At 46.9% G+C, this 71,921-nt stretch overlaps 1 protein-coding gene across 1 annotated transcript; it reads right to left on the minus strand.

Annotated features, from left to right (window-relative positions):
- Positions 1 to 16,216: 16,216 nt before the first annotated feature.
- On the minus strand, positions 16,217 to 17,771 carry LBX1 (ladybird homeobox 1). Its single transcript, XM_073354983.1, has 2 exons — positions 17,447 to 17,771; positions 16,217 to 16,704 (listed from the first exon to the last, which is right to left on the minus strand). The coding sequence occupies exons 1-2, from the start codon at positions 17,769 to 17,771 to the stop codon at positions 16,217 to 16,219; spliced, it is 813 nt and encodes a 270-aa protein (XP_073211084.1).
- Between the last annotated feature and the right edge of the window lie 54,150 nt (positions 17,772 to 71,921).

The raw sequence follows: 71,921 nt of genomic DNA on the forward strand, positions 1-71,921 counted from the left end.
AACCCTCCTTCCCCCCCGCCCCGGACCCCCCAGACTCTGTAATCATTGCTTTAAAAACGCCGTCACACGTCTCGGGAAGGATGGGAGGGCGACGCTTGGAAAAGGCGGAGATCAAAAGCATCTGTCCGATCTGTCATATGTACATCATCTCACGGACTGAGATCTGCCATGTCGAGAAATCTCTGCACATGTCCATTATCTGTACCTGTAGCCGAGGGAGAGAGAGCTCCGTGGCGATATCTAGCTGTCTCCAATCCACACAGAAATCTCTATATAAGACAGAGCGGTACCTCTCTATAACCTAGATACACATAACCTACAGCGAATACCGAGAGCGAGCTCTACCTAGTTCTGTAGGCCGCCAAATCTAGCCACCCATCCCTTATATAAAGTGTCATATTTATATTCTATGTGTATACCTCTGAGATACAACATAAATATGATAAATGTAGGTGTACATATTAGAGATAAATGGCTAGATTTCTCTGCTTAGCTACCTAGACCTCTCTCTGTATTATATAGAGGTTAGAGAGAGATCTATAGTAAATACAGGTATATATCTGTGAGATTGATCTAATACAGAGAGATCTATATCGCTATATAACATGAAAGAGAGAATCTATGTAGATAAATCCAGCCACCTATCTCTAATATAAACCGAAATGTATCCTAGCTCTGTCAATCTGACAAGTATATACCTGTATTTAATATACAGAGATCTCTATCTCCATATTAGAGAGAGGGAGCGTTCTAGCTAGGTAGCAAAATCTAACCATCTGTCTCTAATGTATACGGAGATCTAGCTGCTACGAATACAGAGATCGTTATCTATCATTTTATCTATCTGTGCCCTTGTTATCTGTTCTTATATCCAGACAAACCACATGGCTAGATATATACTTCAGGGTCTTTTATCCACCAGGCAATTAAATCGTTTTAGTCTTTTCAGTTCTCGTTTAGCTTTTGCAGGACACCTGTCTGATGTTTTTATTATTTTTATTTCTTTACTGTCAAAAAGCCTTCCTGGTGACATCTTCCCCCCCATCCCGCTCGACCCCAAAGTCAGAGTCTTCTGCCTCCTGCGGAAAGAATGGGAGAGAGTTGGGAACGAAGGTAAGAAGCCGCTTGCCAGAGGGGATCGATATCCTGTGAAAAGTAATTATTGAGGCATAAATTTATCATAAGGGTGATCACCAGTAAAATATCTCTTGGCGACATTTTAATTTAAAATCAAACTGGAAAAGCTAAAAGAGAAAATTCCTTAACAAGCAGAAAAATAACGGCAGCCCCGGAACACTTCATTATATGTTCCGGGAGAGCTCCATCATATTCTCTGAGAATGGCTAAGCTTTGCTCTTCTGGTAGACCCTATGCCTCTGATTTATGGAAATGACTTGCAAATCCATAAATGTAGTTTGCAGTGACAGCCTTGCATATCACTAGTAGTTCCTTTAAAGCATGCAACGAAAAATGATTCATATCTGGCTGGAGCTGGACTCTGTCTTTTCCAAGGGTGGAGTCTTGTGTGTCTGTTTTGCAAGGGTTTCCATGTTGAACTCAGTGATGTATTGGGCGTGCTCCCTGTATCTATGATCCATCTACCACTAACAGAATCACATGGACACCCAGCTCTGGATCTGTCAATGTACAGACTGTACTCCAGAACTTCCCGCTTGGTCAGGGCTGAAGATAATCATTTCAGGGGTTCTGGGTTGGAATCTGCAGCATCAGAGATGTTTTGAAATTGTCCTTTCGGGTGCAGCGTTTCCTCTTGAATGTGCATCCGACTTCTGAAAGAGTGTGTGACGCAGGTAAGAGCGCCAATGACGATAGCAAGAAGAGGATAGAAAGTGAATTGCTACTTATACGTCTCGTGGTTAATTTCGCCTTGCTTTCAGCCCCGAGTCCTCGAATCTTCAAAAAACTTCCTCGTTTCGAATCGCTTGGTGATTTGGGGTGAGAATCTGATTTATCGTTTTGTACACACACATCCACCTGCCTTCAGACTGAATGTAAATGGAACCACACCTGCTCCATATGTCTGAAGAGTTCCTAATTCCTGACCCAGTAGAGAGTCAAGACAGCCAAAGGGCAAGACAGTCTTGAGTCTAAAGTGAATTACAAGAATCAGGAGACGTGGCTTTTACTTCTGTCTGCCACAGAATTGTCTGACCTTGGAGATGACCTTGCTTGTGCCTCGGTTTCCCCATCTATAAGATGGGGGGAATACTGCCTTAAACTCACAGGGGTGTCCGGAGACTTGCATGAATGATGTCCCCAAATGCAAAGTATCATTAGGAGCCCACAAGCACGGTATTGTAACCTTGCAGTTGGCGACTCTTCCTACTGGGCGTCAGTATCTTTCCTGGATTAAAGAAACGCGGTTTCCAAATAATGATGATAATCAGAACGAAGATGCTCCTCGCACATTCTGGGTTTCCTTCCCCCTCCCCCTCCCGCAAACGGGAAACTATCTAATGCTCAGTTCTCTCTTCAACGTCTCTTCGCATCAGCCTTCGTTCGTCCAGCAGTCCCCAGGCACCGGCGGGCGGGCTGGTTTAGTGATGCATGACCAGATCTCCTGTCCAGGGGAAACAGAAGACCCTTGGTAAAAACAGTGACGCTGCTTCATATGTAATTAGGCTTCAAGTTGGCGGCTACTTCCTTTAACTCACAATTGGGGCGGCGGGGGGGAGGAGGAATCTAAGCCCTGGCAGGGGAAGAAATCAAATATAGCGACTGGCCTTGACAGGTGACGTTGATAGGCCCCGGCCCCATGCCAGGCTCTCTTCCATGTGTCCATTCCAGTACGCCCCCAAAAGATCCCCCTACGACAGCCTCCTTGCTCGTGCCTTTGGCAGTTTTCACGATGCAAGAACCAGCGCCCCATTTGCAGCCGGCAAGGTAGCATATTTCCATGCGATCATCCAATTTCCCTGCCTGGGTATTTAGTGCAACTCTTTAACAACAGCCACATAATTAGAATTTGGATTTCCATTAATTTTCCTTGAGCCTGCAACCATTTTAAGATCACACTGGTAATTAACGTGATACATCACTAATTTCACCAAGCACAATCTAACTGGGAGATCACCGCGTGTCTAGCAGGATTTGGAGAAGCCTGGGGATGGCGAGGGAAGGGGTGTGCGCGTGTGGGGGGAGGGGTATCCTCCCGTCCCCCCCCCCCCAGTTCATTTGGGATTGCGCAAGGTGTCCTTACTTCTACCTTTAGCACTTGTTTGTTTGTTCGTTGCACTGTCTGCAGTCCGCCTTCCTGACATCACAGGCGCTGGCAAAGGAAAATAACCTTTCTTTCCCAGTAAATTTAACAATTAAAAATATTTATCGATAGTAGATTTACGTTGTTGTGTCTCCAGTCTTGGGGCATATCGGTAGACTATTAAGACTAATTAGCATCCTTTCTGCATGCAGATTTACTCCGCTGATTGCCGTATAACTCATCCCTAAAAGCCCCACGTTCGCACAGCATAGTGAAGGCATGGCCCCTTCGCCTCCTGCAAACCGCTCACGGGAGCCAGGCCTTGTGCTAAGGAAACTTTAAAGATGTGGAGCAATAACAGTTTGAGTTAGAAGCTTGCAACGCACTAAAAAGGAAATATTACCCTGGGAGCTTCCCCTGGCAATGGCTGGCTGGTGGGAAACAAGGAGGCTAAACGTATAGAACAACCCAGCAGAGACAGGCTGTATTTTCTGCTCCCTAAACCGAGGGCTGTTCCTTTCAGAAATATATTTGGAAATAAACCAAGGGCCCTGTGTGTTCCGGAAGCTAAGCCGCACCAAGGGGGAAAGGCAGAGGAAGAGGGAGAGAGACAGAAAAGAAAGTTTAGCTCCTTTTAAAAAATGCATCAAGGAGAACAAAGATGCGTTCCAGAAAGTTTGCAAGACGCAGTTACAAAATGACACCAGCTGCTTAGGGTTTTTAGACTGGTTTCAATCGCCTGGAAGCTCATGGATCGCCCTTCCCAAAACTCTTAATGGGGGGGGGGGGCGCTATGAATATCCTGGTTGCCCTACTTTGCATTTAAAATATTTAAGCCACTGCAGAAGGCTCTGAGAGGCTTTTTGCAGGTAGAGGGGAAGCATTAGCTAGCATGGTCTTTTAAAGCACACACTGCTGGTTTATTATTAACACACTGGGAAGTACATAAGCCCCACAACTTTATTCTCTTTAATGAGCCTGGAAGAGCACGTTGGCCCTGAAGGGTTTTGTTCATTAAAGATGTAAGCTGTAGGAATATTGTCTCATTAATTATCTGGTTTTAATTACACTGTTACCCTTTGAATCCAGATATCTGAAAAAAAGTTTCTACAGTTAGACTCTCACGCCCTTCAGGAAAAGCATTTCGTGGGTGTGTTTTTCAAAAGCCAGGGCCGGCTTCCACAATGGCATAGCCAGAAACACAAGGCAGATGGGAAGGGATGGATGGGTGCGCAGAGCAGATAAAAGGACAGACAGCTTCGCTAGACAGACGTGGAGAAGGAGAGCTGGATTCGAAATAACTTTGGATGTATATTTTTTCTAACCATCAGGTAGTTGAAAGGAAAATATTTTGCTTCTCAGTTTCTGCGGCGCCGCCGCTTTTAGCCTATTCCCAGGTAAGGAGCGGGGCTGGGAAGAGCAGGTCCACTCCAGACTGCGGCATTGCAATCACTTGGGGAAGCGAGGTCGGGGCTGGCACCCTTGCAAGAGAAAACCCGGAGACCACTCCCCAGCTCCTTAGCCCGTTCTCGGCTCCTTGCAAACCGGATCCTCTCCGGTTAATGTCAGGTTACTGCGAATTTGCTCGCCCGCTGGGAACGCCAAGTGTGTCGACCTCTCTCCCTCGCAGCTGCAAAGAAACAGATTCCTTTAGAGACACACGAGGCACCGGACTCCCCGGCGGGAGCGGGCAAAAGGGAGCGGCTATCCCCAAAAGCCCCCCGGTAACACGCAGGGGCGGGCACACCCTAGGCGTTGCTACAATTCCAACCACCCAGGCCGTTTGTCATTAATTACCCAGCGCTAAATTGTGCTGTTTCCCCTTTAAATCCCAGGCATTTTGACAGGCCACATTAAAGTGAAGCCAGCGCAGGCTGAGAACATCATAAAAACCGGACAGGCAATTTCTGTTTTCACCAAATAGCCAGGGTAACGCGTTCTGCATCTTTGATTTTAATGCACTAAACTGGCAGCTAAGCACTAAGGGGGCAAAGGGGGTGGGTGGTGGAGAGTCAGCATGGGGGGGGGTGGAAACAAAAAACCCTGGACTCGGAAGCAGAGCTTAGCTTTATATTTATCTCTCTGTGCAAGCCCTGCCCCACATCAGCCCCCCTCCCCCACATCAGCCCCCCTCCCTTGCTAAAACCCATTGCACCAACTGAATTATCAACTAGAATTTGATTAATATGCAAATCTGAGGCAAACAGCTCCATATAATTCTTTCAGTGGAGAGTAATTAATCAACAGTTAAAGCAAATTAATACATATATCAATTTTGTCAGGAACATGCTTAGTTCAATAGCCCGTAAAATTGAAGTTTGAAGTATTAAGGGGCTCTACAGAAACGTTATGACTAAAACTTTCAAATTGATCCTATTTAGTAATCAATCAGCCTCTCCCCTCGGGTTAATCTGTCTAATTTTTCATCTCAAATCATACACTTTAGTGACATGCCATCTAGCAAACAGTCGATAAAAAGTTAACAAAAATGATAACGACTCCAGCACACAGTGAATTGTGTGTGTGTGTCTGTGTGATACAATCCAGCATCTTGAAGCTCAGATCGTTTCCAATATGATCCAGAGAAACTGCTCTCCAACAAACCTCGTTTGGCAAAGCATCTAATTAAATATGCAATTATTTTTTTCTGCCTCTTTCTAATTCCTTCCCCTCCCAAAGTGGGTCTGATTTAACACTGACCAAGCTCACAAGTGCCTTGCCTGTGTATTCATCTCTTAGTCTTAAAGTAGCATTTCCAAGTATGTCCCATGGTTGGGGTGAAAGTGACCAGGTTATCGGATCTATTACCTCTTCATCTAGATCCTTAATACGAGGTATAGATCTCTCTCTCTCTCTCTCTCGCCTATATATAACCGTGTTCTTGTAATATCTATCCACAGATAGATCTTTATATCTTTATCATTATGTACACATGCGCACTATCCATCTGATCTATATCTTCAGATACATACACATCCTAGATCTATCGATCGATAGCAAAGTTATATATATAGAGGGTTTAGCTGTATCCTCGTGATTCCAGCTGAGATCTCCTTTAGACCCTTTCCAGACGTCAACCTCCCCACCTTTCTTTCATCTGTGCTCACAGCCCGACTGGAATCGATTGGCTGATTACTAGGTATTGATAGAAAGGGAAGGTGGGTAGTACATTATGTTGACGTTCTGGCTTCACCTTGAGCAACCAGTGAAATGAGGGATGAGAGTCTATAGTGCTGAGATTAATAGGGAGCCCAGGACTCCCCCCGCCCCAAATCCCGTTTACTTTGTGCCTGGGGACAGGAGACACATCTGGGCTGGATCCAGCAATGGAAGAAACCTTTCCACTCGCTCCCCATGGGTCTAGAAAAGCTGATCTTACCACAAGTGTTAATTTTTTAATACTTAACTCTCGAGCCCAGCCCTCTCATTTTGCCTGCTCTTGACACCGTCCTATGAAATATACATAGCAAACTATTCTTTATTACAACACGCAGCTGGGGGACGATAGAGCCCAAGGTTGAAGGGGAGATCTACATGCTAGCGAAGAGCTGGGCATTATTAGTGTCACTAATGCAAATCATAAAGACAAGAAACAACAGATGGACTCCGTAGTTCTCAGCGCATTCAGACACGAGGTCTGGGATATGGGGGAATCTGGGGGGGGGGGGAGTCCAGGGAATGCTTGAGGTGACCCTCACTCTTCTAAAGGTTTAGACCAGTTAGGAAAAATTCCCATTGATTTCAGTGGGACAATGAGAAAAGTCCCTTATGTCTCGCCAAGCAAATCTATAGAGTATAGACACGGAGTGCAGACAGATCAGTTGACTACCTCTTATCAACTCACTCCTTGTGGGATATATTAGGGACAACTCCCAGAGAACTCTGGCAGGTGTCAGAGGGCTTTTGTGTGTGGATGGGAGTGGGATGGGGTGGGCTTAGGTCAGAGCAAGGGTTTACTATATAGTGTAGACATACCCTGGGAGTCTTTTTCTATTGACTTCAGGCCCTGAGGGAAGCCAGGCTGGTGAACTAAGTCTTAGTAAATTCACGGATGGTTCCCAAAACCTGCACATTGCTGGGGTGTGTGTGTGGAAGTCGTGGGACCCTTTTCCATGTTCGAATCTCTTTTCATCTCAGTCATTGACTTATGGGTGGAGGGGGGGAGCGGTGAGGGAGAGAGAGTCGGGGAGGTTTGGACATGAAAAAAGAAAACCAGCTGATTCTCCTTGCTATCGCTGGGAGAATAAATACAAGATCTCACAGATGAGAGGCAAGAATTCACTACCCTGTGCCATGGACATCCATGAGGACTTTTGCTGTGGCCTTGGATGGGAGCAGGGTCCCATTCTGCTGTCTGGGTTATAATCAGGCGGTGAAAACAAAGCAAAACGATCCCTTTTAGGAATCCCCTCCCCTGACCACACCTGCTTAGGGTGGGTGGGTTTATGGGACAGGCAATCGCCTGAGCATGGGGAGTTCTAGGTTCGATTCCTGGTTTTGCTACCGGCCCCGGAGGGACCTCGGGCGTGTATCTCTCTGCCTTAGTTCCCGCTGTGTAAAGAGAAGATTATAACCCTTCCTCACTCTGTCTGGTCTCTTCAGGCTGTAAACTCTTCAGGGCAGGGGAGATGAATGTATAATGCCAATGGTACCTGTCACACACAACAAAAATAGAGGGCCGGATCCTGAGTCCTTGCTAAGAGAGGGGCGGCAGTTTAAGAGCTGGCTTTGTCCAGCTACCAAAATATCCAGGCGTTGTACTGAGATGGGTTACTGAGGATACGGAAGATGGCTTGTGTCTCTCAGGATCCTTTGAAACATAGTCCCCCGTCACCCATAATCTTCTGCACTGCGGGATTCCAGCCCCCAAACCTTAGAGACTCCAGCTTCAGCCAGTTTGCTTTGACTTAATTGTGTGGGTCGCTTTCTTGCAGGTATGTTGTAGGGCTGGGATTTAAACCTAGCAGGTACAGAACTCTCTCTACATCGCCCCTCACGGGGGTCTTATTACCCTGGATTCGACCGCATTTTTACTGGGAGGCCAACAGGGCTGGTCTGTTTCCACGGGTTCGCCTCCGCTTTCCCGCTGTTGAGAAGGAAATGCCCTTTCTTGTGGGGGCGGGTGATTTGTATCCGCGTGTGTCATTATGACCAGTCCTTTCCGGGGGATTCCACCTAAGAAAAGAATGGCGTGACCTCAACAAGAGGGGAGACGGGTTGTGAGTCTGGAACTGACCACCAGTGTGGTTCCTCCATTCGCCTTTGGACGAGGTTCCCTCGCCGTGTGCAGAAGCCCCACCCTTAAACCATGAATGGAGTCCGGTGGGGGAGGGGGGAGAAGAGGACAAACTATGCAAATTTGCATTCGAAGCAATAAAGGAACGCACGTGCAGCTATCTAGACGTTTCTGGCTTTCCTGAAAGGGGCGGTGGGAGCCCGGAGGGAATCTCTGTGTTTTTAACGTTTCAGGGGGGTGAGCCTGCAAGCCAACGCGAGGGACAGTCACGAACGCAACCCCACTGAGAACACAGACACCGGGAATGTTAAAACCACATGGTTCAGGTTTGATTTCCTCCGAATGATATTGCCCTGGTCCATTCTCTCCCCCCACCCACCCCCAGTTTACATCCCATGGAGATCACCTTGCTGGAAAGTGCTTTCTGCACCTTATCAGACGCCTGCTGCTGGAGACGCCGATTCTCTTTGAATTTTGCGCATAACCCGATTCTAACCCAGTCCCCCTGCATCCCAGTGCTCGTATTTCCTTTCTACAATAAGCTGTGTTCCCTCTCCCGGCCCCACATACGCACCCCCTTCCAATTTCTCCTTTGCCGCCACACGCACCCTGCGGAGATATTTTGCGCCGCGAGGTTTCTCGACCACCACAAACTGCGGGGCTGACTGCGCGCCGCGCAGCGTCTCAACAGCTGCGCAAAGACCAAAATAAAATAAGATACAATAAAAAATAAAGACTAGATGGGGCCTCAGGGCCAGGGGAAGTCAATGGAAGATGGATCCGTGCCCTTGCGCGTTGATGGACTCCACGTGGATTGGCCGTGGTGCCCCAAAGGGAGAGTCCAGGGCGCTGTTCCGTGCGGAGCCGGTTGTGAGGGGTGACGGTCGATTTCCACGTGGTGGAATCTGTGCCATGGTCTTTCAACACATTCTGGAGGGAGATGGCAGTCATCGGCTGAGCCCACACGGGATGCTCTTGGTTTCTTGCCAAGGGTTTGAGATGTATTGATAAAGATCACACACTTCTTCAGCCCCCGCTCCCCCCATAGAGGGGAGAGAGAATCCCCCCTCCGTTCCGCGTGGTCTGACGACCTCGCCTTTGCGCAGCGTGGACGGAGGCGGATCATGCTGGGAGCCAACACCCAGTTTAGCTGGGACACACCAGAGCCACACATTTCCGGGGAATCTGTGGAGTAGATGGTAGGAACCGATCTGGAAGCAGCCTGGCAGCAAACAGATCAACAGATCTGTGAATTGTGGCCTTTTGAGTATATGTCTCTAAAGCTCGGGTAGATTAACACACACACACACACACACGAGTCCCCGGAGTTGGCATACCTACATATCCACAGCCCCAGGAACAATCAAAAGCCCACATGCTAGAGCCTAGATTGAAATGGTGACTGTAGAATCTCCTTCCTTAGAGGTTTTTAAGGTCAGGCTTGACAAAGCCCTGGCTGGGATGATTTAACTGGGAATTGGTCCTGCTTCGAGCAGGGGGTTGGACTAGATGACCTTCTGGGGTCCCTTCCAACCCTGATATTCTATGATTCTATGATTCTATGACTGTCATGTACGCAGGGCAAAATGCAGGCAGGAGCGTAGCTGACACGCCCAGTTCCACTTTCCCCTGCCCAGCACACGTGTCACCTCCGGCCTGTGTAAATAAAGAGCCGGGGTAGTTGAAATGCAGATGGAACAAAACATCATTTACCTGCCCCGTGAATTTCAGTGGGTCCAAATTTGCTCTCTTTACAGGACGCACACCCGCACACCATGCCCAAGTCACAAGCAACCCCCTCTATCAAAGAATGGAGAAGGAAGGGATTAAGGAACCCTCCGGGTAATCCGATTCCCCTTCAGTCTACTCTTGTTCTTGCTTCACAAATAGCAACAGCAAGCATGCAAAATATTTAAATATAAAAAATGATACGTTTGATGTGTTTAAACAGATGTAAAAGGTTATTCCGTGGAACCTGGGCATCTGTTTACACACATCAGCCGTTAGAGAGGGGGTCAGAGGGTCGGGATTATGTAACTATCAAAGGGAAGTGGCGAATTAGTGTGTGTGTGTGTGTGTCTCTGTGTGTGTGTTTCCTTTTGTGGTCCTGCGTGTGTAGGTGCGATGGTGTAGAAGTGCAATGATATATGAAGATGTGGGGTGGGCCTACAGCGGGTGTATAGTGGAGAGTGTGTTGCATATGTGTGAAGTGTGTGCCTGACTGCTGGTGTGTAGGGACCGTGGCTAACGAGGATGTGTCTGTGTGTGGGTGTGTGTGTGTGTGGTGGGGGGTGTCTGTGTTTTGCAGGAAGAGGGGTGTGTACGTGCTGGCTTTTGCTGCCAGTGCGCGCACTGGTGTGCGGGCAGTTCTTTGCGCGGCTACGTTGTGTGTGAACGGGAGTGTAGGCGTGTTGTGCGTGAGAGGGAGGCTCTGGAGGGCACGGCGTTGTGTACGCCGAGCAGTGGAGGCAGGGGTGCAGAGGTGTGTGTATGTATTTGCGCTTCTGGCTCTGTGGTTGTGGGCGCACCGGTATTTGAGGATGCCCTGGGGGGGGGTGTGTGTTGAAGACTACACCAAGTGTAATCAGGGGAGTGCAGGGAAAGCTGCGGCTCCTACCCCAACCCCAGAATCAAAAAGAAAAAGCCTTCCCTTTCAGCAGGGACTCATGCATCAAACTTCAATTTTCCGGACGATTGAATTAGTGATTTTTTTTCTCCTGAACTAAAATACACTTAAGTCTTTGGGATTAATTACCACGTTCTGGTCCCTCAGACTGCAGTATTAGTTATCGCAGCCACGTTTGACATCAACCCTGACACCTCATAAAATAAGGAACTGAATTTCACTGACTCAACCTGCTTTAGCCCTATTGGATAATTCAGAAGGGGGCTTTATTCTTCGTCTGGGAGCCCTTTGTTCAGTGAACAAGATCGAATATGGATCTCCAGCCCAACCTGGTGCAAACCCAGCCGCCAGCAGCCCCAGCCCCCAACAGGACAATCTCAGGTTTGGGGCTAAGAGGCGAGGCGGGGGGAGTTAAACAGCCCTGCAGAATGTCAGCCCCGGCTGTTAAAAATATGGATTCCAAGGGGGAAATCATTTAAAAAATACATCTGACCTCCAGGTACAGGGCTGGGGGTGGGGCCCGCTCGAGAGAGATCGGCGGGGATTTAGGGGCAGGGGCGGAGGGCTGGACGGAGAGCCAGGAAGATGGGGTGTCCTTTTGTTTTCACATTTGGAGACGTGGACTCCCGAGGCCCCCGCTCGCCCCAGAGCCGTCACCCCAGGAGAAGCCGGCGCCTCTAAAGCCGAAGAGTAATCACACTTTGCGCGCACCTGCTCCTGGCAAGCCCACAGCACCTATTCCGATGGCTAAACACCGGGTCCCAACACGGACCCGCAACCTAATCTAGCAGATCCTACAAGCACAAACCGACACACACCGCCAAGGCGCGCTGGCTGAGCGCACCCCCCGCCCGCCGCCGCGCATCGGAGGTCGGGATGTACAGGAGGCTGGTCATCAATAATCCTAACAATTAAAAATCATAACCAGGGACACTCCGCAAACCGCCAAACACTTGCGCGCAGCGCTGCCGAGGTCCGATGCAAAGAGAAGGGGGGTAAAGCTTGTTAAACACCGAGGTCCCCCCGCCCCCCAGGCTAGGAATGCCACACACTCCTCGATTCCTTTTACTTCGTCCTGTTCATATCTAAAAGTGACCCACCCCTAAGAGAAAAAAAAAAGCAAAACAAAAACACTTTTGCAAATGCCAGTTATTATTTTTTTTCTCCTTGAAAGAAAGAAAAACCGGGGCTCTGAGTTTTATGGCTCAACCCCTGGATAAATTATGACAGTTTTGTATCTCCCTGGCCTCTACCCCCTCCCCAGCCCCAAAACCAAAGATTTCGCTTTTGTTTGCCCGGCTCAAGTGTGCAAGGGAGCAAGAGGAAGCTGCAGCGAAGGGTTTGCAAACATTCCTCCGTCGTCAGCCGCGTAAGTTTCCCCATTAGCAGCCAGGCTAGTAAACCCCGGGCTGGCCCCGGCAAACTTCCCTGAACGGAAAAAGCGGAGCGCTGGAGATGTGAAAGAAATCGAGATTATGATTTATTTTGAAGGGACATAAGAGTCACCCGCTTTGTGCTCAGCGGGGAGCCTGATCTCGTCTGAAGTTTTGGGCCTTGAATTCCTTGAGGTCGTCCCCCACCCCCCACGCACACCGCTCCCGGTCTGGCCCCCTAAAATCTACCTCATCGGCTTTGCACATTAAGGCAGCTCTCTGTACAAAATGCCATTTGCTTCCGGAAACCAGAGGCACGTGAAGAACGAATTTGTCCCTTTGGACTTTGGCGGGTTTCTTTTGGGGGGCCGAGGGGGGGGCAGCTCAGCCCGTTGACAGATCAGTCCAAACTAAAAACCTGAAATCATTTCATCGCCCGCCTAGCGGGGCCGCGGGGCAGGCTCCCATCCCACCTCCTCTCTGAAAAAGAAATCGGGCTCGAACCTAGAAGCGTCTAAAAACCGAGGGAGAGGAAAATCCGTTTCTAGAAGGCGGCATACCAGCCAATGTAGGGAAGTGACCATTGAAAAAAACAGGAGTGAAAAGTGCGGGTTACCATCCGAGTCTCTTTGTTTAATCTTCTTTTGTTTCTAAGCTTGCAAAGGGAGTAAATAAAACACCCCCTGCGCTGGGGCGGCGAGCCAGCCGAATTACCACGCTGCAAATTTTAGGAAGCAGGGTATTATTTTTTACTCATCTGCTTTAGCCACGTGTGGTAAACTTCTCTGGGCTCATCGCGGCCCTTTCTCCAGCGAGCTCTTGTGTTTGCCCGCTGAAGTCAATAGATCAGAAATCCAAATTAACTCCAGGCCCTAGCCTTCCCCCCACCTCCAATCCCCCCCTCCCCGTTTTATTTTATATCTTGGGTATATTGTCGTGCTTGCAGCCTCATTAAATCCATTCCAAGACAAAAGAATAAAAGCATAAGGGGCGGGGGGGGGAGGGGGAGGGAGAGTGGAAAAAAAAAAGAGAGAACAGATAAAGAAAACAAATAAAGCCCTTTAACTAGATATCTACATAAATGTCACAGTTTCTCAGCATTTACGATTTGCCTGCTTAGCATAAAAACACTTAAGAACAAGATTGAAGGCTTTGTGAGATATCTGGACAGAAGTCAAACATATCACTTGCAAAAAAAAAAAAATTGGGGGGGTGGAAGGGGGGGCGAGAGACAAGTGCTCTCCGAAATAATACTAAAGAAAGTGGATTTCATTGTAATTCATAGACTCGTTCCAAACGCCAAGAGAGAAAGGGGGAAAGAATAGAAGCCACATGGAAGGGCGCAGATGCCCCGATGAAGGGGGAACAGCTCTGCTCCCATTATTGTGGGAGGGAGGGTTAACCTAATCCATCAAATTGTCTGGAAATTGTGAAGAAAATTCAAAACCCATATGGTCTCCAAGCTTTCGGGTCCTTTCTGCGGCGGAGGGGCATGCTTGTTTCAGCATTGCGAGCCGCGGGAGGCTGTACACGCGCCATTGTCACTTGTCAGTTCAGAGAAGAGGGCTCATTTGTCCCCAGTTTTCATGCTTTACGCTAAAAATTACAACCCCATCCATTTTCAAAGAGGAGAAAGATTTATTTCGCCTCGGAGAAACTGGCCCAAGCCCCCGCCCCCTGCCCGCAAACCCATCCGGTCTGATTTGGAGCCTTGTCCTTTCGGACTCTGCCACTATCTACCAGATTTGTCTTTCTCACATAAATTTTGTAAAGAATAGGCAAACGCACATTGCCGGGGTGAAAAGGCAGGACACGCTAATGGGTGAACAAATTTAGCAGGATTTTTTTTGTAGGTGAAAAAATTAAAAAGGGAACTTGTTAATTAAAAATCATCCATCATCATCTTTTTGGGGGGCCGTGGGGGAAGCAGGGGTGCTACCTGAAAACGTTAATATATTTGCAAGGCTGCAGGGGGAAGAGAAAAAATATCAGCCACCATGGTGTTTGTCCATGTTACGATCTTTAGTGGAAACAGGAGATTTCTGTCATTTTCGCTTTGTATTTTTCAGTTGGATATTTCCTCTGTAATTTAGAGCTAGAAAACTCGTTGTAGATCTCAAAAATTCTACACGTGTGTATCATTATATATATATATATATATATATACACACACACAGAGAGAGAGAGAGAGAGAGAGACTTATTACTTGAATACTGAAATTCAATACTGTAGAATATACATTCTATATACACTATCCAGATCTTTCATATATCACTGTGTATAGATATACGCAGACCCTTTGTTTTAATTTCTTTCCATGGGTTTTCTCTTGAGAAAGAAAATCGCAACTCCTAGATGATTCATCAGTTGATGTCTCTCTACCGTACCTTGTCTTACATTAAAAAACCAAGCACATTCCTTAGTTTTTGTTCGTCCACCCCAAAATAGACACAGCTACTGTAGCGGAAACGATTTTAAATGGAAATATGAATTGAAGGGTAGAGAGGGGATGTGGCAATTCCTTTGTGGAGCCGTATTTTGTAATCTCAGGCGAATAAAAGATATTAGAAGCATATTTAGTTCACAAAGAATAACGTTAAAAGTCTATTAAAATGGTAAAGATTTTATTGTATCGGAAAAAGAGCGATCTGTACAATTCTAAGAGACAGGAAATAAAGCGACATTGTCCCTGTTGTAACTTAAATAGCAGGCCTTTGAAAATTTTTACAATTCAAACAAAACCATTTTGAAATCTGTCCTTTTTTTTTTTTTTTAAATGTATAGCGTCCTCTTTAAATGTCTTGATCTTGGGATTTGTCCTCTTTCTTTTTGTAGCATGCAAAAATTCTAAAAAGAGTAAAAAATAATTCTAGGATTTTCTTTTTGTAACCACCTTCATATAAAAATACGAAAGGTAGCTTTTTAATAAAAGCACAACAATAGCAGAAAATGGTAAAAATAGCTTTTCCTTGGTAAAATGAGGCAGAAATTGCATTGGATACAAATATCTATGCTCTGAGGGCGCGGTGGGGAGGGGGTGGCAAATATTTTAAACTGACAGTATTACCCATCCCCTCGTTCCCAAGATTTTAAAAGAATGTTTTTTTGTAAAAAAGAAAAAAATTATTTCGTGCACATCTGAAACATGCAAGGAAAGGAAAAAATGGCTAATTTTAGCCTAACTTAAATCTCCTATAAACTGGTTCATTTTTGGGAAGTCGTTTAAAATAACTGCCTAACAAAACATCTGTTTGAAGTGGTGTATATCTTGCAAGGTTATGCTTTCCTTTACAAACGAAACCAATTGATACAGGGTTTTTTTAAATCATACCCTCGAAAAAAGAAAGAAAATCCAATATATATGTTTAAATATTTATACAGAAGCCATCCATAATTGCACCATTCCAAAGATGAAAACTACCTGATGTGACAGGCATGGGATATTGACTCTATTTTAAATTATTATTTTTTCCTATTGCTTATTGCTTTTATTGAAAAGAAACTGCCTTATTTCGTTGCAAACAACGCTGAGTGTCTGTCACCAGAGTTCATAGTTCGAGAATACTGTTGGGCAGGCTTTGCTCACAGTTTCACAGGTCCACCCCTTGAGTGTGGGGTTGTGTGGCTGTCAATGTCTGGGTTTGTTTTTGTTTTGGAGGAGAAGAAGAAGAAGAAGAAAAGAGAGAAAACAGGTGTGAGTGTGAGTGTGAGTGTGAGTGTGTGGGAAATATACCCACCACCACCATCACCACCACCACAATTCAGTCATCAACGTCAATTTCCACATCATCTTCATCCTCTGAGCACTCCTTACTGCTGTTGGGTTGGTCTGTGAGAGGGGATTCAGGAGACAGCTGAAGGTGGCTGGCGGTCTCCAGTCCATGTTTGGTTAGAGTTGGAGAAAGGGAACGCGATTTTCCCCTCCCTTCCGAATTCTGCTCCAGCTCTGAAATGCTAACAATATCCACCTGGGCGTTGGGCCCCAGTTTCTTGGCAGATTCCACATCTGCTTTCATCTCCTCCAGGTCTCTTTTGAGTTTGGCTCTGCGGTTCTGAAACCAGGTGATCACCTGGGCGTTGGTCAGCCCCAGCTGCTGGGCGATTTGGTCTCGGTCGGCTGGGGAGAGGTATTTCTGATACAAAAACCTCTTTTCCAGTTCGTAGATCTGGTGGTTTGTAAAGGCGGTTCTAGACTTCCTCCTTTTCTTGGGAGTTTGTCTCTGGCCAAAAATAGTCATCCCATCCCTTCCTGCAAATAGTTAGAATATTTTTCTGTTCAGTCACACACAGAGAACCCCCTGCCCTCTCCTTCCAATAAGTTGGAAGCGGACAATAATAAATAAATCACCGAATGGAAGCAGCGTTAAGCAACTCAAAGGTGAATCCAAACCCAATTAAAGTGTGTGTGTGTGTGGAGGGGGTATTTTGGGATGCAACGGACAAGTCCTTTGGATTTTCACCTCTGACCACCTCTCCTTAGGTGTGTTGGGAACGTATCCCAAACTCCGAGCTCTGTGAGTCCTAATTCAACGCAGCAGAGCCAACAATTCCCCCCCTCAAATAAAAGAGAAGGAATTAGGCCCAATTTCCCCCTGTCCCCCCATCTGTAACAACAATAAATCGTGGATAATTTGTGGGGAGAAGAAAATAAAACAAAGGACTAACAACTGATTTGTGTTGCCCGGATTTTCACTGGAAGGCAACTTTAGAGCCATTTCTGGAAGGAGACGGTGGGGGAGGGAGGGAAACACTCTATACAGAAATGAAATCAAAAGGTGAGGTCTTAAGGGCCAGCCAGCTGGTTTCGCCTGCGATCTTCCGCAAATCCCTCTCGTTCCCTGCTAAGCAGAGAACCTCTAGGTTGGTCTCCATCTCAGGCAGGTGAAGTTCTCCACTGATGCTCTCCACAAACGCAACCACACCGAGAAAGGAAGGGGGTGGGGGGCGGGAGTGTGTTAAAAAACAACCACAACAGCAACCACGGATCTTACCTTCAGCTGCCTGCAGGACGCTGACTTCCAGCCCTTTGAAGGTTTTGCTGGCCAGTTCCTCCAGGGCACAGAGCGGGGAGGTTTGGGAGAGGAGCGCCCGGCTGGAGAGAGGCAGGCCGGCTGGCGGGTGCTTGTCGGCGCTGGAGAGGAGATGGGCTGTCCCGCAGATCGTGTAACTTCGCCTGACGGCCGGCTTGTTCAGAATGTCCTCTATGCTGAAGGGGGTCAGAGGCTTGTTGGAATTGGCAGGAGGGGGCAGCTGATCCAGGGGGCTCCTTCTTCTCTCCTCCACCGAGGAAGCCTTGGCTTCTTCTTTGGAAGTCATGCTTGACTTGGGCTGGAAATTGTTTCTCGCTCTCTCGCCCCCCCACCCCACCCGCCCCTTGCCTTTTGTTTTGGGGTCTGGTGCGGAGCCGCGGCAGCGATCTGTATTTGCACCCGCCAGCGAAGGAAACAAAAATCACAAGGCGAGCGGCGGCGGCAGAAGTGGAAGGGAAAGTGGGGGGGGGTGGGGGGGGGAGGCAAGAAAGTTCAAACCACCACCGCGGACTCCAGCGGCGGAGAAACAGGTCTTCTTCCCGGAGCAGCCTCAGCCTGCAAGGTGAGGAGGAGAGACTGGGAAGGGATCCCTGCAGTCCTGACACGGAGAGAGGGGACACTGCTGCACTCCTGTCCCAGATTTCCTCTTCCTGGCTGCTATTTTAAGATACACCCCAAATCGCTCCACTTTCCCTTCCCTCCCCCCCAAGCAAAGAGACTTTGGAGAGGGGGGAGAGCAAACGGCCCCTAAGCCGGGGACGAGGGGGAGAGAGACGAAGCGAGCCGGGGTAATTGACTATTGCTAACAAGTTATTGTTGATTGGGAGGTAATCAATTATCTGCAGTGACACTTTTCGCCCGCTCCCTCTTGCTCGCTCGCTCGCGCGCGCTCTCTCTCTGTCCAATGCAGGCTTTTGCAAGTTGGGAGCCCCATTAATTAGGAGGCGGTTTGGAGGTGGAGCCCAGTTGAATTATAATGCTGAATGCACTTGTCATAGTCTGGCCCCACGATTTGTTTGGACATATATATATTTTTAAATTACATTACACCCAGGCTTTATTGCATCAGGATAATACAGTATGGTGAAAAAATAATCCCCCCCTAAACCCCAAACTCACCAGTATCCCCCACCCTCACCCCAGAGTCCTTCGCTTCTCTTTTTTCTTTACTTTTGATGATTATTAGTTTTAAAAACAAACCCAGATCCATGTTGTTTGTAATCAGGGAAAGAAGGGAAGATCCTGTTGCCAGGTAAGGTAGCAAATTCATCTAAAAACCTTTCTGCGTATTTTTTGTTCCATATTTCATAAACCATGTTGTGTGTGCAATTCGTTGAAACATCCCTGCATTTACTTATTCATGCTGCAGAGACGGGGAAGAAGCCTTGTGCTTGGCTGCTGCTTTTATACAAGCGTGTGGAGTTGGGGTGGGGGCCGTATGTAAAGAAAACCTGAGCTCTGGTTTGAAATATTGACTGGGTTTTTTTACGTATTTGTGTGTGTGTGTGTATTTTGTCCCTCCTAATAGCAATATGGCGAACTCCGTCTCTCGCTAGTAGTTTATAATGTAGAAAATAATATTCCGGAGGTTCCTATCCCGGCGGCTCACCTCCCATATTTTTGTGGCTTAATTGGGTCAGTTTTCTTCTCGGATTCTCGAAGTGACTGCCCGACGGGGTGCTGGTTCCCTGCTGTTGTGGAGAAGCTTGAGGAGTATATATCATTCCTTGTAATACCTAGAGGACAGGGGAGCTCGAGAGAGGGGGGGAATGCACAGCTCCCCCTTAGCGCTGGCTAAATCCTTTTCTGCTATAATTCAAGAGCAAAGGGCCACCAAACAGCGTCAGGGACATATTTCATCTCCCTTAAAAACTCCAGATGCTCCTGACACTGTGGTTCTCCCCCCCCCCCCCCCGCCTTCGCCTTCGCCTTCTTCTTCTTCTTTACTCAAAAGCCTAACTGAATTATTGTTGTTTCTTCGTGCTGGGTCCCAAGACCAGGGCGTGTGCACATATTTATGTATATTTGTCTCTTCTTAAGGGCTCCCTGAGTGAAGGGGACTAGTTAGTTGCCAAAAAGGTCAGCAGGAAGCCAACCGGATATGGTAGGTTTCAATCTGTTTTTTTCCCTGGGTTATAAATCAGTGGAGGAAGAGAAATCACTTTTGATTGCCTAGGTTATTATTATTATTATTTTATTATTATTAATTTGCGCGATAAAGCAAATCAACACGTTACAGATGCCGTTACTATTTTTATTATTGATAATAATGAATAATTCATTTTTCTTTCTGCACAAGACCAAATCAACCTCCCTGTAACGTAGAAATGCCACCAAACCCCCCCACACATTCAGCCTTTTAAATTTGAAAACAAAGAATCGATCTGACTGAACACAGTTTAGGAAGAGGAAAGTGGGAGGAGGTGTTGGTGAATTTTAATCAAACCTTTTCAAGGCCCTTTGTTTGTAAACACAGGAGCAGCGGTCCTGTAGAAGCAGGAGCGTTTCCCAGTATAGTTAGTTAATTGGTACAGAAGAGGGGTTTCTTTTGCAGGATTAATCCATTATATTTACCAGCAATTTGCTATTTGATTTTGCATCGTCCGCCTGGAATTTTTGATATATTTGGATGCTGTGTCAGCCATTCTCACAAGTGATTTTTTTTGTTGACATTTGATTTTTCGAGCTGAAGTCCGAAGACACCAGCTAGAGGGAATATATCATCCCCATGGCTAATGCCCCCTTAACAAAAATTATGATCTGTCCCTAAAACTTCATGTCCCTGAAGCTAAAATTCAATACATCTCAGCAATGCCCCCCCCCCCATATAAACACCCTGTAATTTATGCTGCTTTTCTGAAAGCGGAGTTTGATCCTAGTAGCAAATATTGATCGGCTCCTATAAGACCTGTTCTGGTCCCAAGAAAAGCCAGGGAAGTGGAATCGGCTTGAGGCACTGGTTTGTTTGCCTGTTTACCCCCCACCTCCCCACTCCTCCACCTCTGCTCCGGAGACGTGAGTCGCCTCTGGTGTAACTCCCCTGAAAGCGACGGTCCTGCAGCCACAGGATCCTGCCCTGTGGCTTGTTCTCTTCACCTTGACGCACGCGCCAAACAAACACAAAAGAGGCAAATGGCTTCTCTTCTTAAAGCGCCCCTCTCCCCGTCTTTTATTGCTCTCTTGGAGTCTCTTTATGTGGTGACCTATTTTTAAAGGCCTATATTGGGTTATTCATCATATCAAACACTGCGAGGCGATCGGGGTGGGGGGGGGATTACATTGATTCTAAATCTCTGGGCTTCTTTGCCTTGCTGGGAGGTTGAGTTGCTTCGCTTCACTTCGTGATTTCAACAGATTTGAACCAATTAGCGACTTTACTCCTCTCCTTCCCTGTGCATTATTTTCCAAAGTGGCATTTTATGGCGAGATCCGACTTTATAGAGAACTCAGCTGGGGGGTGCCAGAGGTATAATTACAGAAAAGAGACGAGGACAGAACTTTAAATGTTGCTAAGCCAGATTCCTGAAACTCTTTGTTTTTCACTGGATCCCTGAACCACTTTCGGTTGTGCCTTCTCTCTCTCACAGACGTTTGTACACAGGAAATCATCCTTCAAATAAACTTAAAGAGCGAGGGGGTCATCATATGGGACATTCATGCCCGTTTTCACATTTCCCCCCCTTTCTCTCATGTGCACATAGAAACAAACCCCCCTAGATATATTTTTACGTCATAGGACATTTTTTTAAAGAAAGCTAAAATATTGGGTGGTCCCCATATCCCCTTTATATCAAGCCCTGAGAATAACAACAACAATAATTATTAATGACTGACTGACCGAATCCTCTGAAATCTCTCGGGTCCTTGGTATTTACCTGGCTTGTCTCTGAGACAACCCCAACGACAGGTTTGAAACCCCTTGGCCTCGCCTCTGAGGCTTAAATCTATCTGCGCGCCGCGTGGATTAAGCTCTCGGGCTGCCTAGGCAGGGTTCAGGAGTGAAAACCTCGCCCTGATCTCGCTCATGACCCCGGGCTGGCTAGACAAAGGCTGGGTGGCCGGGGCCGAGCGATTGGCTTTTGGAGGCGGCGATCTTTGGAGCTGCTCCCAGGGTGGCTCTTTCCCTGGTCTTGTGACTGGCTAGTCCAGCCCGGTGACAAGGGTGCTGAAGTTCAGCGTGATCCGGCTTCCCCATAGGCAGCCTGGCTTGGCTCCAGCTGGCTAATACCCCACTGCACGCGCAGGTGTGCGCACGGGGGGGGGTGTGTTTGTGTTTGTGTGTGTGGGGGGGGGGGGGGACAGCGTGGGGCGCTGGGGTGCGCGCGTGCAGCCTGGCACACTACAGGTCCTGGCGCTGCCTGACTCAGAAACCCCAACCTCGGGTTTTCTCCAGTGGGCTTTTCCTCGGGTACAGATGCCAGGATCCGAGCCAGGGGCCTTTTACTTCTTCTGTGGTTACCTTCCTCTCCACAGAGTTCACCTTACAAAAAAAAAATCCCTTTGCAACCCCCCCCCCATAAATAACCCCCAGATCCCTCCTCTTAGATCTGCAAAGAAAACAAGCAAGGACCCTTCCTCTTTTTAGTTCCCTGCTTACAGATTATTTCTTCCCTACCCCCTGGCCCGGGAGCCCGACTTTCCTGGCCCTGTCTCATGACACCAGGCGCCTACCCAGGACTTGGAGGGCTTAATCTTGCTCCCAGTGAAGCCAGGGTTAAAACGATCGTTCCCTGCGATGGAGCAGGATGTGGGCCTAATTCCGTGGATCTCCTGGCGGGTTTAAGAACAAGGCACGTTACTGGGGCTGATAAAATGTGTTACCCTGGGAAGAAGTTTGAAAACAAAAAGTATGGTAAAGCCAAGGGATTGGGAAACCGAGAGGCTTTCAGTGAGCGAATGATCCTAGTATACGTAGACTTTGCGTCTCTACAGTGCCTTTTCCTCTGAAGATCTCATGAAGATCTTATGAAGGCACATAAAGAATATTTAGCCACAATTTTATAAAAGAATTAAGGACACAGAGTTGTCTAGCCAAGGTCATCCAGCGGTAGAGCCCGGAACAGAACTCAGGTCTCCTAAGCGATCCAGGAAAAGGTGGCAAAGTTTGCAGATGATAGGAGACTACTACAGATAGTTAAGTCCCAGGCAGACTGCGAAGAGCTACAAAGGGATCTCACAAACCTGGGTGACTGGGCCACAAAATGGCAGATGAAATTCAATGTTGATAAGTGCAAAGTAATGCACATTGGAAAACATCATCCCGACTGTACATATACAATGATGGGGTCTAAATTAGTTGTTACCACTCAGGCAAGAGGTCTGGGAGTTCTCTGAAAACATCCACTCAATGGGCAGCAGCAGTCAAACAAGCAAAGGGAATGCTGGGAACCATTAGGAAAAGGATAGCTCGTAAGAGAGAAAATAGCATAATGCCACACTGTAAATCCATGGGACGCCCACACCACGAATTCTGAGTGCAGATCTGGTCACCCCATCTCAGAACATATATATTGGAATAGGAAAAGGTACAGAGAAGAGCAACAAAAATGATTAGGGGGATGGAACTGTTTTTGCATGAGAAGAGATTAATAAGACTGTGACTTTTCAGCTTGGAAAGAGAGGACTGAGGGGGGATATGATAGAGGTCTGTAAAATCATGACGGGTGTGGAGAAAGTGTCTAGGGAAGTGTTATTTTCTCCTCATAACACAAGACCTAGGGGATCACCCAATGACATTAATAGGCAGAAGGTTTAAAAGAAACAAACAGAAATCCTTCACACAAGGCACGGTCAACCTGTGGAACTCCTTGCCGGGGGATGTTGTGAAGGCCAAAAGTATAAATGGTTTCAAAAAAGAATTAGATACATTCATGCAGGCTAGGTCCATCAAGGCTATTAGCCAAGGTGGCTAAGCTTCTGACTGCAGATGCTGGGACTGGACTACAGGGGATGGATCACTTGATTATTGCCCTGTTCTTTTCATTCTCCCTGAAGCATCTGGCATCGACAGGATACTGAGCAAGACGGACCATTGGTCTGACCCAGTGTAGCCATTCGTATGTCTCTTATGTTATGTAACTTCTACCCCAGGGGTCAATCTAATTGGACCACAGCTGGCTTTGGAGGCCTTCAAGTAGGTAACTTTGAAATAGCAATATTGCCGTCTGAAGCAACCTGCGGAAAAGAAAATAACAGGTCCCCTCCCCTGTTTTCCCCTGCCTGCCCCTCAGACTAGTGATTTCACAGCTCGTGACAAGGCAGAGGCAGATGCCGGGTGCGATTTCATAGGTATGTTGGGAAGTCAGAAACTCTTTTCCCTCACTGGGGACAAAGAAATCAAGCCAGCAATGGAGAAGTAGTAATAAGAATAATTCATAATTTAGAAGGCGCACCATTTCAGACTGAGTCCTCTTTCCCCTTCTCCTTGCAACTGGTTAGACCCGGAAGAATATTCAACAAACATTTGTTCCCTGTGGGTTTACCTCCTCCCAGCTAACTTGTGATGCAATAGGAAAAAAAACAACTCGTCCTGTAATGTTAAACCCCCCCTTCCTGACGGGTCGTGGTGAGTTTGCTCATTTCAAGATGGGGAAGAGTTAAAAAAAACAAACCCCTGTGAGGGATTGGTGGTGGGAGCAGTGGGATTTTGACCCAGCCCTTGCCTTACGTTTGTAGCAGGAAGGAGCGGTGTTGGCGTCCCCTTTGATTGGAACAGCAGAGTCTGGTGGACTATTTCCCAGCGCGCAGGCAGTACCGAGGAGACAGGGTCACAGCCTCCCGGCGGAAGCCTTTCGCCGGTGTTAGAAAGAAAGGTGTCCAAAGGGGTTGGCTATGCGAGTATTAATTTCCGGCAGCCTCCAGGCTGCCGGATCTAAGCAGTCCCAAGGACAAGGGGCAGACGTGGGGCTGCTTCTCTCCAGTAGAGAGATTGAGGGACATGGTTTTTTTGTGTTGCTTTTTGCGATTTTGTGTGTGTGTTGCTTCCTCCCCCCCCCCCCAAATAATAGGGGCAGGCGATATTAAATTCTGCTTCCAAAGGGCTAATGAAATAGTCATCAGGTCTTTTCTTTTTATAGAGCGGGGGTAGATATTTGTATTTTTCTGCCACTCATCCTGCAGCTGCCTGGAAGAATACACGTGGCTCTATTTTTGAAGGGGTACAAGACTTTATTTTGACCTCCCCCCCTTTAGATCCATTACCAATTCATTTGGGGGTTCACAAAAGGCAGCTACTTCTGATATCCCCAGTAGATGTCAGAGGCATTTCAGATAGTTCTGCTGTGTTTGAGGATTAATCAAGAGACATTTAGTCTTGGCTGACCTCTGCTAACTTTAGTCCAGCCAAATGCCACCTGTCATAAGAATATAATTAAAGTATAAGGCGTAAATCATTCAAGTGTTGATCACCAAAATGACTGAGTACAAATGACACCTTCTTTCTCAGCATAGCTGATCCCTGCCTGTCTTCCAGTTATGTCTGCCTAGTTTAGTGACCCAAATATGTTTTGACTCCTGTGAGTACCAGAGCCAAAACACGCTCTGCCCTCAGGCTGTATCATCAAGACAACCAGCAGCTCCAAGTTCTGATGGCAAAATCTCTGACCCTCGAGGGGGTAAGAAAAGACCCCGGCTGGATTTTCAGGTCCCAGGAGTTTGCAGCTCCAGCGGTTACAAACATCAGAGTTTGACTGGCAAATGTGACATGGAAGCCATCGGGGGAGACCGATATGGAAGTCTAAGGTCATTTTACAGTCACTTGTTCTCAAACCCTCATTATGAATGTAACCAGACCCAGCCACGTGGGCACCTCTGTTCACCCTCACTCTAAATGCTCACTAGTTCTGTTAGCTCCCTTCAAAACCTGGACACACGCTGACCTGTCCCTTTTGTCGGACAAGGAGGTTTCGGGCAGCTGCATAGAGGAGGGGAGTTGCAAATGCAAACGCCCCGAAGAAGTGACACATTCAAAGCTCTTCTCTGCTACTGTTACACTGTTAGAGGTTCTCTCTTCTTGATTTCCATGTTAACAGACCCTTCCCTCCACTGCGTCCAGATTCTTGGGGAAATCGGAGCGGGGACTAGCTTGGGACATAAAATAAAATAATGCAAAATTATCCAAAGTTGGGTTTAGATCTTTGAGATGAAATATACAAATGTAGCCCTCTACAATCGGGAAAGACACAGAGGCGGAGCGTGGAGGGGCATGTAGGGGAAACATAGATAATTGCAAAACCAAAAAACCTGAAAATAATCTGAACGTTTTAAAACAGCGCCAATCGGGGGACTAAAAGAAATAAGGAAAGGAGGTCTCAGAATGGGGGAAATGAAACAGAAATACATGGATTTCTGTTTAAAAGATTCATTGGAATAACAAGTGCACGTTTTTGTTTTGGGTGGGTGGGTGGGTGTACAAGTCCCCTGTGCAAAACGTGTATTAAAAGCCCTTGAGTTACTGTTTAAGTTACAGAGAGGCAAGGTGGGGGAGGTAATCGCCTTTATTGGATCAACTTCTGTTGGGGGGACAGAGAGAGACAAGCTTCCCCGTTTACACAGAACTCTTCTTCAGGTCTGATGCTGAAGGTACGAACACACATATATTACTGATATGCTTTAAAGGGTCAATAACTCTCTCGATTCCTCGTCCAGTGCGCACAGAAGTGAATGGGGCAGCTGGTTGAAATGTGGTTTCTAAGAAGTTCTCTCTGTAAAAGTTTGTAAAAGCTCCGGATAGGAGAAAAAAATCCTAAAGGTCAGAGAAATACCCACCCACATACACACAGAAAATCAACACGGGGGGCAGGAAAAATCGTATTTAGAAGAAGAGGGTTTTTTAATAATAATAATAATAATAATAATAATTAATAAAAGCTGCATCTGTTTTTAAGAAAGTTTTCACAATTCAGATTTCCCTCTTGTTATGTTTGACTTTTCGTTTGAAAATAACCTGCTTTTAGAACCTAAAGATATTTGCTTTTCAAACTGTGTGAATAATGACACCAGACCTCGCAACCACTCGAAGCCCTTAAACCCCCCGTCCCCCAGAAATACAAGGTTATACCTGTATGTTTTCAAGTGAGGAAGGTGTCGCAAAACCCTTGCTTCTTTCTTAAAGTTGTTGGCCCTGTTTATTGTTTTACTAAACAAAGTAAAATTCACATAATATCCATCTGCCGTACTTTGTACAAGAAATGTGATACCGATCTGTTAAAGAAACCAAAATATATGGTGTCCATTATCCAATTTGATTTCTTCCTGTTAAGCCAACCAAAGTACATGCTGCCCATTATCTAGTCATCACTAAATTATTAGAACTCGGAATACTAATGAAAGTAGCAGTTGCTGGGTTAAACGAAATCAGTTTATTGTCCAGAGAAAGGTATTTTCAAGGCTCAAAGGTACCACGACAAGGAGTCTGAATTATAATTTTGCTCAACGCCCCGGTTCGGTCAAAGACCATATTTTCAAAGAAGTATTTTCAAACCCGAATTAACTTCTTATTGTGCCTTTTATTTAAAACTCCCGGAGCCGTCCCATTTTGGAGAGAAGCCTTTGCCACAGCTACTGTGCAGAAGAGCATTTTAAATAGAAAAATAGAACATGGCAGCAACATGATAGGGGCCTTTAGCAAATGTAGAAGGAGTCCAGCCCCTCCAGTGCAGTTTCCCGACCCCTGCTGGGGTGAGATCTGCTGCCCAAGCCCCCTCCTTAGTTGTACATTGCGACCAGGCCCGCGCAGATCAGGAGGAAAGAGCAAGCGCAGAGAGCGGGGCGGAGGGATACGATAGCGGGAGGATTATTTCCAACAAAGAAATAGAAGAGGGCTGGGGGCACCGGTCCCTCGAAGCTGTGGGCGTGTGGGCCCGGGCACACAGATCCGAAACCCCCGCCCGCACAAACATTTGCACAGAAGCAGGACACTTTGCACAGAAGAAATGTTTTGCCCACAGGGCCTGTCAAAAATTTGCGCAGAAGAAATGTTTTGTCAAAAATGAGAGGGAACGTTGGGGGGTGGTGGGGGGGAAGAATCCAAAACTTATTTGCAGGCATATTTTCAAAGGCACAGCCTGATGTTCATTGGTCACATCTCTGCGATGATTTCCCTTATTTTCAGGTATTTTGAAACGAATTTTGATTCGATAATCGTTATGTGTTGGGCGGGGGGGCTGTGTCGCTAAGTGTTTATAAAGTGATCTGGACAAAGCAACAAGACATCAAAGGACAGGGATTTAAATGCCAACTTTCCAGTCTTTCCTTCTTCTTTTTTGAAGATTCGGCATAAATATTTTTAATTTGAAAGCAACTCCTAGGATTCACGCAGAGAAATGTAAGAGATACACATACCTCCCGCCCCAGGTAGCTAACTGAATTGGAAATGGGGATTTCTAAAGGAAATGTTTAGCCTCCATATAAAATCGCTTGCACTGGGTTTACTTATTTTGCAGTTAACTCTGGATCTAAATTCCACTACAAATAGATATCTGTCCCAAACAACCCGGGGGCAAATATTGCTGGAAAGTGTCCAGGCCAAATTCTGTGTCTCCTTCTCCCCTCTGTCAAGAAAGCTAGTTTTCTTTGTCAATAAAGTAATATATAACCCTACTTTTCCCAAGGTTTCCTGGAAAACGGAATTAGCCTGGAATGTTTTCTTGCTTTTGCCATGAATACTGCAAAGCTTGGGATATTTAAGCCTCGAGCTGTTTGCATTTCCCCTCTGAATCTCATGCAAGTTTTCACGTCAGTTTCTTTGGCTATGTATGGTGTCAGAGTAGCAGCCGTGTTGGTCTGTATCCACAAAAAGAACAGGAGGACTTGTGACACCTTAGAGACTAACCAATTTCTTTGAGCATGTAGATATTTAACAAGCGACAAGTAATTGTTGTTTTGTGTGACCCCAGCTTTGTGTGACCCTATATGTTCCCTGTAGCTTTCTTTCTTTCTTTCTTTCTTTCTTTCTTTCTTTCTTTCTTTCTTTCTTTCTTTCTTTCTTTCTTTCTTTCTTTCTTTCTTTCTTTCTTTCTTTCTTTCTTTCTTTCTTTCTTTCTTTCTTTCTTCTGCTTCCTGTAGTCCTGAGAAGCTGCATTTCCCCTGCAGATTATTCCCCACACCGCCCTGTAAGTAAAGACAAAACTCTGGCGTTAACACACTTGCACCCAGGACAAGTTCAGATCACGTGCAGGAAATATTTCTTTTAACATGCGTGCGAACGGCAAAGGGCCCAATCGAAGCGGGTCCATTTTATTATCCGATTTTTTACAATAGAGAGGCAGAATTAAAATGAAAATTGGGAGGGCGGTGTCTGATCTTTTACTGTCTGCCTTAACGAACTTGGACGATGATTGTTCCCCGGTGCTAAAACCAGAGTCGCCAGTGGTTTAAAACGACTCTCGGGCTGGGAAGTTTACTGGGATTCAGTTAATGGGAGAGGTTTCACCGTGAATGGGGGAAAACTCTCCCTCCCCCCAGTTCCAATTTCGGGTCCACAACTCAGTCCCCTTCCGCTCCTCCCCCTGATTTCCCCTGAAATCACCAGAGCAGCGGCGTCCAGTGTAGTCTACCCTTGTGCTGATTCTACGTATCAAACAGGCGCGTAATATCCCTGGAGAGAGGGGTCTGTGCCCCGGCCCCCACCAGGCTGTAGGAGACAGAGCCCACCAAGGGCCACCCGGACAAGTTATATGGATAAGAGCGTGGGTCCAGGAGGATTTAATGAGGTGGCTTCTGCTGGCCACCCAGGGGCTTGGGGCAGCTGTGGATGGGATAGCCACAAAGTTCATTCATCTCCTTGCACCTTGGCAGCGCCAAGGGGTAGAAATATCCAGGTTCTTCATGAATTAAACACCATCAAGCAGCAGAAGGATCACGCCCACTGCAGCCCCAGGGTGCCTGTGATGATGTTTTACGGCCCTCAGCACCATACGTTCAGGTCACCTTTTCTGTACTCATTCTAAAGTCCTCAACCCTCCCAGCCTGGCAGAGGGCAGCTAACCAACCTCCCACCTCCCACTGGTTTGATTTCCTTGGCTCCTGGCCCACTAGTTACTTCACCAGGTCTTCCAATAGTTTCTGTCACCAAATCCATCGGTAACTAAAACACCAACCACGCGTCTCTCTAGCCCCCTCAATCAACTGACTCATCTGCAGACTTCTAGGAAGAGCTGGAGTCTGGCTGAGGCGAAAGAGCAGCATAAACTGAACGTGGATTAAAAACGAGCCCAGTTTAGGACATAGAGACAGTCACATCGCTGCCAAATTACCTGGACTTAGAAACAGTCTGGCAGTTCAGCACGTGGTTTCTTGGAACGCCATCCCCTGGTTTCTACAGGAAGGGCTCTTTGGGGCAGAATAGGCTTGTTACTGTTGCATGGACAGGGTAAAACCCGTCTGTTTGGTGCATATGTTTTAAAAAAAATTGACAGCTGTCCAATTCCGTGAAGATATGTTGCAGGTATTTCTGGTCTGTCATCTGCATGGCAGTCCCTAGGTCTCTGTGGTGCCCTGAGGTCTTCCCTGCTACCAGGCCTACGGTGCAGTCTGTGGCCAGCCTCTTTAGAGTCACCAAAATAGTTGCAAAGTCATCTTGGTTTTTCTCTCCTGTTTCTTAAAGACACGGAGGGAAAAGTTCAGATGCTCCTGTTAGGCGCGGATTTAGGTCTCCCTGACGGCGGGGTGAACCCTCCCTGATGGCTTGAACCCTTCTCTGCTGCTCAGGAACAGCCAGCCTGCCACGCCTCACAGGTTTGTGCTTTCTGCACAAATGTCCCGTTCATACTTCGCACCAAACCAGTTTTAGCCGGTGCCTTGTTCATGAAAAGCCCCCCTAACCATAGTCACTGCTCAGGTCCGGTGACTGATCACCTGCGGCCCTATGCTGTTATTTCCAGTCCCTGACTGGGAGCAGACAGGAAGGACTCTCTGCTGGGGAGCCATCCACAGGCTTTGGCTCAGGTGGGGGTGAATCTGTTACTGTGGAGTGGAGTGGCGGCTCCACCCTGATTCGGCCTAATGGTGCCAATGCTAAAAAGGGCGTTTGAAAGCTGAGGGCCCCGGGGTTCACACCTCTCTGCTTCCTCACCGCCTTCAGAGCCGGGGGGATGTGTGTCTACAGAGCCTGGCTTTGACACCTTGCCGCTGCGGCCATCTCACTGCTACACCAGAGAAAGTCTGGCAAATAATACCTCGCTCGTCGGACTCGTCCACAAATAAGGATCAGGGGAACTGGGGCAGAGAGGGGCTGAAAGTGATTTGCAAGAATATTTGCAAAGACTTGTGTTTGTTGTGTTCCCCAGGCGTGTAGCCCCGTGAAGTCAAACAGGGAGGTTGTATTAAAGGGAGACTGGTAACTTTTTCAGTCATGTTATGGGGACAACAACGAACCTGAAGAATCAAAGGGGTTAGTTGTTTGTTTGTTTGTTTATTTGTTTTAAAATCTGCTTTAAACATTGTTCGTTGGCCTTTAAAACAATTCGAACCTTTTTTTAAAAAAAGCCCATTGCTAGTTTGACTGATCTCCAGGGCCGTCAAAGCGCACAGATTTGGATTAGTTAGTTTGTTGGTTATTACAGCGCGGCCAGGATCTGAAAATACAACGCAGAGCCCCAGACTTGGATTTTAACTGGCTCCTCTTATCCTTCAAGGGTTTGGGTAACTGAAAGACTTCAGAAGCCAGTTTTCCCAGCAGACCGGCCGCTTTCGCCTCCGAGAGAGAGACACGCACGCATTTCTTAGTCGGTTTTAATGTCCTTTCCAAGTTGGATAACTTTCTTGATCTCCTCAGATTAGAAGCTGCGTGTTGACTCGCATCCAATACTTTTAATAACAAGCGCCCGCCACCCAGCCAGCAAAGAGAGCCGGGGTGCGGGGACGCGGCTTAGGGACTGATGGATCGGTTGCAGACTTTCTCCTCTCTGCGAGGTTTTAACTCAAGTCCCAGTCCGCAGATTAAAGCTAGCCGCTCCCTTCCTCCAATAGAAAAATGATGCAAAGGTAAATTTCCTCTGAAATTTACTAACTACTTGAATGAAATTTACAAGCAGACCGAACGAAGCAAGTCTAAGGAGGGGGCCTGCACTGGATGGAGAGGTGTGGGGATAGGTCTAGTCCATCTCTATAACTTTACGCATTCTATAAAATACTTTCTCTTGGCGTCGACTCAGGAAGTTTATTTCGCGGATGCAGTGGGCGGGGGGGGGGGGGGACGGAGGGACAGCATCTTGAGTTATTACAAATAGATTCAAATGCAAAACGACTGTCCCATTCCCGAGATCTTTAATATCTGCTTCCTTTGCAACTCTCAGCGCACACGTTAATAATTGATCCAGAATGCCAAATGCAACTAACCTTTCCCGAAGAAATTAAGGAGTTTCGAGTATGAAATGCTCATTTTTGGGGAGCAAAAGGATGTGTCTGAAATCAATTGAAACTTAATAAACGTAGTGGGGAGAAAATCACAGAAATAACCCAGTCAACCCTTCTTATAATGAAAACCTGGCGTTAATAATTCAGGAACACAAAATAAACAGTCATTGGATTATACCGCAATATCAGAATTGATGCATTTCAGAGAGAATCTGGACAGACAATTTAATAATATTTCCCCCCCTTCCAATAAATTACAGCAGCAAAAGTTCCCCCTTAAAGTAGTTATTTGTATTTCTTCTTTTAAGGTGTTTTTCTTTCAAATTATTATTATTATTTTTGCAGTTCTAACAACTCCAGCGATAAAATTAATTAAAAAGTAATATTTTTTCTCAATAAAAGTAAAGCCAGCAGAGCGGAAATAGAATTAACTGTCAACATTTGTCCTGAATTTAATAACAACTTGGGGTTTTTCAAAGCAGGAGAACACGGGAAAGGGGTCGTTGTACGCGGTTTATTTTGGCTTTTTCTCGTATGTTCCTTCCCTGGTTTATTGCTCCTGTTTCCTTAGCCGTCCTCTCTTCCCCCCATTTATTTTTTCTAGCAGTATAACACGATCAGTGGCCACCAGGTATTACACATCTTTTAACAGGACAGTAACTTGAAAACCCACCAATCCCACAAATCAAACGCCAACGGATTCAGTTCCTTCTTAGCAGCTACACACTGGGGTAGAGTTTTCTTTCCAAAAGCCAGACGAAGAAGGAGCTCAGCGCTGCTTCCTCGCCCAGACTCTGACTCTCTTGCATGTTTTTTCCCCTAAACATACGTAATTCTTTTCACCTTTTGGTTATGCTGGAAAAAGTCCTCGTTACGTAAACTCGAACCTGACCTGCTTTTATTTTTGCTTTCAGAGAATCCACACCCTCACGCCAAACTGATCGCAGAGAAACAGTCGCTTTCTATCTCTCTGTGTTGAGATTTTTTCCCCACATTGGTCAAACATAAATGGCCGTGCAATGACCTGAGACGTTTCTCAACGTACTGATTTTGAATGGCGACAGGTCTGGTGTGAATTTACAATGAATTGCACCAATTTTTCTCAGCGGCCAACTCCCCCCCCCTTTGTTTAGCAGCAGTTACTCCATCTTTGCTGAGAGCAGGACCCTCTACAAGAACAAGATGGGGTGGTTTTGATTTTTTCACAATGTCCCGCGTATGTGCGCGTATCCAGAGCGAGCGCAAGAGCGGTATTGAAGGGGTCCTCAGACGTCTCCTGTATGAGCCAAGGGAGCTGTGGTCGTTTACATAACTGAGGATCTGGCCCATGGCTGCTAAAACAAACTAGACAGCATGAGCATTAAGCACACCACGTTTTAAGGCTTTAAGATGCAGCGATCTGTTGATTTTTGTCTGCACAGATCTTGCAACGCAGAAACAGAAAAAGTACTTGCTGGCAATAGGTAAATTAATAAAACTTTGGTGCATTTTCCCTTCAAGGAAACGAGCACTTTTTAGGTGAATAAATAGGTTTCTGAAATTAATTTGCTCTTAGTGTTGGAGATTCTAAAAGACAGAGAATCCTCTTAATAAATAACACGAACATCTAATCAAATAAATATACATAAAATGAGGAAACCATTTCCCCTTGCTTTCACTTTCCTCCTGCTGATAATATCGGGGGGGGGGGGTAATGTGTCACTTTTGGGACGCGGGAAAAACACAGAGAGGCTTTCAGGCGTACATACCTTAACGAGGAACCCTACAAATGCAATTTAGGAGTTTATGACTGGAACCATCCCTCCCGTTCTTTAACCTGGAGGAAGCAACCACCGTCAGACTGGGTTTTATATCTGAGTGGGATAAAGGCGCAGGCTGAATGAACAGAGAGATTTGGTCCAGACCAAGTTTCCCATATTTCTTTATGGCGAAATTCTCTCCCTTTCCCCTCGTTAATAAATGTGCTGCCTAAAAGAAAAACCCAGCTGTTCCTAATCGCTCTTGGCAACAGCAGCCCACAGTGCTGTTTACTTTAGGCACCGATAAGATTGACCTGGATTTGGAGTCAAGAAGGGCAGCCAGTCCAAGAACGCATGGAAATGGCTCTGCCCAGGCAGCTGGAGACTCCCTGACATCTGAAAGGTCCAGAAGTTGGGGCTCTGGGTATGGGACCCTGGAGAATAGTTATGGGGTCGCTGTAGGGTCGCCATCTCTCTGAAGCTTCCTCAATCTCCCCTTTCCCCCTACTTATGTTCTTTAATAAGGAACAAAACGATCAGGACTTTGAGAAACCCCGGGGAGAAATCACTGGCAAAACTCCCACTGGTCTCTTTGGGACTCCAAGATAATCCAATCCTGTTTTTTTATAGATTCTAAAGATAGAAGGGACTTTGATCGTCTTCTAGTTGGACCTCCTGCCATACAAAGGGCCAGAGAACTTCACCCAATCGTTCCTACATCCTGCCCAAGAGCTTTGGGCCCAGCCAGAGAATATCTTTAAGAAAGAGACATTCAATTGTGATGTAAAGCAGCAGCTCTCAACCTTTCCAGACATCTGTCCCCCTTTCAGGAGTCTGGTTTGTCTTGCGTACCCCCAAGTTTCACCTCACTTAAAAATTGCTAGCTTACAAAATCAGACGTAGAAATCGAAAAGTGTCCCAGCACATGATTACTGGAAAATGGCTCACTTTCTCATTTTGACCATATAATTATAAAACAAATCAGTTGGAATGTAAATATTGTACTTACATTTCAGTGTCTAGTATATAGCGCAGTATAAGCAAGTCATTGTCTGGATGAAATTTTAGTTTATTTATTGTATTTAGTATATTTATGTAGTCTGCTGTAATACTAGGCAAATATCTAGATAAGTTGATGGAAGCCCTCTGCATATCCCAGGGGTACACATACTCCTGGTTCAGAACCCCTGTTGTAAAGGATTCAAGTGATAGGGAAGTTGTTCTGATAGTTAATTGTTCTCAGGGCTTGTCTACAGTGGCTGGTGTAGTGATTCAGTGAAGACACATACCAACAGGAGGGGCTCTCCCATCAGTGTAGGTAATCCACTTCCCCGAGATGCAGTAGCTGGTCCACATAAGAATTCTCCCATTGGCCACCCGCTGTCTACCCTGGAGGGAAGGTGGGTTTAACTGCATCTCTCAGCAGTGTGGATTTTGCACCCCTGAGTGACATAGTTATATGCTGATCTACTTTGCTAGTATAGACCAGGCCTCACTCCATGTTATGCCTTTGTCTTTTAGATTGAAAGGTGTTATGCTACCAGAAATCTCCTTCCCAGGTAGGTACTTATAGAGAGTGGTGATGTCACCTCTTAACTTTCTTTTGGATAAACTAAGGGCTTGTCCACACTTAAAACATGGCTGCAGCATCAGTGTAGACACTACCTATGCCGATGGGAGGAGTTCTCCCATCTGCGTAGGTAATCCACCTCCCTGGGAGACAGTAGTTAGGTTTCAGAGTAACAGCTGTGTTAGTCTGTATTCGCAAAAAGAAAAGGAGGACTTGTGGCACCTTAGAGACTAACCAATTTATTTGAGCATAAGCTTTCGTGAGCTACAGCTCACTTCATCGGATGCATACTGTGGAAAGTACAGGAGATCTTTTTATACACACAAACCATGAAAAAATGGGTGTTTACCACTACAAAAGGTTTTCTCTCCCCCCACCCCACTCTCCTGCTGGTAATAGCTTATCTAAAGTGATCATTCTCCTTACAATGTGTATGATAATCAAGTTGGGCCATTTCCAGCACAAATCCAGGGTTTAACAAGAACGTCGGGGGGGGGGGAGGGGTAGGAAAAAACAAGGGGAAATAGGTTACCTTGCATAATGACTTAGGCACTCCCAGTCTCTATTCAAGCCTAAGTTAATTGTATCCAATTTGCAAATGAATTCCAATTCAACAGTCTCTCGCTGGAGTCTGGATTTTTTGTAATGTAACATCGCAACTTTCATGTCTGTAATCGCGTGACCAGAGAGATTGAAGTGTTCTCTGACTGGTTTATGAATGTTATAATTCTTGACATCTGATTTGTGTCCATTTATTCTTTTACGTAGAGACTGTCCAGTTTGGCCAATGTACATGGCAGAGGGGCATTGCTGGCACATGATGGCATATATCACATTGGTGGATGTGCAGGTGAACGAGCCTCTGATAGTGTGGCTGATGTTATTAGGCCCTGTGATGGTGTCCCCTGAATAGATATGTGGGCACACTTGGCAACGGGCTTTGTTGCAAGGATAGGTTCCTGGGTTAGTGGTTCTGTTGTGTGGTATGTGGTTGCTGGTGAGTGTTTGCTTCAGGTTGGAGGGCTGTCTGTAGGCAAGGACTGGCCTGTCTCCCAAGATTTGTGAGAGTGTTGGGTCATCCTTCAGGATAGGTTGTAGATCCTTAATAATGCATTGGAGAGGTTTTAGTTGGGGGCTGAAGGTGACGGCTAGTGGTGTTCTGTTATTTTCTTTGTTAGGCCTGTCCTGTAGTAGGTGACTTCTGGGAACTCTTCTGGCTCTATCAATCTGTTTCTTCACTTCCGCAGGTGGGTATTGTAGTTGTAAGAATGCTTGATAGAGATCTTGTAGGTGTTTGTCTCTGTCTGAGGGGTTGGAGCAAATGCGATTGTATCGCAGAGCTTGGCTGTAGACGATGGATCGTGTGGTGTGGTCAGGGTGAAAGCTGGAGGCATGTAGGTAGGGATAGCGGTCAGTAGGTTTCCGGTATAGGGTGGTGTTTATGTGACCATCGCTTATTAGCACCGTAGTGTCCAGAAAGTGGATCTCTTGTGTGGACTAGTCCAGACTGAGGTTGATGGTGGGATGGAAATTGTTGAAATCATGGTGGAATTCCTCAAGGGCTTCTTTTCCATGGGTCCAGATGATGAAGATGTCATCAATATAGTGCAAGTAGAGTAGGGGTGTTAGGGGACGAGAGCTGAGGCAGTGTTGTTCTAAGTCAGCCATAAAAATGTTGGCATACTGTGGGGCCATGCGGGTATCCATAGCAGTGCCGCTGATCTGAAGGTATACATTGTCCCCAAATGTAAAATAGTTATGAGTGAAGACAGAGTCACAAAGTTCAGCCACCAGGTTAGCTGTGACATTATCGGGGATAGTGTTCTTGACGGCTTGTAGTCCATCTTTGTGTGGAATGTTGGTGTAGAGGGCTTCTACATCCATAGTGGCCAGGATGGTGTTTTCAGGAAGATCACCGATGGATTGTAGTTTCCTCAGGAAGTCAGTGGTGTCTCGAAGATAGTTGGGAGTGCTGGTAGCGTAGGACCTGAGAAGGGAGTCTACATAGCCAGACAATCCTGCTGTCAGGGTGCCAATGCCTGAGATGATGGGGCGCCCAGGATTTCCAGGTTTATGGATCTTGGGTAGTAGATAGAATATCCCAGGTCGGGGTTCCAGGGGTGTGTCTGTGCAGATTTGTTCTTGTGCTTTTTCAGGGAGTTTCTTGAGCAAATGCTGTAGTTTCTTTTGGTAACTCTCAGTGGGATCATAGGGTAATGGCTTGTAGAAAGTGGTGTTGGAGAGCTGCCGAGCAGCCTCTTGTTCATATTCCGACCTATTCATGATAACAACAGCACCTCCTTTGTCAGCCTTTTTGATTATGATGTCAGAGTTGTTTCTGAGGCTGTGAATGGCATTGTGTTCTGCATGGCTGAGGTTATGGGGCAAGTGATGCTGCTTTTCCACAATTTCAGCCCATGCACGTCGGCAGAAGCACTCTATGTAGAAGTCCAGTCTGCTGTCTCGACCTTCAGGAGGAGTCCACCTAGAATCCTTCTTCTGTAGTGTTGGTGGGGAGGTCTCTGTGGATTAGTATGTTGTTCAGAGGTGTGTTGGGTTGATGCAAGAGTTCTTCTGTCTACCTAGCGTGTCTACACCAGGGGCTAGGTTGGCTTAACTACATCACTCAGGCTTGTGGATTTTTCACACCCCTCAGGGATGTCACTGGGTCCACCTAACTTTTTAGTGTAGACCAGGCCTAAATCACTTGAGCTTCAAGGTGGGTGAGGTCATTTCTTTTACTGGACCAACTTCTGTGTGAAAAAACACACCCCTGAGTGACCTACGTTACACTGACCGAAAAGGTGGTGTGGACAGCACTATGTCTGCAGGAGCGCTTCTCCCACCAACATAGCTGCTGCTGCTCCTTGGGGGTGGCTGTATTACATCAACAGGAGAGCTCTCTCCTGTCGGCATAGAGCGGCTTCACGAGCGCTCTTCAGGAGTGCAGCTGCGTCGCTGTAAGCTTGCTGGTGTAGATGTGGCCTTACGCAAAGCTCTTCTTCATGTCTGGGAGAGGTATTCAGCATCACAGCTAAATACAAGGTGGAACAGATTGTTTGGCATAGGTAGTTATCATATAGTGTAAGTGACGTTCAAGGTGAAGTGGCTAGTTACCACCTCTTCCATCGCAGGACAAAAAAGGGACTGAGTTTCATTCATCTATCCCTGTAAAGCAGTGTTGCTATTCTGAACCCTTTCCAATTTGTCAATATCCTTTTCGAAGTGTAGATACCAGAACCGGACACAGTGTCCCAGTAATGGTCTCACTAATGACATATATGCTAGTAATATCATCTTCCTACTCCTACTCGATATTCCCATTTATATATCCAAGGATCATGTTAGCCCTGTTGGCCATAGCATCACACTGGGAGCTCATATTCAGTTAGTTATTCACAATGACTGCATGTCCTTTTCTGAGTGACTGATTTCCAAAATACAGCCCCCCATTCTACAAGTATGACCTTGGTCCTAGATGCATGACCTTGCATTTGGTTGTCTTCAAAGGCAGACTGATTGTTTGTATCAATTATTCAGGTAATTCAGATCACTCAGTAGAGCCAACCTGTCCTTTTCATTATTTACCACTTCACCAATGTTTGTGTCATCTACAAACTTTACCAGCAATGATTTCATATTTTCTTGCTGATCATTTGATTAAAATATTGAATAGTGTTGGGCCAGGGACAGATTCTTGTGGGACGCCACTGAAAAAGTCTCCATTTGATGATGATCTCACAATAATTACTACACTGTGAGCTATATCAGTTAACCAGTTTTTAATCCATTTCATATGTTTATATTGATTTCATTTTAAATGGAAATGTTGTACAGTACTAAGTCAAATGTATTATTTTACATTTGTCCAAGTTATTTTTATCAACCAAACTTGTAATGTCATCAAAAATTAGATCAAATGTCTTTGACAAAGACCTATTTTCCATAAAATATTCTTAATTCGCATTAATCATGATACTATCCTTTACTGATTGCATCCAGTATCAATAGTTTCTATGATTTTACCTAGGATCTATGTCAGAATAACTGCTCTGTGGTTACCTGGATCATCCTGTTTACCTTTTTAAAATATTGGCACAGTGCTAGGTGTTCTCCAGTCCTCTTATCTTCCTCAAGATTTATTAAAAATCAACATCAGTGGTTCAGAGACTTCCTTGGCCAATTCTTTTAAAACTCTTATGTGCAAGTTATCCAGACCCACAGATGTAAAAATATTTAACTTTAGTAGTTGCTGTTTAACATCCTCCCTAGTTACTGTTGGAATACCAAGCATTTCATTACCACTATAGAGGTATGAGTATCATCCAACTTCTTTCCACATACAGAACAGCAATGTTTATTGAACTCTTCTGCTTTTTCTGCAACGTTGATAAATTTAGCATATTGAAATCCATCTAGGAATGGATGAATACCTATTCCATTGCCAGGACTTGTGGTTGTTATTGTTATTCCAGCTATATTAAACAAATTCCTTCTGATTGACCTTAATCCTACGGGCATCGATTTTTCCTTGATTCCCTTAGCTTCCCTTCTCAATTGTCTGCATTTTCAAATTTCTAATTTATAGTGATTGCTAACAGATTTTTATATATCTATATCTCTCTCTATATATTAAGGCTGTCAAGTGATTAAAAAAATTAATCACGTGATTAATCACGCTGTTAAACAATAATAGAATACCATTTATTTTAAATATTTTTGTATGTCTACTACATTTTAAAATCTATTAATTTCAATTACAACACAGAATACAAAGTGTACAGTGCTCACTTTATATTTATTTTTGATTACAAATATTTGCACTGTAAAAAACCAAAACATTTTATTTTTCAATTTACCTCATACAAGTACTGTAGTGCAATCTCTTTATCATGAAAGTTGAACTTACAAATGTAGAATTATGTACAAAAAAACCCACATTCCAAAATAAAACAATGTAAAACTTTAGAGCCTGCAAGTCCACTCAGTCCTACTTCTTGGTCAGCCAGTCACTCAGACAAACAAGGATGGTTACAATTTGCAGGAGATAATGCTGCCTGATTCTTGTTTACAATGTCACCTGCAAGTGAGAACAGGCATTCACCTGACACTGTTGTAGCCAGTGTGGCAAGATATTTACATGCCAGATGCACTAAAGATTCATCTGTCCCTTCATGCTTCAACCACCATTCCAGAGGACATGGCCCATGGTGATGATGGGTTCCACTTGATAACGATCCAAAGCAGTGTGGACAGACACATGTTCATTTTCAGCATCTGAGTCAGATGCCACCAGCAGAAGGTTCATTTTCTTTTTTGGTGGTTCGGGTTCTGTAGTTTCTACATCAGAATGTTGCTCTTTTAAGACTTCTGAAAGCATGCTCCGCACCTCGTCCCTCTCAGATTTTGGAAGGCACTTCAGATTCTTAAACCTTGGGTCGAGTGCTGTAGCTATTTTTAGAAATCTCACATTGGTACCTTCTTTGCGTTTTGTCAGATCTGCTGTGAAAGTGTTCTTAAAATGAACATGTGTTGGGTCATCATCCGAGACGGCTATGAACATGAAATATACGGCAGAATGCGGGTAAAACAGAACAGGGGACATACAATGCTCCCCCAAAGGGTACAGTCACAAATTTAATTGACACATTATTTTTTTTAACAAGCATCATCCGCATGGAAGCATGTCCTCTGGAATGGTGGCCAAAGCATGGAAGGGGCATATGAATGTTTCGCATATCTGGCACATAAATACTTTGCAACACTGTCTACAAAAGTGCCATGAGAACACTTGTTCTCACTTTCAGGTGACACTGTAAATAAGAAACAGGTAGTAGTATCTCCCATCAGTGTAAACAAACTTGTTTGTCTTAGTGATTGGCAGAATAAGAAGTAGGACTGAGTGGATTTGTAGGCTCTAAAGTTTTACATTGTTTTGTTTTTGAGTGCAGTTATGTTAAAAAAAATCTGCATTTGTAAATTACGCTTTTATGATAAAGAGACTGCAAGTACTTGTATGAGGTGAATTGAAAAATACAGTTTCTTTTGTTTATCATTTTTACAGGGCAAATATTTGTAATAAAAATAATAATATAAAGTGAGCACTGTACACTTTGTATTCTGTGTTGTAATTGAAATCAATGTTGAAAATGTAGAAAAACACCCAAAATATTTAATAAATTCAGTTGGTATTCTATTGTTATAAATGCTATTAATCTCGATTAATTTTTTTGAGTTAATCGCCTGAGTTAACTGAGATTAATTGACAGAAAGAAAGAGATTTTGCACCTTTCTCATAAACATCTATGCTGGCCACTGTTGGAGACAAGATACTGTTATCTATCTCAATATCCCATCCCCTTTTTGAAATTTTTAGCTTTCACTTCCTGTCTTAACCAGGGTATTTTTTCAATCAAATAATCCATCTTTCACGATTGTGGAACTTTGGGGTCTTGGGAGGGAGCATCTAGTAAAATATACACAAAGCAACTTCCTAATTATTGTTCACCTTTTCCTGTTCAAATTTTTCCTCTCAATCTAATTTGCATGACCTAGTTTTCACCTTTGGGAAATTGGCTCTTTACAATGCCAAGAATAAAAAATATATGTATGTATATGTATAGATGTTGGCCATAAATGTAATTGGTTCATTTCCAACTAGGAAACTGCTAATTATTAGTTCAGTGATGAATTTATCATTAACTGTCAGTAAGAGTTTAATGTATGAGTTGAGTGCAAAACTTTTTGTATTGGCAAGTTCTCATCTGTAATTTATAGAAAGTCCAAGGGTGTTTTCATAGATTCAAAGGCCAGAAGGGACCATTTTGATCATCTAGTTTGACCTCCTGTATCGCACGGGCTCTAGAACTTCCCCCAAAATAATTCCTATAGCAGAGCTTTTAGAAAAATAGCCAACCTGGCTAAATGTAAACACACACATCTAGGAACAAAGAATGCAGGCCACACTTACATGAGGGGGCCTCCATCGTGGGAAGCAGCAGCCCTGAAAAAGTTTTGGGGGTTGTGGTGGATAATCAGCTGAACATGAGCTCCCAGTAGCAGCAAAACTGTAGGCTGGAATCTCCTCCAATGGCATCCAAGGGAGTTAGATGCCGAGTTCTCATTGACATCATCCTGGCTAGGAAACTGAATGGTTTCTTTGAGAATCCCAGTCTGTGGCACAGACACATACAGGCATCATAGTTATCTGCAGGAATTGAACCAGATCCTTTAGCAGCAAAACACAGGCCTCTCTTTACCTCTTGAACCAAAGGAGCGCTCCTTCAGCTGTGCAATAGCAGTAGGTTGTATAGTCCCTGAAGCCAGTCACTAGGGGGAGACATGACCATGTGTACAGTGTATCACTTTCATATATGTAGGATATATATTAATATATATATATAGGATCCTGTCTCCAAGGATCTCAGAGCAGTTTACACATACCCATGAATTAAGCGACACAACACTCTTGTGGTGAGATGTGTTCTCCCTGTTTTGTAGCCTGGAACGTAGGCACAGAAAGGGGAAGCGACTTGCCTCATGTCCCACAACAAGTCTGGTGGCAGAGCCCCACTCCTGTGTTTTAACCCCGGTATTGTTACCACCATTCAGAAAGCGCTTTTCTTACGTCTTCAGGCAGTTTGCAGGAGGCATCCGAATGGCAGGAGCTGGTTTTGTGTCTCAGCAAAGTCAATGATGTTAAAATCTCCTTTTCACATCCCACGTTGCAGATGCATGGTTGACACCCACACGTCCCTTATGATAGCTACAGGAAGAGAGGGCTTCTGCACTCGTGTTCCCTTGGACTATGCGGGGCCATGTGCATGGTAATAAAGTGACTTAAATTTCCTAAGGTTAAACAATTGGGACAGCTTCTATTACTGATGCTGCCCAGGTCACTTCCTGGCTGGCAATGCAAGTTACTACCTCAGGGCCATATCGTCTTTTTATGCAAACCTCTTATTTGTCCAGATACTGGGCTGATGATTATAAAGGAAAATGACAAATTCAAGAAAAAAATAATGGCTATGACCCAGCCACACAACAGGCATTTAGCTCTTTGATCATCCCTCCAGCTTCCAATCGTTTTGGTTACCCTAAAATCCATCCAGCCCGTCAAAATCTTTCTGGTGATATGTTGGTTGTAAACAAAATCCAGAAGAACTTCAGCAAATCAAGACCTCTCAGGCTTTTTACAGACCAATATAAGAATCCACAGGAATCCGTGATTGCAAGTTTTTGAATATGTACCTAAAAATGTTGTTAAAGCCATGACCGTAACAAGCTAAGGCCCTGATCCTGCAGCTGGATCTAGGCAAGTGGGCCTCTGCATCTGGGTAGAGCCTCATGGAAGGGAAGTCACATGAATCTGATGGCAAGTTTGAGGCCAAGATCTTGAAAATGTGGCTATCTGAACTTGACGCATCTTGGAAATGTGTTCATCCCATTATTCACTGCAAACGAGTTGTTGGGCAAAGCACTTCCTTTTTTTCTGATTCCAAATTCTTCATGAATTTACCCTAATTTCTACAAAATGTATTCATGATGAGCAAGCATTCCCTGATTAGTGCATGCGGCTGTCAGCGGATACCTTGCTCGCAAGCTTTGACTATCATCAACTCATCACTGTGCAAGTGGCGTGATTTGTTACCTAAGTCACATGCTGTTGTTTCTGCTTACTGAATGGCTGGTCACAACTTTTGAAACTGGGGAATAACAAACGGTGAAAAACAAGCAGCAAAGTACGAATTTCCGGCTGGACGAACATTTGTCCTTAAAACTCTTGAAACGCCCGTGACTCACGAATGTTTTTGCAAGGAAACTGTCAGGCATGAAAAGGCTTGTGAAAATGATTCTACACATGATAGCAAAGGGAACCTGATACATTCATTTAAGGCAAAATTTGCAAGTCATTTTTTGTACCGTTCAATCAGCTCTGCTTTGGGTAGCCAGGCTGATTGCCTGCAGTAGTGGGGGAAGTGGTTAGGCTGTTAAAAATCCTTCTTTGTGCATACCCTTGTTTGTGTCCATAAGGCAAACAATAGCAGATGTTATATAGTCAGTTCTGTTCGCCACTAGTCCCATTATGTTCTATTTACGCTTGACTTTATTGTTTTTTTCCTTTCCTATTATTGTTTCACTCTGGGGGAGGAAGAGGATATAATATATTCATCTTTATTATACAAAATCTGTGTGAAGCATTTAATAAAATGCTGTTTCCACACAGCCAGCAATATTCCTGTTAGCTATTCCTAACTTAATGCTCCTATTAACAAATGCTTGATGGCTGCAGTGACTAGCGCTAGTGTGGACCGAAAAGCACATGCTACTAAATAAGGCATTTGTGGTAATTTAGAGGTTTCTTGACGCCTCATGGAAAACCTCTGTTTCGGCAGATTTCTGCTTATTTAGCATATTTTCTGCATTAATCTTCCCCGTGTTTTTTACTAGTTACAGTGAGACCAAAGCAGGATCTTCATTTCTTATAAAAAACCCTCTTCCCCTTTATCTGAATTTTACAATGCACTTTGCAAGACCCAGTGGCTTAGGCTCAAGACATCCCCACGAGGTAAGGTGGCACCATCCCACTTTACAAGGGTCACGTGCTGTTGCTCAAGGTCACAGAGTTATCAGTGGCAGAGATAGGCAAAGAAGTCACAAGCCATGATTACCGGTCTCTGCTTTAACCATTCCATGCATCACCAGCCTCTTTCTCTGCTGGCACAGTTGTCAGTCGCAATGTCACAGCAGATGTTGATGGCTGCTGACAGACAGGGAGATAACACAAAATAACTGAATAATCATTCATAACTAGTATCATCATAACATATCAGGGGCAGTTGGAGGAAACAAATAAGAGGGGAAATGGTGCTATTTTCTTTCACAATAACTCATGTGGGAATGGAAGGGCCTTCCCAAGAAACACACATGACGTTCCTAAGACACACACATGTGCTCTGCTGAATGACACAGTGGTATGTTGTTGTTTTTTAAACAAGAGGTGGGTCATAAACAAAGTCCTGGAGCTGAACACCCCATCTTTATGTTCTTCTGGCAGGGAGGGTTTGAAATCTGGATTCCAATCCCTCCCAGACTTGGGGTGTTTGGAGGTGGGGGTTTTGCTCTCGGCCCAACTCTAAATCTAGTATTCTCCAAAGTTCCTCAGCAAGCATGGGGGCTCTTTTGTGAGAGAGAATTTTTGGGTGGATGAGAAGAAGTATGTACCAGGAGAAAGTGTGACGGAGGAAGTGGAGAGAGAGGATCCCAAGATGGCTATCAACAAGGCCTTTGTGGCTCTATTTTAGTACCCCAGTGCTGGAGTTCTGGGCACAGGCTATGTCAGAGACCTTTATCCCTTTTAAGGCTGGGACACAGCACTCAGCATGCTGGGGACCAGGTAATTGGGTTAGTTTCCAGGCAGTATGTAATGCAAAGGCCATAATGTTTCTGCGAGGGGATCCCTGGGGTATAACCTGGAACTGTGAGACCAGTGTGCCCCCTTAACTCTCCAGCCTGGCTGGCTGTCACAATGATTTGCTAGTGACAAGCAGCAAACCCCTCCAGGTGCTGTTATCACTCAGTACAACAGCATGTGGAGACCCACACGCAGCTAGAGTGCACGAATGCTCCCTGAGCCACTCAGAAATCACACAGAGAAAGGCACCAGCAAATCTCCCAAGCTTCTGCACCCCAGAACTGTACTGTCTTGCCCTGGTCAGAAGCCTGACCAGTGTGAGTTCATTACCCAGTCCGCCCCTCCCTCGATGCAGAGAGGACACACACTAGCCTTTGTAACCTGAGCTGAGATTTCCCAAGCACTTCAAGCAAAACACACTGTTTTAGGTAAAGTATAAAACAGATTTATTAACTGCAGAACGATAGATTTTAAATGATTAGAAGCAGTAGGCACAAAAGGTCAGATATAATTACCAAAGAAAATAAAAGGTAAGTATGCAGTCTAAACCCTAAACTTTATTAGAGTAGGCAGTGTTTGAATCAAGCAGTTCTTCTCGCCCGACTGGATGTTGTAGGTAGGTTATAATTCCTAATACACAGACTTCCCCTATAAGCCTGGGACCAGTATCCTCAGTTCAAGTCTTTGTCTTCCCAGCATTCTTGTTGCTTCTAATGTAGGTGGGGGAGGAGAAAGGCAAAAGCATGATGTCACCATCCCCTATTTTGTATCCTGAGTCCAGGTGCCTGGAAAACACTAGCCCAGACGTGACCTGGGGGGCTTTGCTGAGTCACAGAGTTGAGCAATCCACCATTGTGTGATGCTTGGGTAAATCCCTTGACTACAACTCCCCTGCTGATTAATGGTCTTTTAACCCCCTCCTGGGAGTGGGTCACCTCCTTTGTTGTCACTGGAGAACTAGCGTTGGAGACTCTCAGACTTACAACATATTTCAGTAACAGCCATCTCATAAGTCCATACACACTAACAATATACTCGTTTGGACAGAACAAGGGGTTTCAGCAGATCACGAATTTTCATAAGATATCTTACATGGCATGCCTTGTATGAAATGTATCATAACTCTATGATGGGGTGACTATGGGGATTTCAGGGCACTGCTTTGAGGTACAGAGTGCTACCCTTTCCCTGTTATAATTGCCTGCAGGTGGGGTCCAGGGTAGACAGGGGAATAGACCAAACATCCAGGGGAGGCTGGAGCTCAGGAGTGGCTGTTATAAAACAGGGAATGGGTTCAATGCCAGGGCTGTGAGATGGTTCCACGAGGCAGGGTTGGAAGTCTCAGGTTCCATCGGATGCTTCCTTGCTGCATCTAGTTTCAAGCAGGTCAAGGAGACGCAGTGAGCAACTTACTCTGTGCTTGTACAGAACCTAATAATAATAATTAATAATCAATAATAAAGTTATGGGTATTTGCAATAAAATCAAGGAGTCCCAGGGATGGATCAGGACCCCACTAGGCTCTGTACAGACACACAACAAAAAGAAGAGCTGACACTCGGGGTTAGTCTACACTGGAAGCGTTACAGCCCCACTCATGCAGCTGCACCGCTGTAGCACATCTGGTGAAGACGCTCTATGCTGATGGGAGAGAGCTCTCTTGTGGGCATAATAAATCCACCCTAGCGAGAGGCAGTAGCTATGTCGGCAGGAGAAGCTCTCCCACCAAAATAGCACTCTCCACACAGGTGCTTAGCTCGGTGTAACTTACATTGCTCAGGGTGGTGGCTTACTCACACCCCGACGTGATGTAAGTTATACTGAAGTAAGTGGTGGTGTAGACCTGGCCTCAGAGTATAAGACAAGAGACAGACCAACAGGGAAGCACAAGGCCGACCATGACAGGCAATGGTCTCAGCTCACCCAATGACTGTCAAATGTTCAGTAGGCCCCACAGCAGAGTTTTAAGGAGGGATTTGCCGGATGAGAGTAAAGTGGCTTTGTGGCTGCTTATGGGGAGCCCCTCTCATGCATTAGAACCAGGCAATAAGAGGATTTTGCCACAGACTTAAAAGGAAGAAGCCAGTTTTGTGGATTTGGAACATTACGACTCTGGATAAATACCCGTTCATTTGAGTCTGAAATATAGGAAGGTGTACCAGAGGCTATTCAGGGATGTGGCCCTGATCCTAGAAACAGCAGTGCTTTTATGGCACAATGAACAAACACAAGGCAGAGGCACAGCACATTGGACTTTGCACCCTCGAGTTGAACATGCAGAGAAAAAGGTGATAGAAAATAAAAAGGCAAAGGAAGACACACGTCAGACAGGGAGTGATCTCAAGGACATGGCAGAGGGCATGAGGACAGGAGAAGCCCAGCAGCGGGGTAAACGTGTAGGAACTTTAATAAACCCCTTGGAAAAGTACCCAGTCAAAGCGGGGAAAATGCCCAGGTTGCAGCTCAGGTGATGCAGGGAAAGGGATGGGCTGTTCACAAACACAATAAAGAAGCTGTCAACTCATAGGAGTGGCTACTAAAATGATGTCCACATGGCCTCCTTAGCATCCATATAAAATAGCCACAGGAGCAGAAGTGAAACAGAAATAGAGCAGTTCAAAGACAGTGGATGCTGATAAATTGGAGAGGGTTCAGAGAAGATTTGCGAGAATGATTAAAGGTTAGAAAACCTGCCTGATAGTGCTAGACACAAAGAGCTCAATCTAATTAGCTCTTCAAAGAGAAGGTTAAGGGGTGACCTGATTACAGTTTATCAGGTACCTACGTGGGGAATAAATATTTAATAATGGGCTCGTCGATCTAGCAGAGAAAGGTACACTATCCAACAGCTGGAAGTTGAAGCCAGAGAAATTCAGACTGGGAATAAGGTGTAAATTTTTAATGGTGAGAGTAATTAACCCTAGGAACAATTTAGCAAGGGTGATAGTGGAATCTCCATCACTGACAATTTTTAACTCAAGATGGGATGTTTTTCTGCAAGCTCTGCTTTCTCCCACGCTGCCCCTCACGCTTGGGAGGAGTTCCCCGTTAACATCCACAAAGCTACCTCATTATCCGCCTTCCAAACCCTCCTTAAAGCTCTCCTTTGCCGTGATGCCCACAAAAAAATGGAGAGCAGTTAGTCTGCTAGTGTGCAAAGATCACAACCTATCATGCTGACACCTTGTAGTCCCCCGTCTGTCTGTATCTGTCTGTTGTATCTTGTCTTAAATTGGAAGCTCTCTGGGTGTGGGGCAGGGACTGTGTTTTTGTACAGAGCCTAGCACAATAATACAATCATAGACATGTAGGGCTTGAAGGGACCTCCAAATGTTGTGTAGTCCAGCCCCCTGCACTGGGGCAGGACCAAGTAAACCTAGACCACTCCCGATAAGGGTTTGTCCAACTTGTTCTTAAAAACCTCCAGTGATGAAGATTTCACGGCCTCCCTTGGAAGCCTGTTCCACAGCTTAAGAATGGACTGTTGGTCCATGAGTGGGCCCCCCACAGGCTACCAGTGCCACAAATGATAAAAAATAGCAGTAATAACTATAACCACTAGCAGGGACATTGTCAGGTCAGAGAGGGCAGACAGAACCTTCAAGAGGGTTTCACTCTTTAAAGATGATTCCTAAGTGGGCTCTTTGTACTCAGACCCTTAGCTATTGAATGATTGGAAGGACAGGAGAAGTCTGGGCATGGAGCAGCCATTCTATTCGATTGTGTTCCATAGAACCCGATCTGTGCAGGAAAGAAATGTCACCTCATTCGTATTCAATGATCACAGAAGGTGGAAATGTTTTATGAAGGTGTTGTAAACTTCTTCCACACAACCTTTGGAACTCCTTGCCAGGGAATGTTGTGAAGGCCAAATGTATAACGGGGTTCAAAAAAGAATTAGTTAAGTTCATGGAAGACAGGTCCACCAATGGCTATTAGCCAAGATGGTCAGGGACGCAACCCCGTGCTCTGGGTGTCCCTAAACCTCTGACTGCCAGAAGCTGGGACTGGACGACAGGGGATGGATCACTCGATAACTGTCCTGTTCTGTTCATTCCCTCTGAGGCATCTGGCATTGGCCACTGTCAGAAGACAGGACACTGGTTATAATGACCATTGGTCTGATCTAGTCTGGCTGTTCTTAAACATCTGCTGAAAGGTACCTGAGACCATGACTGAGAGAGAACGAGAAGCTGGAGGTAGGGAAGGAAGGAAGAACAGATACATCAGAAGGTCTAAAGTCTTCAGGGATGAATCCCTTGTCAGACTACGTGAAAGAGACTGAACAGTGGCCGAACACTACCTGAAGACGCTTAGCCTTACGGTAGGCCTGGAAGACAGATGGGACATCCAGACAGACTGATGGAGTCCTGTTGATGCCATGAAGGTAAAGGGCAAACTCTATATTCATTTTAAATGTCTCAATTTAACTTTGAGAGGACTTAGGCCTTAACCTCACATTCTTGCCAATGTCCTTTTTCCTGCCTTATAATCTTCATGTGAGTTTCATGCTGGTGCAAGGGGCTAGATGAATGGGCCTTGCAACGGATTTTCTCTGTGCCAGGAAGAACAGGAACAGCATGGGCAACGAACAACCCCATAACCGTTCAGTGTGCTATTGCCTTCTTCCTCTGGGGTTGTGAGACATGAGTTCATTCTCCAATCCTTGGCCCCCATAATGAGATAGCTGAACAATTAATGCCGTCTGTGGTTGGGAGCAAAGCAACAGAGTTGCTGATCAGTGTTGTTGTAACTTTATCGTGAGTCTCATGATATTTGGGTGTTTTGTGTAAAGCCCCAGCTGCCAGAGTCATGTGATCTCAGGTGAGACTCTCAGCTTTCATTTTTTAAATAAAAGTCGGTCTCCAAACTCCATGGTTGTGGACGAGAGCTTGAAAATGTGACCTACATGCACCCAGGAGGCTGAAAAATCAGAAGGGAAATAGAAAAGAAACAAACCTGTACATTGGTTTGTTTGTTTTCAATCTCATCATTCTGGGGGGACCAACTCATGGTTTTTGACTGCTGGGGTTGGCGAGGGAAGGATTTGGTGTCAGATAGAATACACTTCGAGCAATTGTCCGCTGCTCCCCAGAGCAGCAGATTCCAGACACTATTTACATCAGTCCGTTTCTTCGCTGCGACCTTCAGCCGTTGATGACCTGACTGGCGATCTTGTTGAATTGTGCAACACCTGAGACTCCATCCTGACAGACACTTTATGAACCCCCAGTGTTTTCTGAACTCGTCCCAAAGCCGTTCCAAATCTCCTGAAGTCAATCTCTATCCACATCTGCTCCTGGATGCTTGGATTTGTCAGGTTCACTGGCAGGAAGTTCTGAACAAGAAACTTTATATGTATATATTAAAAAAGAGTGAGTGAGAGAGAAGCATTTTCAAGTACTTAACCTGTGCCATCTAGTGGGTATCATTAGCAAAACCTCCAGAAGACTATCGCCTCCTCTCTCTTAGGGCTTACCCAGTGGCAGACCCAGGATTTGCAACAGTGGGGGCAATGGGTCATTGGTGGTGGACTGGTGACCCAGCTTACCCCACACCTGCCCAGCAGCAGCATCTCCTGTCCCTTGAGGCTGGTCCCAGTCCGAGCCTTGTGACCTGATGCATGGGGTTGTAGCACCATTCAGATCTGGCCCAGCTGCCCCTCCATCATGACAGAGGGGGCGGCCAACCGCGGTGTGAGTGAGTGGCATTGAGACATGGCACAAAGGGTTGCAGCACCACCAGACCCCGTGTGCCATATTGCAATGTCCGGAGCGGGGAGCCCGGCCCTACACCGTGGGACTGGAGCCACAGTTGCCAGGCGAGTGTGGGGCTGGCTCACTCTCCAGTCAGGTGTGCAGAGACACCACACATACACCTAGAGGCCACTGGGGGGAGCAGTTGCTCCTTGAACCCCCATTAGCTCCCCTACTGGCTCATTGGGCCCCTTTTGAAACTAATGGCAAAACTCCTCTGTGTTTAATGAGTACAAAATCCATCTCATTGTGCATCAATATTTCACTTAGATGTGGTCAGAAAATAAGGGCAAAAATGTCCCCTTTTTAAAAAATTCAAATATTTTGACTGGATCTGTAGTTAACTGAAAAACAGGGGGGGGGGAATTCATGACATTTTTGTCTACATTTTTCCTGGTTTCCCCTACCTCCAAATTTTGAAATTTCCAAATTTTGTTCCAATTAAAACATTTCCAGCCAGTTCTAGTTCCAGTGATATTACAGGTCTGCTGTAAAGCCGGGAAGGTTTTTGTAGACCGATGTGGCTAAAGTGGTTAGAAGAAGAAGAAGAATAGTTCTCAAAGAGTGCTACAAAGGTGAGAAAGGTCTTGTTTACGTGGGATTTTAGTCACAAACTTAGCTCCACCAGGGCAAACCCCTGGAGCAAACGCGATTCACTAGCACAGTTTAATCTGCACAGGTGTAAATTGTCTACATGAGGGTTTTGCATCAGTGTAGACAGACCAGTGGCTAAGATCTCAGAACAGCCTCAGCCTCCATCTGTAGATAGGGTGTCTGTACTGAATGGAGCTGAAATGAATTGGCCAAAGTCACACTGTCAGAGATAGAAGCTAAGTTTCCTGCTTCCTAGCACCCAGTTCAGTCTCCAAGGTCACAGCGGGTGTGCCATCAAAGAGCTTGGGATGATGTGCGTGTCTGTGGATGGGAGGGGTGATAGGAAGATTAATACCTGGAAACATTATCTATCCGTCTATCACGCTTATATCACAAACAGCTATGGGCCTCAAAGGGGGCATTTCATGCAAAACCTCGTTTTCCTGGTCTATTTGCAGGAATTGTCTTTTCTCATCAAGTAGATACTTTCCCTTCCTCTGCATCAGCCAGTTGAAGGGTAGTGTGTGAAAATACGTCTGCACTGAGGTAAAAGACCCGTGGCACAGCCAGAGCTGGCCCACGTCAGCTGACTTGGCCTCATGGAGCTCGGGCTGTGGGGTGATAAAATGGCATTTGCGCTCAGGCTGGAACTCAGGCTATGAGACCCCAGGGCAGGGGAGGGTCTCAGAGCCCAGGCTGCAGCCTGAGGCTGAATGTCCACACTTCAATTTTTAGCCCTTCAGCTAAATGCCCAGACAGCTGATCCAGGCTCTGAAACTTGGAGCCGTGGGGTTTTTTATCACAGTGTAGACATATCCTTAAGGGGCTGGTTTTCCGAACAGTGGCTGCTTTTTCTCTCTCCCCACATTTGCTCTTGACTGAGGCCCAGAGCGAGGGTTTTTGCTGTGTGCTTGGATGTGTTTTTAATCCTGTTTCCCTGGTTGCACATGGCAGCAGACCACGTTAGCCTGTGCAAAGCCTTGCTCTGGATTGTTGGCAGCTTGTCTTCCAAACCCAGCTTGCAGGTTTCCCCCAGAGTGGCTGGATTGATTGGCTGCAGCCAGAATGGGCACCGCTCTCCACTGCTTGGACTGAAATGGAACCATCTGTTACACCTCTAGTTAAAAGTACATAAAGTTGAGCATTTGCGTGTAGGCAATACCACCCCTGGTACGCTCCCGACCGCACATCTCGCTCGCACTTTGGCAGAATCTCACACCATGATGGGCCCAATACAGGAAACCCGGCACTTTAGCGCTGCTGGAACAAGGCAAGGCAGAGACAGCAGCCCATAAATCAGCCATCGCTTGTTTCATTGTAGTCCTCTGTCGCCAGGCCGGCTGAGTGGTCGGGGCACAGACCTGGTGCTGAGCCCCAGTTAAAACTCTGCCCTCCGGGATGAAGTCCCCACGGCAGAGACACTGTGACATCTACAGCCGTGCAAACAGCATGGTTACAGTGGGATCTGCCAAGGCTTACAAACATTTGAGGGGCAGAAAATGCACAGGAGGATGGAACTGAAGGGCAGAGGGTCTGAGGAGATTAGCACCTGCAGGGCGATAGGAGTGAGGGAAGGTGTATTGTTGCTAGGTACAAAGCCCTATGGCTGGGAAAGGGAATGAAAAGCACCCTGGCCCTTGCTGATGCAACAGTGCTAAGTGGTGGCTGCTTGGATCAGTGTGATGGTTTCTCAAGGGTAAGACTGAGGAGTGCCCAGTGAACACTGGTAAAGTCACCTTCTCCTTATAGCCAGTAAGCAGAAGGGAATCCCTGTTGATCCTGAGGAATTCATGGTGCCCGCAGGTAAAGCTGTGGTCCTGACTGTGTGTGCTCATTAAAAACAAATAAACCAAATCGAACAGAGACTTTCAGAGAAGAGACCCAGCTTCAAATTCTGCCTTGTGTCATTCTGTGCTGCGGGCTACATTTTCTCTGCAGTTCCGACTTTCCTTCCTAAAAGCTTCTGACCAATGTCCCTGGTGCAGAATGGTGGCTGCTATGTTCCACCCCAGAAGTGGCTGCATTTCATTTTGTGGGCTGTTTTGCCCTTCCCCTTTGCCTTCCTCTGTATGCATGTAAGCATGCACTTGGTCTGCTGTGGCTTTAGTGGGCTTTGAAAATAAGGCATCAACTACCTACTCCTCATTCCAGTGTGCGGGGTGCTGTACAAACACATAACGAGAGACATTCCCTGCTATAGCGTTCAGCAATCTCTCTGGGCCACAGAGTGAGACAGAGTTCTGCTTCTTTTTGCATGTAAGCTCTAACTGGACAGCGTTGTCTAACACGAACCCCAGTGTAACATAACAAGTAGTTCCAAGTGGCTCTTGCCAGAGCCACTGAAAGGTACAGTTCCCTGCACCTGCCCAAAAGAGTTTACAGTCTGAATAGAGCAGACAAATGGTGGGAAGGGAAAGAGAGGTATAGCGAAGGGATGTGACTCACCCAAGCTCTCACAACCCATCAGTGGCAGAGGCTAGAATAGAAGTCGTGTCTCCTGAGTCGTGCCCTATCAAGAGACAGATTTGATTTTTTTTCCCCACCAAATCTCCATGTGGTGATTGTCTGAGCAAGTGGCCGTCTTTGTTAAGTGAGAACCTAATGTGGGACCCTGCCTCCACTCCCCTTATGACCTGACTCCATATTTCCCAGCCTGCTTCTACCCAAATATAGGCCACAATATGCAACGAAGACCCGAAATAAGCAACTCACAAAAAACAATTTGTGCAGAAACCTGAAAGTGCTGTAGGACCGTCCCTTTCACACCAGTGACTCTCCCTGCAACCTCAGTCTCAACCATCTGTATTTGCGATGTCAATCATTTTCAGCCGTAACCATGAGAGGGGCAACACATCTGCACAGGGCAGGCAGAGCTGAGGCTAAAATGAGCGACGTCCCTTGACCCCAAGGCACATTTGGAAGCTCTGCCTTATTCCAGGTTTCTCCTAGATTACATGGAAATTCAAGGTGACTGTCATCCCATCCCTGGCCTCATTCATCAATTGCTTGAGTAATGAACGGTGATAGGAGCAGGGAGGGGGGCAGGCTGTAAGGAGAGATGGAGTGTCTCTGAAAGCTGAGAGGGCAGGAGGGGGGAGAAACCGAGACATCTGAGCTGGACACTGGGACAGCAGATGGATTGGAAAGAGCATAACCTCACGGAGATGCATGCTTGGGTTCATGCAGCAGGCATTAAGGATGAAATATTTTCAGAGTAACAGTTCTTCTCTAAAAGGAAGGAGAGGGACGCACTGACATTTTCGGCCATGACCAGGGCCAATGGGGGTCTATCTCCCAGAGGCTTTAGAGGAACGAAGCACGTGGCAAGAGATGAGCAGACATCTGAGCCCTTAACTTAGACCCTGGCAGGTAATAGATTCAAGGTCCAGATTCCTACCTCATTTCCCCACTAGGTCCCTTAGCCCCTGCAGTGTCCAACGAAGCCAAGAGACAGAACCAGCAGAGGACAAATAAGGGGATATTTTGCAGACCAGGACCTAGTCTCCCTATGCTTCTGGGATGGTCCTTGCTCCTAGGACTAGGTTGGCAAAGCTGCTATGTTCTCTGAAGTTATGTCTGGGTTCAGTTATAATGAGGCACATGGAGCAAAATGGGGCTGGGGGCCAGAGGAATTTGTCTGTGTTGGTGTTGGACAGGTCCCCAGGACAGGGATTCCTGCTGAATGAAAGCATGAAAAATCTAGAGACAGGGCCCAGCCAAACGGTCAAGATCTTTTTAGCACCACCCAGTATGCTGCTATGAGTTTGTTGACATAAGAACGGCCAGACTGGGTCAGACCAAAGGTCCATCCTGTCTGCCAACAGTGGCCAGCGCCAGGTGCCCCAGAGGGAATGAACAGAACAGGGAATCATCCAGTGATCCACCCCCTGTGGCCCATTCCCAGCTTCTGGCAAACAGAGGCTAAGAATACCATCCCTGCCCACCCTGGCTGATAGCCATAGATGGACCTGTCCTCCATGAACTTATCTAGTTCTTTTTTGAACCCTGTTACACTCTTGGCCTTCACAATATCCTCTGGCAAGGAGTTCCACAGGGTGACTGTGCCTTGTGTGAAGAAATACTTCCTTTGTTTGTTTTAAACCTGCTGCCTGTTAATTTCATTGGGTGGCCCCTAGAGAAGTAGTAAACAGCACTTCCTTATTCACTGTCTCCACACCAGTCATGATTTTATAGCCCTCTCTCATATCCCCCCTTAGTCTCTCTTTTCTAAGATGAACAGCCCCAGTCTTATTAATCTCTCCTCATACGGAAGCCGTTCCATACCCCTAACCATTTTTGTTGCCCTTTTCTGAACCTTTTCCAATTCCAATATATCTTTTCTGAGATGGGGAGACCACATTAGCATGCAGTACTCAAGCTGTGGGTGTACAATGGGTTTATAGAGAGGCAATGGGATATTTTCTGTCTGATTATCTATCCCTTTCTTAATGATTCCCAACATTCTGTTCTCTTTTCTGACGGCTGCTGCACTCTGCGCGGATGTTTTCAGAGAACTATCCGCGACGCATGCCGGGTGGGAGCGCAGGCCCCCACAGAGAGCTCCCGGGTGCAGAAATGAGGTTCCGCGTCCCCTGCAGTGTGTTCTTGGCTAAGGAGTGGGGATTGTGGCAGAGCAGGACGCGATGGGTTCTGTAGCTAGAGTGGATTTGCAGTCTACCCCGGTAGTGGGGTTTGAATCTGGGCCCTTCAATATTAAAAGCAGGAGCCTCTCTGCAAGCTGAGCTAAAAGACTAACCCCACCCAACGAGACCCACTTGCTGCTGGCACAGGTTATATGTACACGGCTACGAGGCGGGCTCATGGATTCCCTCCGCTGAGGATGTTGATGACTTCACAGACAAATCCAGAGCCAGACGAGTGGCACACCAGCAGGGTGTCTGCTGGGACTGCCAACAATGAGTGTCTCTCCCTTCTACAAATAGGGCAAGCATCGCTCTCAGTGTCACTGCAACCAAGCCGTGTCACCTCAGCTGGGCAGCACCATCTCCCAGCAAACTTGCTGCGCAGCGAGAGGCCGGACTATTAAAATTCCAAGCGTGCAGTAACGGATAATGTGGCTGAGGGTGACAGGGTTCTGGATTGCCTCTGGATATCTGTGGCCAGTTGCTTCCACTGATCTACTGAGGAACATGCTATCAGTTTTAATAGGATCTCCTAGCCTTGGAGAATCCAGTGGGGGATAAGCACTGATCCTGGCAGGTTAGTATAAATTCCTGTTGTCACCTTTGCCCCTTTGAAGTGTTGTGGAAAACAGCAGCATTTGTTAAGTTTTCAAGGGATGGTGACAATGCACGTATACTCCCAAACTCGCATCAGTGCTATTTTGGGAGTCGGACTGCAGAATCGGAACAGGGGAAAAGGGGGAAGAAAAACAAAGAAGGGTAAGAAATGGACCAGGAGGGGGAACAAAGAAAGAGGTGAGGGGGGAAAGGAGCAGGGGAAAGATCAGATACTACAGTCAAGCAGCCCTTCAAATCCGGGTGTAAAAGTATCTCAGCGGGAGCTGTTATGCCGCATCGTGCCAACGTGCAGTCTGGACAAAGGAGATGTTGACAAGCAGCTATTTGAGCTGATGGCCTGCAGCCATCCTGCCTTAGGCGAGGCTCTTGTCAAACCTCCTAAGCTAAGCGGGATTGTGCCTTGGATCAGTATTTGGGTGGGAAAGCCAAAGCTGCAGCAGGGAGCGGCTCTGTGAATTGGCAGCCTGGTGCCCAGGGGTGCTGTGTTGCGGGGCTGGGGGGGAGAGGGGTCACGTTTCAGAGGAGGTGTGCAGCTGAGCGCCTCTCCCTTTGTTAAGATCCCGTGGCCCTTTTTGCAAGAATAGGCATGTTTGGCACAGTGTCATATTGCAATGTGGGTAATTAGGGTCCGCTTATGGCCCTGGGAGGCAGTGATTACCCCAAGAACAGGACTCCTGGGTTCTTTTCCCAGCTCCGCCAATGAATTGCAGTTTAACCTTGGTCCTCTCACTTCCTCACTCTTGATTTCACTGTGGAGTAGTTCTGTTTACCCACCGCCCTGTGAGGCGTCACTCATTCATGTTTGCACAATGCTTAGCGGTCCTTTGGGAGGCAAGGAGCGATATCTTTTGCAAATGCCCATTTCCGAGTACCAGTTCCCTAGGCACTGCTGCATCCTATCGCCCCGCCCCGCTGGGAACGATGAATGGCCTGGCACACCGGAATGGCTTCTTCCAACCCTCTCACCTTTCCCTGGATGGGACAAGAGACAGACAGTGGAACTGCTGGGGGGCCAGGAAAAGGAGCTGGGACCCCATTCAGCAAAGCGCTTCACTTCAGGTCTGTGTGTAAAAAGATCCATTGAAGTTAAGTGCTGCTTTGCTTTGGTGAATTGAGGCCCCATCAGATCATGTGATGCTTAAACTCAAGAGTGCAAGTTTTCAGACGTGGGTCCCTACAGTTAGTCACCAAGATCCATATGTGGGCACTTTTCTTAGCCCTGGGGTCCAGTGCAATCCCTTGAGGCCATGGGAAGCTGGCATAAATGAGAACAGCCTTTATGCTTAACCTGGGCCACTGCATCAGGAGCAACACGGGCAAACCCAAGAATTGGGTGCATTATTTTAATCGATCTGTTCTTGAAAGGCAAAATAACCCTCCTGCCATCCAGGTTTAAAAAGCCAGGGGGAAACAGTCAATGGCGCTTCACCGGAGATGGATTTGGCCCAGTGTGCTATTTTTGAGGCAGGCCATGCCTCAGTGCTGAGTCTAATATCTCCACTGGAATTTTTATCCTATTTGATTCATTCTATTTATTTTTTATCCTGTTAACCTTAATCTATTGATTCAAATGCATTTTCATTCTCCCATATGGCCCTTCTTTGCGTTGGCCTGTGTTTTTAGGCAAACAGAATGGGAATGTTCTGTCAATAATGACACTGCTCCAAAACCCCACAGAGCGAGGCCCAACATTCGAGCTGTTCGGGACTTTTTTTTTTTAGGGCATATTAATTTTTTTTAAAGCAAAATAGAATTTGTCTCCGAGCAACAATGAGAAAATAACTCGAATACAAAAAGGAACCCCAAAGGTCAACGGGTTGCAGCTACGCAAATTACAAGGTATGATTCTGTTGATGTGATTTTGGTGACTTGTGCATTCCACACCTGCTGTTTGCTTCTAAACATCCAAAAAGACTTTTTAAGAAATGCTGCGAGGACAATATTCACAAAGTCTCTCACTGGGTCATAACTTACCAACAGGCTTCCTAAAGCCATTCCACAACACAGGATCCCTCCCTGCTCCCCTTTTATCTTTTGGTTTTGCTCAGGGTGAAATCCCAGATCTGGATTTTGAAAGCCCAGAAGTTTGGAGGCATTTGGACCCCACGGTTTTGCTTTGGCCCATTCTAGAGATACAGAGCATTTGTCAAAAACCAGGTATGGATGCGGATTTGAATTCTGAACACTTCCAAAATTCAGGGAGCCATTTTGAGACAAGGTTTTGGTTTGGGTTCATTTATTCCTCATGCCTGTTTTGCTGGGGAGCGGGGAGGGTATGAATTGCTGAAGAAAGAAAGAAAGAAAGAAAGAAAGAAAGAAAGAAAGAAAGAAAGAACAGTTGTTAAATGGTCCTGGATTAGGCAGTATAAATGTGCTTTAAAATCACCTTTGCACACACCCCACCTGTAACCATACCAGCCACTGCTTAGCACAGGTGAGGACCAGGCCCCGTTGACATCAATGATACGGCCTGTGGAGGAAGATGCTACTCAACATTAAAAAGAGTGGGAGGATCGAGCAATTAGCAAATTAGCTAATCTGAAATAGGCATTATTCCCACTAATCCACCACATTTCCAGGACATGGGGCCCCTATTTTTAGTGACTAGAGAATAATTAACTCACTAGAAAGGCCGTAGAATTCTGACTCCGGCTCAGGGTTGGCATTTGCTTCTCGTATGGCACGGCACTTACTGGGCCCAAGTTTGCTTTTCTATTAACATTTGCAGAAGGTTGGAACTCCAGGGTTTTCTTTCTTGCCCTCCACCTCTACTGCCTTAAATTAAACCCCTGTATTCCATCATCTACATGTACACTCAAAGGAGAGATGAAATAGCTTGGCACAGATAAATAAGCACCTGAATGGTATGCAGGGCCTCAGTCAAAGCTCTGGGTTTGTTTGAAATCATCAGTCCCTTCAAATTCAGAAACACACGGTCCCCATCCTTCCGCATTAAGGGCCAGATCTGCCACACTCACTCACATACAGGAGTACTTTACTCCTCGAGCTGATGGGACAGTGCAAGTCGTCTTGTGGTTTCAAGGACCATCTCCGAACACCTTCACTAGAACCACCACCATTCCTCCACCAGCCGCGGTCACTGGGTCATCAGTTCACTTCTCAGAATAATCATAGACAATCAGGAAGTGTTGTTCATTTGATGAATTAGGTGTATAAGAGCCGTGAAGGGCTCACGGAGGGAGAGACCTTTTCCTTTCTTCATGGGGATAACATTTCATGATTTCAGGAGGGGAGAGTGCAGGGGGAGAGGGGGAAATAATTAGTAATTTGTGATTAACTCTTTTCACGGGTATTTTGTTTCTTTGTTCTCTGATACCGCCTGGAGCCATTTAAAAAATGACTTAATGACAACAACAAAAATAATCGCTCTTTGTAACTAATGGCTGTGTCAGAACTTGGAAATCAAACCAGAGGGGTTTGGAAAAGTCAAAGCTGGGATGTAGATTGGGGGTGGGGGCGGTATTCTCTCAGTGGTATCAAATGAATGGCCATAAAGAAAGGGCCCAGCGATTTGGTATGATCAATCAAAATATACAGCCCTCTGTATAAAGCAGTCTGTTATTCAGCTCGCTCCTAGCAGAACAGGCCGCTCCTTATGTACCCAACTTCCTCCTGTCACAGTCAGACTGTTTCATTCAGTTACACTCTCTGGGACCTTGATAGTGAAAATCCTCAGCTCCTGTTCGCCTGACACTGTGCTGAAGTCAGTTGGATCCGCTGAATTTTGGGTGGAGGCTGATGCTAGGGTCTCCTGGGTTGTGGAAAGATCTGGATGCACCTACCACACTCAGGGTTGTCTTCTCCTGAATTGGAGAAGAGAATGACTCAGCTAACCTTGACCAATGGCTTTGAGGCCTGGTTTCTCGCAGCCTCGGTGCTTGTCTCAATCGAGATAGAGAAGAACCCTTTCCTTGTGCGTTCTGACATACATTTTTCACAGTGTGCGAGGGGCTTTGTGGAAATGACAGGAATGGGGGGCGGGGGTCATGGATTTATGGGAATAGTCTAATGTGGCAAATTTCAGCTCCAGCTCCCCACCTGGTTCGTCCCGAGGGAGGCACTTGCAGAGAACTGTTTCACATCCTCCTTCCGTTTAGTTTTCCTTTGATTATTGTTTAAAATGCAGAGATGATGAGGTCGACCCTTCCCCGCCAATATTTCTCCTAATGAAAAATGTAGCAGGGCATGACTCAGTGATCGAATCCCTCCGTTGGGCGTTCCACACCACAGCGATTTCCACAGACAGAACTTCAATAAATCTTGTTTTGAGAGAAATTATATGAGGCCGATGCTCTGCTTTTGCCAGACTAAGAGCACTTTCTCCCATGCCGTCCTTTGGCTAGGTGGAATTTTCTGCCAGTCAAGCCGGACCTCAGACACCCTAGTCATGGGCATGTGAGAAAGAGGCAGACAGACAGACACCAGAAGCCAGGCGCATCTTCCAGATGCCACTCCACATGACTGCCTGAGCCAGCAATAGGGACCCCCCGCAGTCCTGAGACCCTTTCCACCAAGGTGCAGGACAACTGGAGCAGGACTCAACATGCAAACGAATTTATTGCCGCGTACAGTTTGACATCCAAGACAAACGCTCCTGGTCCCTGAGACAGGGTGTGAGCACCCCTCATCCCAGGAAGGGGTTAATAAACTGCTTTGGAAGGGTGAGAAAGTACTTACCCTCCTCCCACCCCGCCCCTACTAGAGGGCATGGGCCATGAGAGAAGCGCTGGCTCCCAGAAGATGCTCTGTCTTGACCATGGGCTGGACGGACCTTGCCTATAGGTCGGACTGATAAACAGCCTGGGGAATGGAGGAGCCACTTTAATCTTAGACTCCTCTGGGTGACTGCAGCATTCCCTGAAAAACAAGGGATGGGTGGTTGGGAGTTCTCCCCTCCAAAGGGTTGACTCAGAAAACCCTCTCAGAATAACAGTGGTGCATGCCTCGATGCTTTAACCCTGGGTCCCTTGGCGACCCACCAGGGTGCTGGCTATCCCAGTTTCCATTTCCACCACAAATCACCTTCCTCAGTAGGGCATGCGTGTTGGTTGGGATCACCCGGGTGTGTGCAGAGCCTATAGGGAAGAGAATCGCAGGCTTGGGGATCTGGCTGGGGAACACTGTTCCACTGGCCCCACCTCCAGATTTACATACTGCAAACTGGAGGCCAATCCTGAGTGATATTTTAAAGACAGACAGCTGCATTTGTCCCTAAGGCCACACCCTTGCATGGCCATTGTCATTATTATTCAGTGTATGAATTGCAGTAGCATCTAGAAGCCCCAGTCAGGGATCGAGCCCCATGGGGCTAGATGCTGCACAGACATATGACAAAAAGGACTGTCCCTGTCTCAAAGAGTTTGCAGCCCATCCCGGCACCATCTGGGCAAAAAACATAATGATCAAGGAAAGAAAATAATTTCTCTTTGAATTCTAAATGCCCAGGGTATGGTGAGGTCTTTGATTGCCTGTCCTGTTGCATAAATCTGCATAACGCTTGCTATATTCTACAGCAGTACACGTATGATGATATTTCACTTCTTGGCCACCTAATCAATACAACACTTCCATCTGTCATTAAATATGTCCATTCTCCTTTGTGCCCCATATATCAACCTTTCAAATGCTGCTTCCAGACTGAGCGACGAGCTGCGCTCCGTGTCTGCTGATGAACAGGTACTTTCTCAAGCATTGCAGCATCAGTTGCTGTGCGACCATTAAAGCTATCCATTCAGAAAACGCCAAGCTCTTCTGCACAAACCTGTCAGGGGGCTGGAATTGTTTAACCTTAATTCTGCCGCCTGTGGTCTCTCTTCATGTCATTATAAATTCTCAGTTAATACACTATATAATACACGCTGGAATTTCTTCCACAGCCTTACATACCAAAGTGAAGGTGCAGTACAGAGAGTCTTCAGACTTTGCTCAAGTTTTAAGTCTAGCATAATCCACAAAATAAGATAAATTTGAGGAAAATCATCTTAGTAGCTATAAAGTTAGGGGGATTAAATTAGCATCAGTAGATTTCTACTGATCTACCCCGCAAAGAATCCGGCTCATGATGGTTAAAGGTGAATGACAGAGGTCTATAAAATCATGACTGGTGTGGAGAAAGTGAATAAGGAAGCGTTATTTACTCCTTATAACACAAGAACTAGGGGTCACCAAATGAAATTAAGAGGCAACAGGTTTAAAACAAACATAAGGAAGTATTTCTTCACACAACGCACAGTTACCTGGGGAACTTGTTGCCAGGGGATGCTACGAAGGCCAAAACTATAACTGGGTTCAGAAAAGAAGTAGGTAAGTTCATGGTGGATAGGTCCATCAATGGCTATTAGCCAAGATAGTCAGGAGTGCAACCCTATGGTGTCCCTAGCCTCTGACTGCCAGAAGCTGGGACTGGAGGAGAGAGGACAGATCACTCAATAATTGTTCTGTTCTGTTCATTCCCTCTGGGACACCTGGCATTGGCCACTGTCAAGAGGCAGGAGACTGGACTACATGGACCATTGCTCTGATCCAGTGTGGCCGTTCTTATGTTCTTATTCTTCATGGCCCAGAGTGTAAAATGGTCACAAGTGTGGGATGGTCTTTAACTTGAGATGATTCCCTATTTGAGCTGAATCAGAGATTGGAGAGATGTTCAACTGTGATCCCAATCTACCCAGCACCTCACTTAATTTAGGAGCCGCGTGGGCCCACTGGACAGGGAACCAGAATGGGAGATGGGAGCCCTGGGGTCTATTTCCCATCTCTGTCTGTGATCGGCGCAAGCCGCTTCAACTCATTTTGCATCTGCTCCTCCTGTGAAGGTTTGCCTGTTTACACGGTGAGCTCTTTGAGATAGGGGCTGCTGTCTCCCCCTCTATGTCTGTGCAGCGCCTAGCACACTGGGCTTCTCATGCTGGCGCCTCTGAGCGCTACCATAATAGTGAAAAAAACAATCACATGTATATTCCCCCCAACCCGCCACCGCCGATACTGTCCCTCACTTGATGGAGCCTTTTGGGGTGCTCTGTTGAAAAGGGCTTGGGGCGACTTGCGACAACCTGTGAAAGCCATTGGGGGCACTGGAGAGCCATGCCGGGTCCTGCTCCCACCCTTCCTTCTCCCAGGCTAGACACAGTGCTGCCTCTGCAGTGCTCATCACCTTCCCCATCAGGAGCGGCCAGAACTTCTTGGGGAGTTGACAGCTTCCCCCCACCGCTTGCTGCCTTTCAGAAGCCAGCCCCTCTTCCTCCTCCCCGCCCGCCCCAGTTTTGCACTGTCTACAATGCTGCCATGGAATCAATACTGCAGTTGTGTTGTAAGCGAATTAGTTATAGATCAGCTCAGGATAGGATTAGTTTATAGATCAGCCGTCTGGGATGCAGGGAAGGCGACTTGTCTAAAGCAGCCGCACTCCCTTGGCTAACACTGGCTTGCAGGTGCATAGCAGTGATGGGGGGGGGCACTATATAATAAGGGGTCCAGCATACTCTTGGGCACTATATAAATCACAGGCGGCCAAACTTACTGACCCTCCGAGCCGCATACAACAACCTTCAGAAGTGTGAGAGCTGGGGTGTGCCTGGCAGGGCTTGGGGCTTCAGTCCTGGGGGGTGGGGGGGCAGTGTTGGGACTGCTCCCCAGGAGGCACCTGCAGGGGCTTCATCCCCACTCCTGCAGAAGCCCTGAGCCCCAGCAGGCACGCCCTGTGGGGCTGAAGCCCCGAAACCCCCCTCCCCACTGGGCAGAAGGCAGAAGGGACCATGTGCCCTGCCCCAATTTTTGCCAGGGTTTGCTGGCCCCACTCACTCAAGTGGTGCCACAGGGTCCCCTCCCTGCAGAGCAGCTGCTGGAGCGAGCCATGGGGAGGGGCAGCGGCAAACAGCTGGGAGTTTCAGGGGGGGGCCCGCTGCTTTTGCTGCTGCCTCTCCCTGCTGAGCTAAAGCAGCAGCCCCTCCCTGCATCTTCCAGCTGCTTGCTGCAGCCTCTCTGTGCAGAGCTGACACCCAGGAAGCTGCAGGGAGGGACCACTGAGAGTAAGGGGGGCATGCTTGGGGGAGGGTGACTCAAGCTGGGGGGGACGACTTTAAATTGTGCCCCTCCGACTCTCAGCAGGCACCAGTCCTCCCTGAGAAGCCCCTAGCCCCATCACCCTGACGCAGGTCAGAAGCCCTGAGCCTCCCCCCGGCAATCTGGTAGGTGGAGAATGGGGCGGGGTGGGGGTCTCCAGGAGCTGCACTTTAACTGGAAAGGAGCCGCATGCAGCTCATAAGCCACAGTTTGCCCACCCATGATATAAATAGTAATTGGCTTGGAAGCTCCTCTGGGCAGGATGGTCTCTCACTATGTGTTTATACAGCGGCTTGCGCAGTGGGCCTGGACATGACCACAATAGTATTAATGGCCTGGTCTTGGGCCCAATTCATCTGGAAACCCAAAGGTCAGTTACATACATTCCTGGCCCGGCTTGGGGGCCAGGGCTGCTCCGCGTCAGTAACAGTTCACACGCAGCCCCAGATTGCTCTGATTTTTAATCCAAACTGCATTGCTCCATGCCTGGTGCAGCGGCGTAGACAGCAGAATTAGACAACAAATAGGAAACCAGAGGAACAAATGACCCTCCACAGACCTCCCTGTTCTGAGGACATAGGAGTTTGTAACAGTTCACCCTCTCTAGCTGCCTTCTCTCGGAGCGTGGCAGACATGAACAAATTCGTCCTGCATGGGAGGGAGCTTGCCTTATCCCTACAGTTCATGCAGGGAAGGCGACTTGTCTAAAGCAGCCACACTCCTCAGGTGGGGAAACTGAGTCACATCTGAAGAAGTGGTGTTTTTACCCACGAAAGCTTATGCTCAAATAAATCGGTTAGTCTTTAAGGCGCCACCGGACTCCTTGTTGGTTCTGAGTCACAGAGCGGCAATGTGGCTTGCTCTGAAAGTCAAGGGCCAAGGTGGGATTAGAACCCAGGGCTCCAACCTCCCACACCTGGGCTTTGACCATGAGAGTCTAGATCGTGCACAGCTAGAATGAGACCCTGGCTTCGGAATGTGTGGCCTATCCATTACTGTGATGTCCTGTCCCCACTCACTGCTCCAGCATATCTCTGGGCTCTAAATTTATCCCCCTCACGGCTCGGACCCATAATTAGTGGCTTCCCTTTAAATAAGCTCCCTCCCTCCCTCCCTCCTCTTTCACCTTTATTTTGATTAAGCATGCCCAGAAAACAACCTGCTTCTAAAATAAGCGTCTCCTCTAACCCCCAGTTTGAATCCGAGTAGCCGTGCATGACATAGCAGGGCCTGGGAAGGCATCTGTGACGCTGGCAGCTCTGAGGCTCATTTTGCTTTAATGGCGTCCGAAGCCTGTGTTTCTACAGGCATCCGGCGGTCCAGAGGGGAAGGGAGACATTCCCTGCCAAAGGGTAGGCTGGGACAGGAAGGTGGTGGGGTAGGGGGAGAGGCTGGGTTACTTCCATGCGGTGCTCTAAACTGCAAAGCCTTGTGGGAGGTGGTCATTTGACGAGCTGAAAGACAGATAGACCTCAGCAGAATGTTAGCCTCCTGGTAAACGGATCGTGAAGCAGTAACATGACTGTTCCCTGGCACCCTGCACTGGCTTTCCTAAGTAACCCTGTCTCCATCTCCCTTTCTCCTTATGCATAAATATTCTTCAGCCAGGCGAGAAACGAGGCCAGCTTTTGGAGCTCCAGTAAATCAGTCGGGCCAGACTCCGAGCTCCAGTTTCCCAGCAATCCTCCAGTACCACCATAAATCTGGAGTGATTCTACTGATGTCAGGGGAGTTATTACAGATTTAAACCTGGCGTAACCGAGATCAGAACCTGAGAATGGGGTTACTCTGGATTTACACCTGGCGTAACTGAGATCAGAACCTGAGAATTAGGCCCATTGACTTCAATGGGGACCCTCTGGATTTACATCTGGTGTAACTGAGATCAGAATCTGACTCAAGGGACTGTGTGTGTGTATGAATATTTCTGTGCGAGTGTGTGCGATCTATTATCAGAATTATTAGAGCAAGCCATCTTTTTATTATTTTGTATAATTTACTCCTGTCCCATCGGGTTCCCTCCATCCGCACACAGTGAAACCGAGTGGAACTAAACCAAATAGGGGATTACAGAACTTCAAATGGAAATGGACCTGCCAAGCCGCCAAGTGAAGCTCCTTGTGCTGAGCAAAAGAGAGTGACAGGCTCGGGGATATGCCAGCGCTTAAAATGCTGATGATGGATGAGTGTCATCCTGCAGCAGAGGGAGGAGGAGCAGGAGGGGAGGAGGGGAATCCAATCCGAAGGAGCTGGAGAAGAAGAGCTGTCATGGTGGATGACATCAGCGCTGATCCTCGTCCATTAGTTATGATTCATTGAGAGAAGACAGAGTTTAGGCTGATTGTGTGTACGGGCACAGCCATTTTCTGCATGGGGGAACTACATTTCGCTGCTCTTGGCAAGCCAAGGTCTGCCTGTGTTTTCTTTTTTCTTTTCCCAAGGACACCTCATTAAGGGCAGCCATTGGGGCCTGTCTCCCATGGTATGTTACGGCTCCGCCACAAATCACACATAGTAAATGAGTTGGAGGGGTTTTTTTTTAATTATTAATTTAATGCCCAGTTGACGGCTGCATTAGTCAGAGTGTACAGTGCACATCACCTACCATGGAGGGTCTCTCTCTCGCTCTCTCTCTGGTCTGCTCTTTCTGTCAAGTCTGTTACATGTCTGACTGCAGAGTAATTTGCTTGTACAGGTTTTGGTGAGCAATCGTCCCAGGGACTAGCAAACCCTCTCCCAGCCCCAAACAAAAGCAGCCACTGGCTGCTTGGTGGCGTTGTGTTTTTAACTTGAGGTTGAAGAAAGCTGTCCTGGAAACCTTGAGGAGACTTTTCAAGGGGGTGCTTAAAGTGTGGTTCTACTCTTGACAAAGAGCGTCGCGGGATGCCCTGGTTATGGCTGAATCCACATCAAATCGCCACAAGTAGAGAGGTGACTCCCCCCTGGCAAAAGGTCCTGCTTGTGTGAAAAATCTGCCCTGGGATCTGAGAGTCAAGCTGGGTCTTTTCCGACTTGTGCATCATCCCCAATGGAAAGATTCTGCAGGCCTAAATCTGCCCTCCTTTATTCCCATGAGACTCCATTGTCTTTTAAATTCTGTCCTAAGTGACATCTTGGCAGCCCCATTGCCTTCCAAGGGATTGCACAAGTTATGGCAATCAGCTGCAGTTGGAATTTAGCCACCAATTCTGTTGGTGCTATGTAGGCTAAAGCAAAACCCAAGTCGCTCTGCTCTGGCTGGGTTGGTTCCTCCATGCAAACAGGGTAAAAACGTATGTGTCCCCTTAAAGCCAGGAGATCTGACTCTGCATCCACACAGAGTCGGATCTGGTCAGTACTGGGAGTGAAGGTAGCCAAGGGGATTGCAGGGTGTGGTGTGAACAGCCCCCAGTGATTAATCACATCACTCACCTCTGGTGGCAACGCTGCACAGTACGTGAGGAGGGAAAGTGAAGAAGACTGTATCCGAGTGAAACTGCAGGGGGGCTTAGGAAGGCAGAAGGTAATTTCATGAGCTGGAACTTCTCCAGGATACCAGGACTGACATCCCTACTCTTGGGGAAAACAGTTGTGGGATCTTTGATAGCACTAGTGATCAGGGTCTCTGCTTTAAAGTAGATCAGAAAGAAAGAACTTCTAGCTACGCAGTGCTCCCTAAAACCATGCAGCGCCATTGGGTCAGTAATGGCTGGGAGGGAAAAGCCAGACAGCTGGCAAAGCTTTGGGAGCAAGGACACAATAGCATTTGTTTCTCCTCTTTGTGCTTCTCCTTCCCCTCTACCCATTTGTTCTCAGCTATTTAGGCTGTAAATTCTTCAAGGCAGGGATGGTCTGTGTGTTGGTCCAGCGCCTTCACATTGGGGACCTGATCTCAGTCAAGGTGCTATTGTGAGAAAAAAATAAATAGTAAATAATAAGATACCATAACAAATTGGCCAGCATGTCTGCTGCCCTCTACTGGATGGACTTGGAACTGCGTGGTTGCGTGTCATAGACCCCATACTGCCGCTGAAGATTCACCATTCACTCAAGTGGCCTGGGCTTTGCTGGACAATCTGAGTTCTAGCCCAGGCCATGTCCTGCTGTGAAGCACAGTGCTGGCTAAGGGGAACAAGCTGTTACAAGGCAGTGAATAAATTAACAGTCCTGTTGCTTCATGGTCCCCCCACCACCTGACTTCCTCCTTGGAACAGGTGCGTGAGGAGGGCAGAAAACAAGCACTGCCTTGCCCCGCCCTCCTCCCCCACCCCCGGTCACTGGCCAGAGTAGCTGAGCCAGTCCAGTTAGGAGAAGGGCGGGGATGCTGTGGTTTCCTGCTGGTTAGGCCATCAGTAAATCACTGCCCCTGGGAGCAAGGAGGAAGCCGTGACTCGTCTCATAGGGGGTATCTCCAAGTCAAAGTGCCCCCCATGACTGCCCCGGGGATGGGGCAGCTCTCACACCTCCCCTTGCTCAGGGCTCTGCCTGATGCCACATAATCTTCCCCTCCTCCCCTGAGACGTTTTCTCCCCCACCCTGGTGCTGATTGTCAAGCTGACTTGGCAGCTGCTGGCTTCATTTTATGCCCCCTTGTCTGGAGCGTGACAAGGGCTTTGTGAAATCCACCAGGACACAGGATCTGGCTCTGCAGGGACTGACCTGGGTCTGGCAGCTTCATCTGGCTGGAGAAGAAACCACTCAGTAACTTTAGAAAGGGAAGAGCAGTACATGTAGCCTTATGGGACAGCAGTGCACCTGCCTGTGGGCCCCCCCCCCCGTCCATACCCCACTAATCACATCAGGTTGACTTTCAGAAGCGCTGAGCTCGTGCGGCTCCCTTTGACGTCAGTTGCCGTTGAGGGTGATCAGCACCTCTGATCATCAGGCCCGAAATGTATTTACTCCAGCTTACCAGCCTGTGAGCCTTTAAGCTGTTGTTCTGGGCAGGCGGCCAGAGGGGGTGGCATATTAGCCTCGTCGACCTGCCCATCCGTGTGTCAGGGGCTTGCTGCTGCTGGACACACAGAAGAGCCGGAGGGCTGTGACGGTCAGAAGGGCAGGGCTGGAGGCCTGAGTCCAGGCCATATGGAATTCACAATCCTGGGAAGCTTTGATCCAAAGGATGCTGGGGTTTATGATGAGTGAAGTGACTCTCGTTCCCAGTTGGACAGGAATTTCTTGGGGGGAGTTCGCTGGCCTGTGATAGGCAGGAGGTCAGACAGGGGACCACGATGGTGCCTGCTGGGAGCCTTGGAAGGAATCTATGATGCAATTTACATGAAGGCCGCCTTCCAGCCCTCTGGCTGTGGAAAGGGGCTTCGACGTGGGTGGAAAGTGGCCTCAGTGTAAATGAGAACAAAGCCCTTTGTCCTTTTGTGGGAGGTACTGTGGCAGATTGGAGAAGGGTGTGGCCTGGGGGGCATCATTATTAATTTTATTACTTTGGTAGCACCCAGAAGCTCTGATTGGGACCCTGGTTTTCACCCAGATAGTCCAGATTTCGGCTTCTGTTTCTGGGTGCCATTTGACAAGCCCTGATGTCTGTTTTTATCTAGGGGAGTGGGGGGGAGGTAGAGCATGGGTAGGGCCTTGGTGGAAAGAGGTGGAGAAGGAAGTGGGGCCTGGGGGAGAGCTGGAGAAGGGGGCAAGGCCCCAAGGGAAGAGGTGGAGCAGGGGGCAGGGCCTCGGGGGTCGGGTTACGAGCTGTTAGAAAGGCGGCAACCCTAATCTCTCCAGCAGTGCCCCGTGGATTCCGTGGGAAGAAGGCCAATGGGGATGCACACAGGTACAGCCAAGGGCTGAGTTTCGCCTGTAGGGTCAGTGAAGAACACAACTCACCCTTCCGAGGAGGAGTCGGCAGTGCTGGAGAGCAGAGAAACCATCCCATGATGCCCTAGTTAGAGAGGCACTGTGGGACTCACATGCTGACATGCTTGACTTATTTCTCCTGCCCGCACCCCATGGCTGCTGTTCAGTTACTCTATGCGCTGCGCTCCACTTGGAGGATGAAACTAAGTCACAGGGTTTCTGCATCGTCAATTTCCCTTCCTGGATCTCAGGTGCGGGTCTAAGGAATGTGGGGTTTGGATTAGTAGCCAGGGGGCAGGCTTGGCCCCCCTCCCATTCCTGGAAGGAAGGAAGGAATTGTTCACTTTAAAATGTAAAACATTTGGGAATGGAAACCCTCTGGGTTCCAGCAATATTGCAATTCATACCCTGGCTGGAAACCATTCAATACAATCTGTAGGTTAACGTCGCTTCCACCAGGGTCTGTGGCAGTTCATAGCTAATGCTCCCCCTCACCTTTACAAGTGACCCTTGCAGGCCCTGGTGTGGTTTGTCTCCCCGAGATCTGTCTGCCAGCTCGCAGCGACCCCATTGCATCATCCCCTTGTCTAGCGCCAAGGCAGGGCAGGGGTAACGAGCAGCGAGGGCACCTCATACATCATGGCTGGAAATTCTGTATTTTGACAGCTGTATTTTGTCTCCTAATTTTAGAGCAACACTCCGTCGCAAAGGCCGGAGAAAGTACCCTCAGGTTTGATTGAAGACGTAGGGCAAGCAGCCACATCCTCCGGACCACCTCGGGATATGAAACTGCTTGGAGCTGTCGTCCTCCGAAATCCTATCAGCTCAAGGAAGGGCTGAAAGAGACTCCAGCACTGCTATGCCGTGTGGGTTCCCGG

The sequence above is a fragment of the Lepidochelys kempii genome, chromosome 7 (genome assembly GCF_965140265.1).
Source record: "Lepidochelys kempii isolate rLepKem1 chromosome 7, rLepKem1.hap2, whole genome shotgun sequence".
NCBI classification, from domain to species: Eukaryota; Metazoa; Chordata; order Testudines; family Cheloniidae; genus Lepidochelys; species Lepidochelys kempii.

Excerpts from the sequence above, each read along its gene's own strand:
- LBX1 (XM_073354983.1), bottom strand. The coding sequence starts at position 17,771 with ATGACTTCCAAAGAAGAAGCCAAGGCTTCCTCGGTGGAGGAGAGAAGA. Across the intron at positions 16,705-17,446 it reads CGTCCTGCAGGCAGCTGAAG|GAAGGGATGGGATGACTATT; the intron begins GTAAGATCCGTG and ends AACTATTTGCAG.